General features: G+C 36.9%; 1 protein-coding gene across 2 annotated transcripts; it reads right to left on the minus strand.

Annotated features, from left to right (window-relative positions):
• Positions 1-10,161: 10,161 nt before the first annotated feature.
• On the minus strand, positions 10,162-57,578 carry man2b2 (mannosidase, alpha, class 2B, member 2). Of its 2 annotated transcripts, XM_039751449.1 has the most exons (19): positions 57,360-57,578; positions 51,335-51,481; positions 49,560-49,665; positions 45,434-45,606; positions 44,311-44,426; positions 41,464-41,641; positions 40,513-40,711; positions 38,461-38,651; positions 37,762-37,930; positions 37,474-37,604; positions 36,529-36,806; positions 32,768-32,959; positions 30,516-30,771; positions 28,316-28,426; positions 26,311-26,503; positions 22,571-22,726; positions 15,817-15,929; positions 12,575-12,692; positions 10,162-11,782 (listed from the first exon to the last, which is right to left on the minus strand). In XM_039751449.1, exons 1-19 carry the CDS (start codon positions 57,498-57,500, stop codon positions 11,658-11,660), a joined length of 3,093 nt encoding a protein of 1,030 aa, XP_039607383.1. In that variant the 5' UTR covers positions 57,501-57,578; the 3' UTR covers positions 10,162-11,657. The 2 variants fall into 2 exon arrangements, with proteins under 2 accessions (XP_039607383.1, XP_039607384.1); XM_039751450.1 differs by lacking the exon at positions 57,360-57,578 and having other exon boundaries at positions 51,339-51,419.
• Positions 57,579-72,089: the final 14,511 nt, after the last annotated feature.

Below are 72,089 nucleotides of genomic sequence, written 5' to 3' on the forward strand. Positions count from 1 at the left end.
TTCAAAACCCACCGAACGCAAGGAAACCGCTTCTAGTTCGTTTTCTGCGCGTTTATTTTACGCTTCGGAGGACCGGATATATATAAGTTTACATGTTGTATATGAAAAAATATTAATATTTTTATGTTTTCATATACAACATATATATTTTCATATTGCTTATTTTATTTTATTGTCTCGTGTAATTTGTAAACCATGAACCTATTAATTTATGTTCTAATATAATATTTGATAACGATTATGTAGGGGGGGCATTTCAGTGCATAACACCGGTGTAAGCGCACACTCGACTACTGTTTCCTTACCTCAAAGTGACAAGTAGTCTCTCTTCGGGGCTAACACCAAGTCGCATATTGGTTGATCGGCGTGCAATGTGGCATTGCACCAGCTGCAGCAGACAATCAAAAGTGGAAACCGACATCCGACAGTAATTAAAAAACTTGCGCGGAAATTTTCGCATTTCTTCATAAAGCACAAAAAAACTTCCTTTAACCCAGTGTTTCTCAAATAGTGGGGCGCGCCCCCGTGGCTCCGTCAAGGAGGTGTTACATTTAATAAAGCGTTTGACCTCGGGGAACATGCTTTTTTATTTTTAGGTTTTACATTTTTTTTGAATTTAGAATGCACTTTAAATCTTTTCCGTTACATTTAATAAAGCTGTTCTTTGTTGTAAATTGGTCCATATTCCTTTCTTTTTTTATTCTCTTATACGTTAATAAGGATACAGTGTTAAGCAGAGGTGTACTTATAACAATTTTATAGACAAATTATACTATTTATAGTCGCGCGGGGGGCGCGAGATGTTTTCTTCTTCCTAGGGGGGGCATGACAGAAAATAATTGAGAAGCACTGCTTTAACCCGACGTTGTGCAGTCAGAGGATGAACCCAGTAGCGGCGGCGATTTTTCTCTGCTACGTCGCCGTATTACGAGTATTTTTAAAGCAAGAAGATTAATATCTAACATAGCAAAATGGTCCATATTGAAAGGAGGCACCTCAAATAAAACGACAAGGGCTTTCATATCCAGTTCCCGACACTGCCTCCACAGGTTAACACACAAACTACAATTTGGGCTGCAGGCTGGCGTTAGACAGAGACAAACGAACGCTGGTGTAGAAGTCAATCGATCGCTACCACAAAATGCAACATTAACGTCTAGGACGTTCAGAGCAAGTTCGTTTATCCAAAAACTTAACGCCCGTGTGAACAAGGCCTAAAAGTCAACATAAACTGCTTAGATTTTGTACCGTTTTTCCATAAAAATTGGATGTGACCTGCTCATTAATTTCTCCATTTACAACATGAGTACAGTATGCAGATGGAATGTACCGGAATATATGCAAGACATGATACCCCTGAAATTCATTTTTTACATTTTATTCTAATTTAAAGTCAAATCTATTGTAAAAAAAAAAAAAAAAAGTCTAAATATATGAAATATTTGGATGAACATTTTTTTTGTCAAATTTCCCCAACTTTACAAGGAATCAAATTGCTTATCGCTTTGTGCATTTGTTTCATTTAAGATGTTGAAAATGAGAGGAGATGGAGTTGATAACCATACCTTACACCACACAGCTGGGGTCAGTCTTCTGGCCCAATTGATACTTCTAAAAAAAATTCCTTGCTTTGTACCCCAATAAGTACAAGTTATCGCCAGTATACTAGCAACCCAATTATGCTACACTCACTTAGAATATGAGACCAATGTAGGAAATATTTTAAGATACAGAAGCTTTTATCTGTGGCACCTCTGCACGAGAACCACCTTTTCCCATCCTCTCAAATGTACACAGTTTTTAATGTCTGGAAAACATTTGGGATTAAATCACTGTACATAGACAATGTTTTTGCATCCTACGAACAATTACATTCCAAATTTAACTTTCCAGCAAGACATTTCTTTCACTACCTTCAAATTAGAAACTTTGTTAAACAAAACCTGCCCAATTTTCCTAACCTCCCACCTACCTCTATGCCGCAGACAGCATCTCCGTAATATATAAAAACATTTCACATTCCCTCCCTTTCAAAGATCCAAGAGTGCAGTGGGATCTCTTACTCAACATTTCAGAAAAGGAGTGGAATGCAGCCATACACAGAATTCACTCGAGCTCCATATGTGCAAAGCATACAATTACTCAACTTAAAATTATCTATCGAGCGCATCTGTCTCATTTAAAATTGTCCAAAATGTTTGCAGGGCAAGATCCAACCTGCAAATGCTGCAATCAAGTCCCAACCTCACTGGGTCACATGTTTTGGGCCTGCAGCAAATTAACCTCATTCTGGACCAAAATGTTTAATTACCTTTCAGACAGCCTTGGTGTCACAATCCCTCCTAACCCATTAACTGCTGTGTTTGGTGTACTCCCAGATGGGCTTAAAGTGGAGAAGACAAACAAACTGTGATTACCTTTACTACACTATTGGCAAGCAGACTTATTTTGCTCTACTGGAAAAATCCTAACTCACCTCTTTTAAGTCAACAACAACAACATTTATTTATATAGCACATTTTCATACACATAGTAGCTCAAAGTGCTTTACATAATAAAGAATAGAAAAATAAAAGACACAATAAGAAAACAAAATAAGTCAACATTAATTAACATAGAATAAGTAAAGTCCAATGGCCAGGGGGGACAGAAAAAACAATCAAAAAATAAAATAAATAAATAATAAAAAAAAATAATAATAATAAAAAATAATAAAATCAGTCAGTGGGTAACTCATGTTATATCCATCCTTTCATCCATTTTCCAACCCGCTGAATCCGAACACAGGGTCACAGGGGTCTGCTGGAGCCAATCCCAGCCAACACAGGGCACAAGGCCGGAACCTTGCACCCACACACCAAGCACACACTAGGGCCAATTTAGAATCGCCAATCCACCTAACCTGCATGTCTTTGGACTGTGGGAGGAAGCTGGAGCGCCCGAAGGGAACCCACGCAGACACGAAGAGAACATGCAAACTCCATGCAGGAAGGACCCAGGAAGCGAACCCGGGTCTCCTAACTACGAGGCAGCAGCGCTATCACTGCGCCACCGTGCCACCCTCTCATGTTATATACTATTTGAAATTAGAACAAAATCTAATTCTCACTCAGAGGATCTGTACAAAACGTTTTCAAAACCTGGCAGGATCTAATCAATATTATTTTAAAATAAGTATTTAAACTGAGGAAGTGAATTTTCTCCACTTTTTAAATTTTATTTATTTTATCCATTTATTAATTTTATGTACTTACTAGCCAACCCGCGGCATACCATACGCCGCATAATCAGGCCGGTTTTTAAATAATTTTTAAGCACAGGGAGAAAATTTAACATTTGCAAAATCGGTAATGTAATAAATCAGCAAGAAAAGCAACATTGTAACAATGCACGGAACGAACCAACACACAATCATCCCTGCAGCGTAGCGAGGTGGGAGGGGGGTTGTGTACAAAGTGCAGGAGCATCTAAGAAGACGCATGTTTGTCGCGGATGCGAATTGCTGTATGTAGCGTGTACAACACTTTGCCATGCTGCACGCGGTCATGCGTCGTAACCGAAAACTCGTTTTTTAAAGACTGCTCACTTCATTGTGTTTTAACCTCAGTTGTAAAGGAATGTTTTAATGATCCCATCTTGACTGTTGCAGGGCCTGCATTGGTGAAGCAGGTGAGATGGTAATGAAACAGAGGCGCAGGGCTTATTGGTTTTTAAAGACTGATTCCTTCATTGTGCTTTAACCTCAGTTTTAAAGGATTGTTTTAAGGATCCCGTAGGATACCCCTCGCAAACAGTTTTACACGCTGCATATGGCGATTCACCTCCGCGAGAAACATGCCTCTATTAACAGTCAACGTGTGGGAGGGGGGTGTGTACAAAGGGTAGGGACGAAAACAGTGGGAGCGTATGAGTCGCACTTAGTGGCAATTCCACGGTTTGCAGCCCGAATGGGGTTCAACGGCTTACCCACGCCTAGACACACGCTCAATCTCATGCATAATAATTTATTGAATGGTAAACACTTCTGGAAAGACACGGTTGTCTAAAACAGGTTATTGTGAGAATACAGCAGTAAGTGAATGAAAAGATGGAACTCTGGAGAGAGCAAAATACAACACTATAGTGAACCCGCAGCATAACAAACGCCACATAATTATTTATTGATGGTTAAACACTTCTGGAAAGACACAGGGACACCCCTCGCAAACTGTTTTACACACTGCATACAGCGAATCACATCCACATTTTCCTAGATGGTCCTGTCGCGTCCACCCTCGCACTCGAAGCATACACACTGCCTGCTCATGTGTCCGCTCGCAAGTTGCGTCCAGCCTCATTCTCGAAGCATACACACCGCCTCGTCATGTGTCTGCTCGCAAGAGAAACTCACGGAGAGCCGCCCACCAGCTGCCTGTGTGTGTGCCTTTGTCTGTCTCTGGCGCGGCTTTCTCTTGCGCTGCCTCTGTGTGAACGGTCAGGCACAGAGAAGGTCAGCTGCTGACCGAGCGTCTTGACTGTTGCAGGGCCTGCATTGGTGAAGCAGGTGAGACGGTAATGAAACAGAGGCACATGTCTTATTGGTTTTTAAAGACTGATTCCTTCATTGTGCTTTAACCTCAGTTTTAAAGGATTGTTTTAAGGATCCCATGGGATACCCCTCGCAAACCGTTTCACACGCTGCATATGGCGATTCACCTCTGCGAGAAACATGCCTCTATGAACAGTCAACGTTGCTCAGAGGTACATGACATTAACCTGACCTGCACTGCATGTGGCCTCTACGACAGACGAACATAAATGACGCCATTTTTTCAGTGTCGTCGTGTCCGAGTTTGTGGGTGTGGCCCTGCGAGTTGTCGTCGTATCCAATGGTCTTGGAGTTGGTGGGCGTGGCTCCTTCCTGTGTGCGCCATAGGTGTCTCACTTGTCGGCGGCTTAGTGAATCCACGCCCCTTCCGGCTTGCTTTTAATGGTTGTCTTGCCTTAGTGAATTATATATAGAGATTTTTACTCTGCAGGCCTAGCTCTCTTTCTCATGGGTGGCGGTTGATTTATTTCGAACCTGGTTTTGTTAAATTTAATTTGGTTGTATGGAATGTTATTTGATTTTAATAAAATCAATAAAGTGCAAAAAAATATATGCCATGAACAAATAGACAAATATCCATGTTTCTTTGGAAATAGAATTAGCTGTTGTGTCTGCTGTGTTTGAAAATGTTGAAATTTAAAAGCACAAAAGGTTGAGCTTTCCATTGAACTCGGAATTCACAAAAGTATTTCTGTTAAAGTCCTAAAAGTGTGTGTCACATTTTGTGATTGTCTAATCAGTGATTTGGCCATTGCTGGTATCAACTTTAAAATCTTTGCAAGTTCAAAGCTAAATACTTGGAACTCATCTAAAAATTGATCAACTATTAAGAGTAACAAGTACAAGTTGTCCATAAACCTTCTTACAGTACACCACTTTGAAATTTGAGTTTTGACCTTGGTGATGCTTACACATGTATAAATAGTTCAAGACTCTAATGCTATTTTGTAGTCTAGTCAGTTGCTAGGAAAAGCAAGAATTGATCTGCGGCAGGAATGTTTTTCTTATGGCCAAATGTAAGAGGCATATGCAGGAGGAAGAGGCTGCAGTGAATTAATAACACAAAAAAACAACAAATATTGTATACATTAAGCTTTTAGGTAGTTACATAGAACTTGTGCTTAACTGACAGCAGTCCCATTGTCTTAGGATATTTCTGAGGCAAAGCCAGGTAACACAGCTAGTTGGTTAATAAAAAGAAGTTAGTATTAAATTAAACTGTCAAAAAATAATTTAAAGCAAGAGGTGCAATCCCTTCAGCGTGACCCCAAATCCTGGGACACCTTGTACAATTTCACCTTCTACAGTAGGCTTCAGGGGACATTCTAAGTGCATGTCCAACCAGACCCGACTCTACTTCGACATTCTCCCAATAGTGCTGAGCTCCTCAAACAGTTTTTCTGTGAATTATTTTTAGTGTCATCAAAGAGCAATTGATTGTTTGTGTACGTGTTGCATTTCCTTTAAATGGTTGGAGGCTGGCACTGGCATGTCTCTTAGAAATATCATGTCAGTTTTGACAAAAACATAAATACTTCAGGATTCTTTAGATGATGCACTGTTTGTTAAACTGGCCAGAATAAAAACTTGCAGGCAAGAGAAGTCTACCAGCAATAAACGTGGCAACCACTACTGCACAGTATGGCTACTTTTTATCCATTAAAAAAAGTTAATGTAAATAAACTATCTGGTAACTATCCAAACTGAATATTTTTTTTACAGAATATACATGAATAAGTCAATGCTGCACCGTCACTGGTCATATGCACACATCAATTTAAGCATAATGTATGTACACACTTAATTATATAACAAACTACACAGTGTAGTTTTATCATCTAATGTTCCAATTTCTGTATTTATCAAAGATTCTGAATTAAGGAGAATTTAATCCTCTCGCCTGTATTTTTTTTTAAACCTAAAATTAAATAAAACCTTAAAATTCATTCATAATTTCACAATCCGTAAAACTTGCATGCTATAAAGTGCTGCTCAATACACATTAACAAAGAAAAAGGAAATGACTGCTGAGAAGAGTCACATTAAAATAAAGCGAATCAAACAGGCAAGCAACAGAGCTTTATAAAAAATAAAAAAATAAAGATGTACACCTGAAGACTTCAAGGGCAGAGAACTGGAGAAAGTAATTCAAAAAGGCATTTAAAGTGATTTTACTAGGAAAAGATTAATTACCTTGCTACTTCAAGATTACTGCAGCTCTTTCCATAAGGCTCTTCGGTATACTGCTGCAGCACAACTGGCATCAAATGATGTGTGCTAGCTAGCTTGACCACACACCAAATATCTTATCGCTGGCTATACTACAGTGGTTTCCTGTCCATTTAAGCATGTTTCTTAACAAACCACATCTTGTTTTCACAGTTTTCTTGAAACTTCGCCTAGAATGCTTGATACTGCATTTAAGAATACCACCTGAAGCTGTCCGAGACCACCTAACTGATAGTGGCATTCTGTACTAGATATCTGTCCAGATATAGTGGCAGTAGCCATGGCTTATGTTAAAAGTGGGGTCCTAATGGATCAGTGCAGAGGCCACTGCTTATTTATTTTATATATATATATATATATATATATATATATATATATATACACACACACACATATACACAGTATACGAGGTGTGGCAGAAAAGTAATGAGACTGGCAACACTGCAAGCGATCTGGCAACGCTGCGCTGTTGTCCTTGATAGAGCACGTGTATCAGTACCCTCCCATAGCTCAGTGCGAGTTTCAACTCCTTCCGTTAACTACGTGATTTTAGTGACTGCTATTAGCGAAGTTGTGTTTTTGGTTGTGGTCCACGCAAAATGGAACAGCGGAATTTGGAGCAACGTTGTGCCATTAAATTTTGTGTTAAGCTTGGAGAATCGGCAAGTGTGATGTTTGAAAAGTTAAAACAGGCCTATGGGGAACATTCTTTATCCCGAGCTCAAGTTTTTCAGGGAGGCCTTCAACTTCGAAAACCAATGAAAACATCGAACGTGTGAACACTTGTGAGATCAGACCATCGTTTAACATTAAGAGTGAACAATTAAATTTGAACAGATTTACCGTTCATCAAATTTTGACTGAACATTTGCACATGCGAAAGGTCTGTGCCAAAATGGTGCCGAAAAACTGCCCTCTCCATAACAGAATTTTTGACCTCAAAAGGCATTCCTGTGGTTCCCCAACCCCCTTATTCACCTGACCTCAGTCCGTGTGACTTTTTCCTTTTTCCTAAGCTGAAAAATGTCCTCAAAGGACGTCATTTTGGGACTTTAGAAAACATCCAAAAGAGTGTAACGGACATGCTGAAGACCATACCGGTTGAAGACTTCCAGCGCTGCTACCAACAGTGGGAACAACGTCTCCATCGGTGTGTAGCTGCCCAAGAGAACTACTTTGAAGGGGATAACATTGATGTTTGAAAAAAATAAAAACTTTGGTAAATAAAAAATCAGTCTCATTGCTTTTATATATATATATATATATATATATATAAACTGCTCAAAAATTAAAGGAACACTTTGAAAACACATCAGATCTCAATGGGAAAAAAATCATGCTGGATATCTCTACTGATATGATACTGGGTAATGTGTTAGGAATGAAAGGATGCCATATCGTTTGATGGAAATGGAACTTGTCAACCTACAGAGGGCTGAATTCAAAGACACCCTGAAAATCAAAGTGAAAAAATGATGCGCGGCGAGTCCATTTTGCCGAAATTTCATTGCAACAACTCAAAATCGTACTCAGTAGTTTGTATGGCCCCCACATGCTTGTATGCATGCCTGACAACGTCACTTCTAATGAGACGACAGATGGTGTCCTGGGGGGATCTCCTCCCAGATCTGGACCAGAGCATCACTGAGCTCCTGGACAGTCTGAGGTGCAACCTGGCAGGGTCGACTGGACCAAAAACATAATGTCCCAGTGTCAATTGGATTTAGGTCAGGCGAGCATGGGGGCTAGTCAATGGTATCAATTCCTTCATCCTCCAGGAACTGCCTGCATACTCTCGCCACATGAGGCCAGGCATTGTCATGTACCAGGAGGAACCCAGGACCCACTGCACCAGCATAGGGTCTGACAATGGGTCCCATGATTTCATTCCAATACCTAATGGCAGCCAAGGTGCCATTGTCTAGCCTGTAGAGATCTGTGTCTCCCTCCATGGATATGCCTCCCCAGACCATCACTGACCCACCACAAAACCGGTCATGCTGAACGATGTTACAGGTAGTATAACATTCTCCATGGCTTTTCCAGACCCTTTCATGTCTGTCACATGTGCTCAGGTTGAACCTGCTTTCATCTGTGAAAAACACAGGGTGCCAGTGGTGGACCTGTCAATTCTGATATTCTATGGCAAATGCCAATCAAGCCCCACGGTGACAGACAGTTAGCACAGGGCCCACTAGATGATGTCGGGCCCTCAGGCCACCCTCATGAAGTCTGTTTCTGAATGTTTGGTCAGAAACATTTACACCAGTGGCCACAAAGAAGTGCAGAGAATGTGTAGACCCCACAAAGACTGTGACAGGGTGGAGCATTTAAACACAGGAAACTGTATTCATGAGGCAGAGGTGCTACCAACTGCTCTAACAAGCCATCCGAAAACCTCTTTTTATTAAAAATAACAAGTAGATGTTTTTGGCCATATTAGGAAACTAAGTCCTCACTGGTCACCTACTTATTAGCACCCTGCTCCTCCAAGCATGTGAGTGCAACTCCGTAAATGCAGCATGGGCACATGTTTAAGAAATTTACTTTCAGTCTGACCAAACAATATAGTACATAATGATTATAACCTTAATGACTTTGACTGTTTAATGACTGGCTGTGCCAGACCTGATGATTCCAGAACCTACTATACAGCTGCCCTCCAGGGGTTTTTATGCACTATAGTCTCTAGGCTTTATAGAGAATGGTGTGATAAATGGACAATATTCAATAAATGCCAGTTCTACTGGTGAAAACACCTTGTTAATGAGAAAGGTCAAAGTAAACAGTAAAAAGGCCCACACAATGCTTAAGGCTTTGAAGCAGACAGTCTAAACTAGAAGACTACCACATTGTTCCACTCATATCACATAAGAACAGGAAACTGAGACTATATTGGGGATGTGATCACCAAACCTGGACAGTTGCACACAAATGCTTGGGTCAAAATGTGCAGCACAAACCCATGGACCCATCTTGATTTGTTTCAAAAGTAGAGAATGAGGTGGTAAAAAACAGTAAGGGCAATGTTTTCTTGTCACACATAAGGCCTCTTAAAACCAGCTGGCTGTCATTTGAATACCACAGCATTCCCAAATATTGTTTCTGACCATGTGCATCCCTACTATATGGTAAACATAGCATGTGTTCTGCTTACTGAGCCTGTGGATGATGCAATTAAGTTTACAGTAAGCGAAACACAGTTCAATACCCTGCATAGTCGCCATATCTAAAACATTTACAGTACTGTAAATATAACATACAAAGCATACCGAGAGAAGGAATGAATGACTGAGAAATCTATGGTTACTGTACCCACCTTAAAAGAAAATTTAGGTAACAGATAAGGCAGATTAACACATTTTATTATGCTTGTCACATTTGTCTGTCATTTGTTTTAAGTCCCTCTCAGGACTTATACTCCTGTTGAATTATGATTAACCATTTCTGATGGTGCACACATTCTTTTAATTGGGATCCACTCATGCATTGCTGTGACATGCAATAATATGTATACTATGGAAAGAACACAAGGATTCTGAAATTATGAGTCATCTGTTGTAACCACTGTGTTACCCTAATTCAGATACTATCTGTATATATGAGGGCACAGTTACCTTAAGGCACAATATAACTCAGCAGATTTATAACAATACAATCTTTAACAAAGAAAGGAAAAAAAACAAATCTGAGAAAGGAACCAGGGTGTATTTTGTCAAATATTTGATAAAGTAAGTGGAGTAGTAGGCTAAGTTAAGTCTTCTAAATCATATTGGGGTTTGTTAATAAATATTTTATAAATAGTTTTGATTTGCTTTTATTTTCATTTTCAGGTTCAATGTATTTTTGATTTGTACGATTATTTTAAGATGATTACAGATCTTAAATTTATGTACTTTATATTTTGCATGTTGAGCCAAGTACTTAAAAAGAAGCTGTCTTTAAAATGGCAGCTTCAGCATTGTAAGAAACCTCCTTTTTGTTTTTCAATTTTGTGTTTGTAAATAGATTTCACAGTGTCAGGTTTGTTTTAATGAACTGTTTCTTGTTCATGGATTAGGATTTGTTTGCCTTTTTGAGTCCTTGTATTCTACTTTTGGAGCAATCAAATTATGATGAAATTATGAATTTCCAATATTTCTCTATTTATTTTTAAAAGGAAAAGGGGGAGTTTAAAAATTACTAATAATATTTACTAGTAATCATCTTCTAATTATTAGCTCTATGTCAATATAAAAATGATTTTGCTGAATTTATAGAATTAATCTATTGTCAGTGTGACACACCCCACCTTTTTTAAGTAATCTGATTACACTACACTACATTTTGGGGTGTTTACAGTTTTTTAAAGATGGGTGATATTGTGCCTAGTACTCAGATCAGGACAATGTCCACATCTCTTTCCTTTGAGAAACCTCCTTAAAACCTGGAAAGCAAATACTGTACTAGGCCCTATGTATGATCAATTAATTCATAAAGGAAAGTCAAGATGCCATGAATAAAATATCACAATTGAAACTCCAAAACGGTTTTGGAAATCTACAAATAGGCCACATATTTTAGAAATCTCACTACATGGCACATGATTGTGTGTACATTCCATGGACATGGAACATGCGTACCATACCAGGGTAATTGTTTTTCTCTTTTCAACATAATTTTATTACAAAATTAATTGTATTTACAAAGATTCTTATTTGACTTTTATTATTAATGAATAACACTGTTTCAAAAATATTAGTGAAATGAAAGATATAGAAATCTGAATGTATGCAGTGATCCATGAATTCCCTCAGAAATAGACCTGTAACAAAACAGCCATTTCATTTCTTGGAACTGATTATACAGAGTTTTCTTCAGACCTCTGAGTTTGTTGTTGAAAATAAACAAAAAATGTCCTTATTTCCTTTGGGTATATAATTACAGTGAAATCTTGTAAAAATACGTTTGATCTATTTGTGAAGCCTATAAAACAAAGAAAAAGAAACAGTTATTATTTTAGCTTTTAAACAATACTTTTTACTTACCTCGTATTTCATTTTGCCATATTTTCAAATAATGAGTGATACAATTGTAGATTATATAGACAGACAAAACGGAAAAAGGATTTCGCCATCAACACATTTTTCAATTTTTTGTCTAAAATTTTGAAACACACTAGTTTTGGATTATTTTCCCCACTACTGTTAGTTGTAAAGTGCCATTTAAAATCAAACAGATTTAACATTCAAAAAAAGGGTCTATTATAAATGAAAGCCCACAGATTATTTTGAACAATTTACATAATTTGTATATTGACTCCGATTGGAAGGCAGAGTCATTGATCATGTAGATTAGTGGGCTAAAACATGGTGGTACTTTTCATCAAGGAAGTCTTTCTTAGACTCACTCCTAAACCGGGCCACCTGAAATAGATTACACTCATTTGAGCCTGTTCTCCTACTCATAACCCATCAAGACATTCATTACACTTACAATGTCTGTCACCCACTACTAGTTGGCACTAGCACTCCCACACTGCCAGTTGCAGTACTGCTACTGCTGTCAGGAAGCTCTCTACGGCTTTCTTTTGACCCATGGTGCCCCTGCATTTTGCTGGCTGGGCAGGTCTTTACAACATGCATTAAACAACAAAAAAAAAAAAAAACATACAATAAACAGTTCCATACTGAAAACATATAAATATTTACATACTGCTCACTTATTACAAAATGGTTTAAAAGCAATTAATAAAACTATTAAATAAGTGAAACTCACCTTTGCTTTTATTCTGTGAGGTTTTCCATTTCATTCTCTGAAGTTCATTTACATCCCACGTTCCTGTAAGGGAGCGTTCTTCAACGTAAGACACAACTCCCAGAGGTTTCAACATTTTCTGCTCAAAAATAAAAAATAAAGTATATATTTTATGTTTTATAGTATTTATTTATCTTGAACTGGGGTACAGGGCCTTAGTAAACAAAACTTACACCAGAATAAAAATGATAATTTGAATCAATAAAATCCATCCTTTTATTATCTTATTCAGTTAAGCACACATATCAGAATTCCTTTATCAATGTGATATTCTAAATAAAAACACAAGAATCAAGAAATACTAAAAACTGGCAAGATACAACTTCAGAGAGCCATTTTTGAATATAAAATAATGTTTTATCCACATTTAATTTTATATGCTATATAAAAGATATTAAACACTTAACACTAGAATTACCAGAGCCTACGAAAAAACTCGTAGATCCGTCCCACCTTAAATCGCTTCTTAAAACCGTTCTCACCTCTCCGCCAGCGTTTTTTGTTAATCTAAATGTGCTGATAAAGAAAAGCTGCAAGTAGCGGCTATTCCATCCCCACCGACTTAGAACGTGCACAAACTTCTCCCAGCTCATGCCTTGATTGATTATCTGGGAGTGAAGTGGAGTTTTAGAGTGGAAATAATAGATCATTATTTGGAATACACGCATTTCACGTGTGTTCCGTTTCTACAGTAATCCGTGTAAACACATTTTTAAAACACAAATGTTTTTCATATTGTAGTAGTAAATGACAAAATGTAAGCATAAACTATATAATGTATGAAGCCTGAAGTCCAAATATCAAACACTTTCACAAAAGGTACAGATATAACAAAACAAGTATGCTTTTATTCAAAAATATAACTGCAGAAAAAAGCCACCTTAGCATGCCTCATATGTACTACAGTTGCCACAGTAGCGTAATGGTATCAACCGCTGACTAGTATTCAAAAGGTCATGAGTTCGAACCCGCACGATTCAGTTTTGAGAAGTAAACTTATACTTACTATTTTAGAATAAAAACATACATTTGATTTCAGTGTGTAACAGCCGGTGTAATTTATGATACTTGTAAAGGTTAGTTTTTTTTTTATTCACTTTTCATTCTCTCAGTCGTGTTCAGGATCCTTCCCTAAACCCCCCCCCCCCCATCTGAGAATGCTGTTTTCACATAAAGATGCGTTACAGCTCTGCAGCGTACTTGTGACTGCATTCTCGTACCAATGCTTGCGAACTGAAGTGCCTGCGTGCACTTTTCGTGGCATTACACGTCTATTTTTTTGAGCATGCCCGTGTCGCTCAAACACAGGAACATATGTTGGTGTACAAGTATAACAAAACAAGTACACTTTTATTCTAGACTATAAGTGAAGAAAAAATAAAGCAAGTTACAGTAGGCAGTTGATACGACAGCTTGTGTGGTGCAATGCTAAGAACTGGTGATTTCCGATCCGTGCTATATAAAATCATCACATTCACATATTAACAATTCCCACACACCCTTCCTACATTCACGACATGTGTACTTGTTGCAGTGTACAAAGCTCTCTGTGCTATGGTTCCTATTACACAGAATGACCACCTGACATTGTACTTTCTTCTCTATATAAATAACATTCGAGTATAGCGTGTCTCCAAATAAATCACATTTGAGCTATAGTTGGTCTCCAAATAAATCACATTTGCATTATCGCGCGTCTTTAAGTGAAAACAGCAATATCAGATGGAGGGGTTGGATCGTGAACGCGACTGATAGAATGGAACTGAATTAAAAAAAAAAAAAGCTAATCTTTACAATCATCATGCATTTACACTGGCTCTTACAGACTGACTGAAATCAAATGTATGTTTTTATTCTAAAATAGTTCAGTACATGTAATATTATTTGAAAATGAACAGCGTCAGATCGGGTTTGAATAAACGCTGACGCTGTTACAGAAGAAGTCAGCTTATTCAGTGCAGCAGTTTCAACGCACAGTACATGCAATATTATTTGAAATCGAACAGCGTCAGATCGGGCATATTCAAACCCGATCTGGCGCTGTTCGTTTCAAATAATATTGCATTAGTCGATGATGTTTTACATATATTGTCTCTTTTATTCATCTTGCGGTTTGTAATCAGTGACCGCGTGTTTTTCCCCGGCCTTGCCAGTTCACACATGTTGCTGTATTGTGGTGTTTCTTTTGTACTCCAGGACATGCAGAGGACAGAATAGTACAGAGCAGTAAGTTCAGCGCTATATGCAATCAGACAGACAGACAGGCAGAGAAGGCACTAGATATATAAATAAACAGGGAAGGCACTGTATAATAGATATATAACAACAGCTAAGGGGATAGATATATAGATACGTAGGAAGGAAAGGCACTATATGATAGGCAGACAGGGAAGCTCCTATATAATAATAAAATTACTGTTATTACTATATAGATAGACAGGGAGTTCAGGCAGGCAGAACGGCAAAGGTTAAAAATAAATACATTTTTTCTCCAGCGGGGAATCGAACTCGGATCTCTTGAAGTACAACAAGTCTGCTGCGCTCTAAGTAACGAAATCTTACCAGTATGCCACGGAAGCTGTTGTAAAAGTCTTGGACCTTTTACGAAAGTGTTTATTTTCTCTTTGGCTGTCAGGCTTCACACATTTTATAGTTTAGGTCTACATTTTGTAACATTTATTACTAAAATATGAATAAAATATTTACACAGATTACTGTAGACACGAAACACACATGAAATGCGTGTGTTTCAAATAACAATCTATTATTTCCACTCCACTCCCAGATAATCGAGGCATGAGCTCGGAGAAGTTCATGCACGTTCTGAGTCGGTGGGGGGATGGAATAGCCGGCTGCTTGCAGTTTGTTTTTATCGGCACATTTACAGGACAAAGGAGACTGGCGGAGAGGTTTTAAGAAGCGATTTAAGGAGGGACGGATCTACGAGTTTTTTTGTAGGCTCTGGTAATTCTAGTGTTAAGAAATACTAAAGTGGTTTCATCCCTGCAATGCATGATTTAGTTTATGTGAAGTAAGCAATGTCAGGAAAAGCAAGCTTACATCAAATCAGTTTTAAAATCATCAAAAAAAAAAAGTATGATCAAAACTTTTTTTTGCAACAGTGTATCATATTTGCTGTATGTTACCTTTAATGATTTTAAAGAAGTAGAACTAAAATTAAGATTTTAATGTAGGTTCAGTACCTGAATATTTATAGCTGCAGGCTGAGAGAGTACAGGATCTTCTTCCTGTTCATACAAATGAGTGATTCTGAGCAATACCCGGTTGAAATCTCTTTCAGCTTCATTAATATTCCCTAAAAAATAAATAAATGAAAATCTGAGTGTTTAGAATTATTGTCCTATTCCAAATAAATGCAGTTTGATTTATTTTTTTTACTAACGGCACTAAATAACATAATTAAATATTTTGTAAAAATTAGATTAAAGCTGCATCTTTTAATAAAGCACAGTATTTAATAACTCACTCCATGTAATTAGCATTTATCTGTACTTAGTAAGATGAATCCTGGTGCTTGTTCTGGTATCAAGAAGGGTAAGGCTACAAAACAACTTAAGTGAAACCATAGTCTGTGACAAAACCTACATAAACCATGATTGATGGGTCGCCTTAAACTGGGACTACGAGTCCCAGCACCACACCTGTTCCGATCCCCAGCAGGCCTGTCCCCATTGGCTCTCCAACAGCTTTGATTATCCGGGGAATGAGGCTCCAGAGGGCTTTCCACCCTTCCCTTCATAATGCAAGCTGCCTTCTTATGGGCGGCTGCAGCAGAGCTACTCCTGTGAAGAGCAGAAAGGTGTCCTGTCTGTCATCTCAGAGCAGCGTGGAGAGGAAAAAAAAAAAAATAAAATAAAAATAAAATGGTGGCTGGAGTGTCAATCCTGCCACTAACCACCATGAAGTTTAATGTCACACCCAGGACAGATAGGATCGCGGGATCCCCTCAAAGTTGATGGATATCATTGCTGGCCTGTACACTGGTATTGGGAGTCCTGTGCAGAGTGAAGGCAGAACCACTGCGTTTTTCCCAGGTGATTCTGGGGTTTGTTAGGGATGTGTTCTTGCTCCTGCTCTGTTCAATGCTTGCATGTACTGGGTGTTGGGCAGGGTTGTGGGGTCCAGTGGCTATAGGGAATCTTGCCGACGATGCTGTGATGTTTGCAGAGTCAATGGAGACTCTGATCGGGACTCTTGAGAGACCGAGTGAGGAGTCCGAGTGTCTGGGCTGGTGAGTGTCCTGGATAAAAACCATGATCCAGATCCAGGACCTCTTGGGTACAGCCATCAGCAGTGTATTTGTCTGCGGAGTGAGTATCAACCGTATCGACAGGTTTATTTACCTCAGCGGTGACATTCATGTCTCTGGTGACTCTTTCTATGAAGTCAGTAAACAGACTGTGAAAGCGTTTGGTGTGTGGGGTTATGAGGTCACTGGAAAGGGGTGTGTGCCGCTCCCAGTAGCTTTGCAGAAGGACAAAGGTCCAAGTCTTTAGAGTCCTGGTGTTCCCTCTTTTCCTATATGGTTCTGAGATATGGATGCTATACAGTATCCTGAAAAGAAGACTGTCTCTTTGAAGAATCCTTGGGTACCACTGGTTTGACTTTGTGTCAAAACGAGCAGTTGCTCCTAGAGTCCTGAAAGAGGCACAATACCTGCCTTGTGAGAGATTGTCAGTTACGGCACTACGGCCAGGTGGCACGATTCCCCAAGGGTGATTCAGTTCACAGAATCCTCATTGTTGAGGACCCGAGCAGCTGGACCAGGCCAAGGGGATGCCCACATAAAATCTGGCAGTGGCAGATAGATGATCATTTCTGAAGGGTGGGACTGGACTGCATGTGTACCTGGGGGGCTCCCAAAAAGGATCCCGAGCTGTTTTATCATGTGGTGGGTGTGGCAATGCGCCGTACCAGTGTATGTTCCCCAACCTGACCTAACCCAATCTGAATCTGGAAGCATATCTTTGTAAAACGTTCAAACAAAGCATCTCAAGCAAACCATTCAAACAATTAAACACCAGAACTTCATACAGAATGTCTGTTAAGACATTTTGTACACAAAAAGCAATGAAACTCAAAAATACATTTACAAATAGACATACAGACACATGAAAAAACAGGTGTTGAACAATAACTAATAATGGATATCATAAATCAACACTACTATACAATATTAATATATAATGCTATAAATAAACAATATTATAAAGTATATAAATATGCAGGTATGTAAACAGACAGAGAACAAAAATAAGCCTTATTGCTATCAAGGGGGTTATTGTACATATTAACACATAAATGGGGAGGGTTGTTATTTCATTATTTACATGTCCATCCAGCAAGGCCATTGTGAGAGGAGTGTTATGCAGTTTGCAGGACAGCATATAGGTAAGAAGCTGTTAATCTGGTAGCACTTGCATGTATAATCCTGTAGCATTTGCCAGAGGGCAAGAGATCAAACATGCTGTCTCTCTCTTGGGTAGAACAGATCTCTACCGATATCCAGGACCTTCTTGTAACATTGGCTACAACAGATTTCCTTTAAGTCTGGGAGTTTGGACCCAACAATGTGTTGTGCTGCCTTTACCACCCTTTGCTGATCTTTCTGATCAGCTGCACTACAGCCAGCATACCGTACTGCAGTAATTTAGGATGCTCTGTATTGTACTACAATAAAAATTGATCATAAGCTGCTGTGGTAGATTGGGCTGTATTCAGGGTCTTTGGTAAGAAAAGATGTTGTTGGTTTTTTACACAAGGTGTGTGTTGTTTAAGGACCAGGGACCTCATGTATAAACAGTGTGTACGCACAAAAATGTTGCATATGCCCATTTCCATACTCACTTCGAGATGCATAAACACTAAACTTAGCCTAAGGCAATGCACATTTTCCCGCTAACCTCACATCATGCGTATGCACTTTTCTGCTGGGTTTTGCAAACTGGCGGCACCCAGCATCATAGCAGTGCTACTGTTACAGTGTTCTTTGTTTTTTAGATTCGTATCCATGACACGGGCTCTATCAAATACACCAAAATTAACCACGTATTGTTTACAAATTTAAGGCACTTGATTGTAATCATTCTGTAACATAATAATGGTGCACGAAATGGCCAAACTATTCCAAATACCATAGCTGCTTTTTCAATGTTTTATCATATACATGTAATTATTATGGTTTTTTTTTTATTACTTTATACGAAAATAAGTTTATGGAGGAGTTGCATATTGAATCTAATTGTACCATACAATGACAATAAAAGCAGTTCAGTTCAATTCAATAAAAGAGAGTGTGTATTTTTAGATCATTATCAGTAGATGAGTGGTTTCTAAGCCAATTTAGATTTCCAGGGGCTATCCTCTTGGAGCTGTGTGCTGTTAGAATACTAGGATGTATACTTGATATTACTTTTATGATGAAATGCAATAAAGTTTATATATTACATTTTACAAATAAATTATTAATTTAAATAATGTATACTGTTAATAATTAAACATGTGGGAGTACAGTGGCACAGTGGTAGCAATGAGCTGGCGCTCCTGCCTTGCGTTCTGCGCTTGCTTGGACTGGTGTGACCCTGGATGGATGGAATAATTAAACATGTATAACAAAGATTTTTCAATGTTTCTTAAAAGTTCTGAAGAAACAGCATTTTAGGCTTACAGCTAGTTTTACATTTACTACAGACGCTTATGTGTTGCCATTGGTTACATGAAGAAAGAAAACGGAAGGACAGGAATTGGGGTTTGGTACGTTTGACAGACACAGTACTACTGCAAGGGTAAATCTAGGGTAAATGTGTCACAACAGGCATCTTGCGGGAGGCAGGAACAATCGCTACCGCTATGCCACCATGCCCCCACATATGTTAATACATACTTTAAGCACGTACCGATTAACAACTAGGTTGGGAAACACATAGACTAAAAAGCATTTAACATGCTAGTTTAGTTACAATGAGATTTGAGAAACTCTAGTAAATTAAACATAGATTTTAAGAGTTTACAGCATTCAACTTTAATGACAAAATAAACTATGAGATTAAAGTGGAAATTTTGAGACTAAAATTGACATTTCGCCTTTATTCTCGACATAGACCTTTTTTTTTCTTCACTGTGTTCCTATTTTTTTTCTTCTCTGTGTCGTTAATACTCTTCCATATGCCACTCAGACACTAATTTTTAATGTCAACTTTGACATTTGACCACTTCTTTTTTATACATGGTTTTACCATAGTCTTTTAACAAAACACTGAATGGTAGGGGCTATTCATATTGATTTGCATATTCAAATATGCAAAATTCTGGGAGGAGTAGGCTGGAGCTGTAGTCTCATTTATGTGCGTTAAAATTCACATTGACTAGGATTTATAAAGGGGAAGTGTATGGAACTTTGCTTAAACACAATTCCATGCATCTAAATTTTTTCTGCATACACACATTTCTGTTTTTGTCCATACACCATATTTTAGTGTGAATTCTACGCACAGCTTTAAACATGAGGCCCTAGGGGAGGTCCTCTGTAATGTGGGCCCTGAAAAATGTAGAACTAGGATGCCCTTTTCACTGGCACATTGTTTATTCTGAAGGGTATTTTCCCTCTGTTCTATTAGTTTTCCAGAAATCAATTATTATTATTGACATAAAGATAGATAAAGTTCTATTTGTCCCCAGGGGGAAACTAAAACAAAGAAAACATCTGACTTGGCAGTCACAGTGAGGCATTACGTAGGTGTATTGTCATTGGTATAAAGGAGAAAAAGTATTGTTTCTTGACAAACTGCTGAATAATTTGTTAGCTGAAGACACTCTGTGATAGTATGTCACAGAAAGGGTGTGCAGCATTGTTCAAAATGCCACTTAGTTTTGTTTTTATTCTCTCTTTTGCTACTACCTCCAGTGTTTTGAGAATGCATCCCACAACTTATCGTCTTCTTAATCAGCTTGTTGATTTGGTGGGCTTCTCTTGAATGGATGTTTACAACCCAGCAGCCAACAGCATAGAATAATAAGCATATGTAACTTGTGATTCATTTCATGTATTCCTTTGCAGCACTTATTTGAAAAAGTAGTAAATTATTAATGGCTTAATAAAATATTATAAACTTTGGCAACCAGTACACAATCTTCATGAGCATCAACATATAGAAAGCATCTGACTTCAATGACTTCAGGAATGTTCTCTGGCATGTCATGAGATTGATGGGATTCAGGGATAATTCTATGAATATGATTAAAACATTACAACTCTTTCACACTTCTTGGTCCTTTCCTATTTCCAAATGTGTCAGACCATATTCCCACATTTTCTCACTTTTTTTTAACCCCCTCATTGTTAGATTCGACTATCATGAATCACTCACTCCAATCAATGAATGTGGGTCCCTACAGAAAATAACTCTATATGCAGATAATATTTTTCTCCTTCTTGGAAACATTACCTCAGATCTTCCCCATGTACTTCTTTATAGTCCATTTAGCTACTCTGAAAACTTGCCAGGCTACAGAAACAACTGGTCTAAACAATACTTCTTTCTCCCTCTGACATTTCTTTATAGAAAGCTTCTTATAGAGCTTCTTAATAAATATCCAGTACAGTGATCCCTCGCTATATCGCGCTTCAACTTTCGCGGCTTCACTCCATCGCGGATTTTAAATGTAAGCATATCTAAATATATATCACAGATTTTTAGCTGGTTCGCGGATTTCTTTGGACAATGGATCCTTTAATTTATGGTACATGCTTATCTCAGTTTGTTTGCCCAGTTGATTTCATACAAAGGACGCTATTGGCGGATGGCTTAGAAGCTACCCAATCAGAGCATGTATTGCGTATTAAATAAAACTCCTCAATGATATACGATATGCTTCCAGCGCGGTGCTTGATTGTTTGCTTGTCTCTGTCTCTCTCACTTTATCTGTCATTCTCTGCGCCTGACGGAGGGGGTGTGAGCAGAGGGTTGTTTGCACAGAGGCCGTTTGCCTAGAGGATACGGATGCTCCTCTAAAAAATGCTGCTTCATCGCGGTGCTTCAGCATACTTAAAAGCTCAAAAGCACGTATTGATTTTTTGATTGTTTGCTTTTCTCTCGCGCTCTCTCTCTGATATTCTCTGCTCCTGACACGCGTTCTTTGAAGAGGAAGATATGTTTGCATTCTTTTAATTGTGAGAAAGAACTGTCATCTCTGTCTTGTCATGGAGCACAGTTTAAACTTTTGACTAAAGGGTGTTATTTCATGTCTAGAGAGCTCTAATAATGTTAACAGTGTGGGAGAGTTTATAAGGGCTTAAAATATATAAAAATAACCATACAAACATATGGTTTCTACTTCGCGGATTTTCATCTATTGCGGGGTGTTCTGGAATGCAACCGCCGCGATCGAGGAGGGATTACTGTATTGCAAAATGCCACAGTACAAATTGTTTTGCCTCTGGTGGCCCATGACTGATTGAACAATATAGATCTTAATCATAAGGTCTCTATGGCCTACTCTGGGAAGTATGCTTTTTGCAGTGTTTTGTTCAAGAATCTTAAGCATCATCATGCAGTTATCTTCTTCTACCATACTTGTTTGGGGTTGCTGCCAGGAAGGGTGGTATTTTTTTGTTTGGTAATATTATTATTATTGTTGCTATTATCACTATTCCATTGAACTACAGTTTAAAGGTAATTGTGCACGTGTGTCCTGTTGTTACTTATCAATATAAATTGAAAACAAAAAGTTAAAAACTGTAAGGGGTGGTTTACATGATAATGTCAAAGTGTATTTTTCCTTACACTTCTGCATCCCAATTTTTCAAAATGCAATTTATCATGTAATATTTTCAGCATTAACAAGTCTCACTTTATCTGAGACTTACATGCAATAAATCATACATATAGACAAGGAAATATACTATACATGAAACATAACGACTTCTTATTGTAATACCTTGAACAATATTTCTCAGATGTTCATTGTGATTAGAATTGTACCTCCATCCTGGAATACTCAGACTTTGTACATGAACATTTAGAGGGACGGTGACAGGCTCTGACAAATCAAGAGTACTTTTAACAAATGTCCGAGAATCTTCTGAACTCACTTCTGAAATACAAGATACATTTTTTTAATTCAGTAATAAAATGAGATAAAACATATTCTGAAGACTGCTATGACTACTAGAGTAGACATTAAAAAGGCACTCAAGACTAGGATTTCATATAAAACATTTTTGACTGTTTTAAACATTTGAAAACAGCTTACATTCATTTTAAGAAATATAAACATCAAAATATGTTATCCTAATTTCCATGGCCTAAATTATTCTTTTCTTGCATTACAAATTACCATAATATTTTTACTAGTACATTTCTATTTTCTCTGGATACATGTATAAGATTTGGAATTACTGAAGTCTACTGTACATACAGTGGTGTGAAAAACTATTTGCCCCCTTCCTGATTTCTTATTCTTTTGCATGTTTGTCACACAAAATGTTTCATCAAACACATTTAACTATTAGTCAAATATAACACAAGTAAACACAAAATGCAGTTTTTAAATGATGGTTTTTATTATTTAGGGAGAAAAAATCCAAACCTACATGGCCCTGTGTGAAAAAGTAATTGCCCCCTTGTTAAAAAATAACCTGTGGTGTATCACACCTGAGTTCAATTTCCGTAGCCACCCCCAGGCCTGATTACTGCCACACCTGTTTCAATCAAGAAATCACTTAAATAGGAGCTGCCTGACACAGAGAAGTAGACCAAAAGCACCTCAAAAGCTAGACATCATGCCAAAATCCAAAGAAATTCAGGAACAAATGAGAACAGAAGTAATTGAGAACTATCAGTCTGGTAAAGGTTATAAAGCCATTTCTAAAGCTTTGGGACTCCAGCGAACCACAGTGAGAGCCATTATCCACAAATGGCAAAAACATGGAACAGTGGTGAACCTTCCCAGGAGTGGCCGGCCGACCAAAATTACCCCAAGAGCGCAGAGACGACTCATCCGAGAGGTCACAAAAGACCCCAGGACAATGTCTAAAGAACTGCAGGCCTCACTTGCCTCAATTAAGGTCAGTGTTCACGACTCCACCATAAGAAAGAGACTGGGCAAAACGGCCTGCATGGCAGATTTCCAAGATGCAAACCACTGTTAAGCAAAAAGAACATTAGGGCTCGTCTCAATTTTGCTAAGAAACATCTCAATGATTGCCAAGACTTTTGAGAAAATACCTTGTGGACTGATGAGACAAAAGTTGAACTTTTTAGAAGGCAAATGTCTTGTTACATCTGGCGTAAAAGAAACACAGCATTTCAGAAAAAGAACATCATACCAACAGTAAAATATGGTGGTGGTAGTGTGATGGTCTGGGGTTGTTTTGCTGCTTCAGGACCTGGAAGGCTTGCTGTGATAGATGGAACCATGAATTCTACTGTCTACCAAAAAAACCTGAAGGAGAATGTCCAGCCATCTGTTCATCAACTCAAGCTGAAGCGATCTTGGGTGCTGCAACAGGACAATGACCCAAAACACACCAGCAAATCCACTTCTGAATGGCTGAAGAAAAACAAAATGAAGACTTTGGAGTGGCCTAGTCAAAGTCCTGACCTGAATCCAATTGAGATGCTATAGCATGACCTTAAAAAGGCGGTTCATGCTAGAAAACCCTCAAATAAAGCTGAATTACAACAATTCTGCAAAGATGAGTGGGCCAAAATTCCTCCAGAGCGCTGTAAAAGACTCATTGCAAGTTATCGCAAACGCTTGATTGCAGTTATTGCTGCTAAGGGTGGCCCAACCAGTTATTAGGTTCAGGGGTAATTGCTTTTTCACACAGGGCCATGTAGGTTTGGATTTTTTCTCCTAAATAATAAAAACATCATTTAAAAACTGCATTTTGTGTTTACTTGTGTTATATTTGACTAATGGTTAAATGTGTTTGATGATCAGAAACATTTTGTGTGACAAACATGCAAAAGAATAAGAAATCAGGAAGGGGGCAAATAGTTTTTCACACCACTGTATTACATACATATTTAAACAGTAATATAGCAGAGATAAACTGTCATGGATTAATTAAGGACATCTGACTTCTTATTCAACTATAGAAAAACAGTAGCACAATGAAAAAAACAGATGAAAAAGCATGGTGTTTTCATAAAATAATCCTTTGACATAAACACAGCCTTTTTACCGCTTTAGATTAGACTGTTCTTTACTGCAAAAGAATACTTTTGCTGTTTTTTCCATAAATAATCCATGACCTTTAGTTATTCACTGTTTGATCTCAGTATCTTCCTGTAGCCCTTCCTGTTCCTGTTGCTCTGACCAAGCTGCTACTCCTGCCATGAGATTAGATTCCTGAGTAATGGAGAACCTTTGGCTTCAAGAAGACATTTCTGTGACCTGAGGTTAGAATAAGATCACCATACCCCCCTGCATTTCATAAAAAGTGATTAAAAAAGGTTGGTGACAGGAGGGGCATCCAGCCTTAAAAAATTCTGCTCAAATACCTCCCTGATGTTGAAACACAAACATGAGAGTTACGGAGAGGGATAGTGCCCCCCATCTATCTATGTCAAACAATAACCGAATTTATGATGGTACTAGGACCAATACACTGTGGGGTGGCTGATTTGGAGACAGGGGAAATCAAAGAGTGGTAGTGTGCAAGAAGTGTGAAGGAGAAAGGATGAGGATTGTTACTTAGAATATGTAAAGTATGACAGGGAAAATTTGGAGACAGGATGAAAACGTGATGGGGAAAGTATATTCCAAGGCTGAAGGTATGAAAGCTGAAGGAGGAGACTGTGAGAAGAAAATCTACTGAAACTTGATAGCAAGTACAAATGAGGTGTCAGAATCATCAGGCATCAATGGCTAATGTGAAATGATGAAAAAATGACTTGTTGGGAAAAAAAAGAAGTCTATGTTTGGACAAAAGTACTACTGAGACAAATGTACTACTGAACTTTAGAATATTGAAGGAAAGATAAATTGATTCAGTTTGCAAAGCAGACAGCAAAAGAAAAGGGACAAGGAGCTCTTGTATTTATGGCAAAAACAAAAATTAAGGGATAAATATACTAAAATAGAATATTAGTTTGGATTAAAAAGGCCTCAGCTTAAAAAAAGGAATGACCAAGGGGAAAATTGGAAGGGAAAATGGCAGGAAGTGTGGAATGTAAACAGGAATCCTAAGAAGAAATTCACATAGAACACTGAAGATCTGACACAGATGGTGCCTGGACATGTAATTCGTGTCCCTGACACTATATATGTGAGGCTTCGGTAATAGCCACTGTGCCACCATGCTTCGCCTAATGGAACATAAATATGAGCAGTAAAGCATAAATATAAAAGTGTCTATAACATTACACCTATAAACATTTTTAAAGGACAACATAAATTAGAGAAAAAAACACATTATTCTACATATTTATCAGTTCTGTCTTCAGAACCAGCATCCCTTCCTCATATTTAAGGATATCAGTTAGTGAAAACGTACAGTATGGTAGAGCCATTAGTTTTGACATAAGTCAGCAGCAAAAGAGCTTAAGCCAAGTTAAGAAGCCAACTATTCCTAAACGAACTCGAAAACCTGGGAAATAATTATGACTTAGTCTCAGTCATAAAATGTATAAAAAATAAGTGTATATAATAATAATTAATAAATATATTACCTGAAGATTTAAGCACCATAACAATTGGTCTGTGTTCCAAGGATAATGCATTCCTAGAATATAAGGCTGTCATTGCTGGTTTTGCACCCACCATTAACCAAAGAACAGGGTGAATAATTGATGTGTCATTAAGAGTGAGATTGTAACCATTATTCCATTCTTGATTGTTCCAAAGTCTCCTGTGAAGCATAACCTAAAAAAATGCACATAGTCCAATAACATAACAATATCAGTGAATAAATTTAACATAATATTTTGAACCCCAATCAAATTTAGTGTGACAGGAGGTTGGAGCTTGTACCTGCAGTGCTGGATGTAAGACAGAGAACATCCTTAGACAAAGCATCAGTCCTTTGCACTGGCACACAGTTTCAACACATAGGTAGTACTGAATCACTGACTAATCAAACCTACACATCCATGGGGATGAGAGGAAAACCATAGTATCCTGAGAAAGGCCCACATAGATACAGCATGAATGTGGAAATTACACAGACAACAAGTGGGCACAGAATTCCAAGTAATATTTGTTAGTAAACTAAACATGATTGTGAAATAGATTTCAATTTTGGCATTAATTTCAAACACTGTTTCCTAATAACTACAAAGGTGTGCCATTCTAAGCATTGCTAAAATTATGTAAAATAAATTGGTAAAGCTCAAGTAAGTCAATTTCAAACAGTTTTAATTTGTGCTAGGCTAACTTAAAGCAGTACACTGGGTGCACCATTTTGACCATTTTAAAATCAATCCAAAAAGTAACATATTTAGGCTTCAAGCTTGTCTCAGATTCTATTGGCCATCTATTTTTACTGAGGGTTTTAGAATTTGCTGCTTTTAAAATTCTCAGATAAAATATCCATCCCCAGCATTCAATCCGGTAATGCCTTTAATGCATTGCTAGTTTTTTCAACTAATATACTGTATTTTCATTAGAAGAACCCTGTGCTGCCTTCCAATTCAAATGAGATGGTGCCATATACTGTATGGCAATTAGGGTATGATTATTTTTCTAAATTCCATGGAAATCCATCCATCAGTTTTCATCCAGGTCCAGGTCGTGTGGGCAGCAGTCTAAGAAAAGGTTTACAGTCATTCCTCTTCCCAGCCACCTCCCTCCTCCAGAGGATACCAAGGCGTTCCCAGGCAGGCTGGGAGATATAATCTCTCCAGCGTGTCCTTGGACCGTCCCGTGGTCTTCTCCCAGTTGGTCTTGCCAGGGAGGTGTCAACGAGGCATTGTAATCAGATGCCCAAACTGCAATACCTGGCTGTTTTTGATGCAGTGGAGGAACAGCTACTCTGATCTCCTCCTGAATGTCTGTGTATGTACAGGCACAGAAGCTGGGGGCTATAAATAAGCCCATACCCACCTACTGCCTCTCCCTCTGGACAACTCTAGACTAGAAAAAGACTCCAGCTTTTCTCCAGGAATTTGATTTCACAGCTTGTGCTGTTCATTGAATTGATCCTGATCATATCTACTGTTCATGGTATCTCTCCGCAATGGAAATCATATATGAAAATAAACTAGCAAGCTTTTAATTAAATGTTCAATAATATAGTTGCAGTCCCACACTACCGGTCTACTGATATTACTGACTGGTGCAAATCTGTTTTGTAGAGATACTTTGTTGTTTAGATAAATATCCCAAATTGTTACTTTCTTATACAAAAAATATAAATAGTTAGCAATACCCACAGTGCTTGTCATGTAATGTGGTCTCGTGTGGCAAACTGGATTGATTTTTAGAATACTGTAGTTTCTGAAAACTCTTTCTTAACCAAAATAATTCAGTGAGTAAGTAAATAATATATTAGAAAACGTCAAGCAAGAGGAATGCAACACCATCATGGCTTGGCTACTTATAAGGTGTCCCAGTTATCTCTCAACCCAATGAATAAAAGTAGATACTTCCTAAAGAAGATTTTAAAACTAGTTATTAATAGGTGAAATTAACAGTGGCTTAACAAATAATCACAAACAGTCTTCTCAATAAACTGACCTCTACTTGTCCATTGTCAAGAGAGGAAATTCCATGTGTTCTCTCACTTAGAATGACAAGCCGTGTGGAGTCATCTTCTATGTAAGCGGTTCGTACCATTGGATAATAATTCTGAATTAAGAGACAATAACAGAATGAGTAATTTACATCATGATAACCAAAAAAGTCTGTTAGATGCATATATCAGATGGCATAAGACAGTAAACAGCAATGAATGCTTTATCAGATTAAATAATTGCACATTAAATTATTAGAGGTTCATAAAGTATCTTGCAGTAAAATTATTGTGCGCTCTAATGTGGAAAATCCAACGGAGTTTATTTATCTGGAGAAGCAAACACACTGAATTAGACTATTAAATACTATGACATTAAACATAAACATACTGATTTTCAGATCTGCCTAATTCAGTTCAGAACACGGGAGATGAACCCTTTCCCACTGGGTCATTTTATAGGTCATCAATTACTTAATAAGTGTGCCTACAAGTCACGGAAGGAAACCCATAAAACCTGGAAAAAATTAACTTGGACAATGGGAGAACATAAAATCTTACACAGCTAGCATCCACCTGGGAAACTTAAACACTGGAGCTGGTAAGCAGCATCACTAACTACTGTCCTACGTGACATAAATAACAAAATCCTACTTTATAACAAAACACAATACAGAAAATGCTAAATACATATTAGGAATAAAAAATACAATTAGACAGGGCTAAAATTAGTTTGTGAATAATATTAAACAGTAATAGGTAATGGTTATGCAAAATAAATTAAATCATACCTGAAAAATTTAAAGCTTATGCAAATTAAAAAAAAAAACACACACACCTGAAAACCTAACCACTATAGAAGAACCAAGTAATTAATCCTTTAAGGCTGACACTTGTATAAAAGTTGCCATTTAAATTAAAGAATAAAAGGAAAGCCCACAAACAAAATTGCAGTGGTACATACAAGTGTGCATAATCAATATATACAAACAAGTAAAGTCAAAAGGTCTATGTCTCCTCTGTACAGGACAAAAGATTAGATGCAATCCAGTGAAAAATTTCATGCTCCATCACCTGAGCAAGGCAATGCTGCAACAGCCACATTCAGTAGCATGTGAAGGCTGTATGCTTATATCAAGACACATTCATTCAGTGCTGGGATTTTTAAGGAACAGCTGAAGAGGAGACCTGTCTACTACAGATCCTACTAGGAATATCTAGTTTATGGTGTACAGTGGTAGTATGGGTCAAATCAGATATACGATCATCATCAGGTAAATTCAATGAATGGTTTATGATGTAAACAATTAAGTGCCATGGTATAGACTTGTGTTGGAGCAAGACTGTATCCCATAGCACCTTCAGTTAAGTACTTCTCACTGCAGGTCAGAAATTTCCACAGATTATTTTTTCCCTGGAGAAAATGTTAGTGTGCTGACATTTAGCTACGCTCAATTCCATTTATGTTTGCATAGTGCTCTTTACCAAGTATAGTTTAGGGAAATATCAACCACGTACAGTCACCAATCACCTATAAGTCATGGTCTTAGTGAGGCTCAAGCTTGGCATCCTAGTGCCTCAGTAAAACTCTGAGATTAGAAGAAGAAGATTATTGAAATTTCCTACATGTTATCTATTTTATGATCTGCTGTGGCTTTGTAGAATAATAAGTAGCTGTATCAGTGATGGGCAACATTTGTGATTCATCTTAGTTCACATAATTACAAAACAAATTTGCAGTACTATCTTTTGAATGACTGACCTAGAATTGCGCTATAAGAAATGACTGATTTTAAATATTATCATCATTACTAAGGTTATTGAAATAAAAAATGTTCTAAAAGTAGTGACATTATTCTTAAAAAGACATAAAAGGAGTTAATCAGATTTTAAACTCAGGTCCTGCACTCTGTGTGGTAAGCAAAGAAAAGGCTTTTCAGGCAATACAAAATGTTTTATTATTATAAATGTCAATGTGGGTGACATCATTCAATTAAAAGTTAGAAAATGTGTCTACTGACAGTTACGTGGATTAGTGGACTGGAATTAAATAGCTTTTGTATGGAAGTAGAAAATTTACTCCAAAAAAAAAAAAAAAAGGTTTCTCAAGATCCTAAATATGCTTCAAGTATTTCAAACTTGAGTAGTAAATTCCTATATGTGGAATAAAGGATTGTTCCATAATTCTTTGCAGACAATACTCACCCGTGCTATTGTATTATTCACATATGCTCTATACTGTCTCTTAAGCATTTGATATCCATTATTATCAGTGAAGATTGTTTTCTCATTATTTATTTCAGTGTAAGTCCGAAGAATGGCTTCTCTGTTTAATTCCAGAGGACCAACTCTGTACTCTTGCTCTATTCTATGGCAAACTTCACTCCCCACACCATTATACCCAGCAGGGACATTATAGAGCCGTGTGTAAATGGCATAACTGTATTGCTCAGATTTTTCACTGTTAAGAGAAAAAACACAAATAGTAAAACTATGATAAATAAAGTTTAAAGTTTAAATGAAAACACCACCAATCAAGTGTATAAAAATCAAATATAAACTTATAAGACAATATTATTTAAATTAGCAAGAAAGCATATGTAGATAATAATCAGACTTGAAATTAACAAATATTGTAATATTTATTAATAAAAAAAAATCTGTATACTGTATATTTAGATTGATATGTAGATCGGGGCATTCTCAAGCCATCTCAAGGAGAAGACCGAGAAGAAGCATTCCTTCAGGGTCTGGGCTCTTGTGTCTGAAACGGGAATCTTTCTCCCTAAGAAGTTGCAGTGGAAACTACAAAGAGTCTAACAGAAAGCAACACCACACCACAGACAAAAGATCATTTAGCACTCTGATACAAGTAGTACCTTCCACTTGAATGTGAAGCAATCACACATGACTTCAAGGAGCACTGGACAGCATCCTTAAGGGCTTGGTATAACTGTTTATATTTGCCAAGAGAAATTAGAATTCTAAATAGCTAAAGGCCATTTTTCTCATGTTTAATTGTTATTGTGCAACAAGCTTATGACTGTGTCAGATAAACTTGAAGTTTTTACAAGCTTGTAACTACACTGGAAACAAATACCTTGAATGGTAACATAAGCCGACTATGACATTCTATTCTTTACCTCATACTGACATTCCCACAAATATATCTTGAACTTGTAAGTCACCTTAAGGCCGTGTCACATTTTCCACACTTTTTCAGCAATTTGCATGATCTTAGCAAGTCAGAGGCAGTTGGAGACATGCTCTCCTAAGACTCCATTGTCTAATATGACATACCCAGTGACTCACTTCAACTAGTCCACAGCTTGCACCAGCTAAATCAAGAAGGTTTGATTTTGTCTTTAGTCATAGGGGCAGGACTAATCTAATGTTCATCCAGGAGTACAATGCTACCTTGCAGCAGCAAGGTAGAAGGAATGCAGGTGTTTTGGATCTTCACAAACAGAACAGAAGCTTGTTTGTCTGACTTGTCTGATGTCTCATGTTTTAAGTATCATAAAAGAATGGGAAATAGAAAAATGGCACAGATTGTGACTGAACTTGTTGTACCTGAAAACCCTTTGTATAGCACAGTGCTGGAAAGTTATCACACAATCACTACATATTTGACCTCCCCAGCATTTTCCAGCCACGTAAACCAACATGGTCTGGTGGCAAGATTAGCAACTGCCATCAGCAAATCTGACATACTCCGTGACTAGAAGTCATGCAATGTGAAATCGACTTTAGACAAAAGTATCACCCAAACACATAATAATATATAATAAAAACAGGGTGCTTTTATTATATTGTATTAATACTTGTATTATTATCAATAACACTATAACCTCTAGTCCTCCCACCAGTCGAGCCCTTCCCTTTACTACATTGTTTACTCCAAGCTAAGTTGAACTGAAAGGAAACAGCTTTCACACCAAAGTCTACTATCACTTTTTGGTTTATCCTATAATCACTTTTGGGGTCAGGAACACTCTCTGAAAACTCCTCCTCCTATAACAACTCTACCAATCCATACAGTTCTGTGCATTGCATACATTTATAGGAGCTTGCAACCCCAAGGTATCCTGTCCACCAAAATTGGTAGTAGGGAGCCGCACATCATGCCACAGGCCTTCCACCTGAATGCAGACTTCATTTTTTGGGTTTGGTAGGGTCATGCCCTTTCTCTGTAGCCCTCATTGTTGCCGGACATTGCAGCCCTAAAACTAAACTACACGTGAACACAAGCACAGTATGAGTACATTGTTAAATAGATCCATAAGTTGAACAAATATTCTTGAATGATCTACAAAAAGCAGCATTTTTATCAAAATTTGCACAGAAAATAAATGAAAGCGAATATTCAAGAAAAAATCTGTAAAAAAGTCTGTATCTATCATGGAATCCAGTCATGGAATTATACAACAGAAACGTTTACTTTTAGGGTTAAATACCTGTAGAAGTACTGCCTTATCTCTGTTACTAGTTTTCCAATAACAATTTCCATTTTGACATCTTTTGACACAGATTCTGCTGATCCATTACTGGTGAATATGTAATTATCAGAAATTGGTCCTTGATACACGTCTCCATTAGCATGGTATTCCAGGAAATCCTGGGTGATTTTTAATGTTTTTCCCGTCTCCCTGGGAAAAAAATTATTTTTAACAAACATAATCATTTTAAGATATGCAATGTTATTTATGCAACTTTCAATTATTTTTAACTTTAAAAGAAAATCTTAATTTCAAAGCACATTGAGACAAGAGAGAGATGTGATTATCAAAGTATCCATTATGACTCCTAGGTGCCAAATCCAGCAGGAAACTACTGAGAAAATTTAAATTCAAGGGTCAAACATAAGAATACACAGTCAAGCCTATGGAAAACATGTGAAACAATACAAATAAGAGTAATAAACAACACCTTGTTAAAATCTTAGCATCTAGTGAAGCAAAATAGACTAGGAGAGGCACTCATGCTAGAAAAGTAATCAAGCAGAATCCTTCTTGTTTCTAAGGACTGCTCCAAACTGATGAGGCTGGATGCAGTATCAGCAATAAGATACTTCTAGCTGCTCCAAAATTAATCAGTCAAGGAAACTTTAGCACAAATTACAAAATAGTTACAAAATACTTGGAGACCTCTAAAATCATTTTTATTTGCATTGGGCTAGGCCATAAATGAGATTCTACATGACCAGTGATCAAAAACATACCTGTGAGCCTTGCAATCATAAACGGGTTCTTATTTACTATCAAGCACATTTAAAGAATTGAGCCCCAAAGCAGGCAAAATGGTAACCTGAGAACTGACATTTCCTACAAATTAGTAAAGCCAAATGAACCAAGTTTGGCCTCCATAGAATTTGAAATTCTGAATCCACCCCAACTGGATAGGCACTTCTGGCAGCATCAGAGGCAAGAGAGGAATCATCACCCCTGCCAGTCTAAGTTGGATTTAGCAGATTTAATAATGGATAGATGAGGGGTAGATGTAAAAAGTAGTGTTTAACATGATTTTACAACATCATTTCATGCACGTTTCACATAAATATACTGTATACATACATAATGTAAGTATACATATGTACATGCACAGAATGTTTTGGTATATATACATAATCATATTAATTTAAGAACAGGTGACTATGAAAGAGAGGAAAACAAAACATAATTCTATGGAGAAAATAAACTTCTCCAGTGGACAATCATCAGGTCAACTAATTACACAGCTTGTCCTTGGGTGTTCCAACAATGCATACAGGATAGTGTCTGTGATTCTGTTGGAATACAATGAAGGTCAGATGATAGGCCAGTCACTGGTGACACTAGCACCAATTTATTTTACTGCTATGTTAGGAACTATAATAAAAGTGTACTTTAAAAAGGGTTATATCTATATGTATTTTTGTGTTATGTGCAAGTTTGGGGATTTCAATACTAACCTTAAGTCAATTCTAAACAGAACTTAAAAAAAGGAGGAAGAACACACAAATTATCCTACTACTCTTTTTAAAATATTCTAATCTGGAAGCAAGGGGATTTTGTAAAAAATGCAAAGGCTAAAAATAACATTATCCTGTTGACTTTGCTGGCCAAATTAGCATATGCTCACACTGTCAATTGTTTCAAAGGGCTTGCATGCTAAATTTGGGCTAAACTGTTTTAATTAGTTTTAAGTTCTGCTTATGTGCTTGCACCATATACAGTTGAGTCCATAAATATTTGGACAGAGACAACTTTGTTCTAATTTTGGTTCTGTACATTATTACAATAAATAAAACAACTCAGATGCAGTTGAAGTGCAGACTTTCAGCTTTAATTCAGTGGGATGAACAAAAAGATTGCATTAAAATGTAAGGCAACTAAAGCATTTTTTTAACACAATCCCTTCATTTCAGGGGCTCAAAAGTAATTGGACAATTGACTCAAAGGCTATTTCATGGGCAGGTGTGGGCAAGTCAGTCATTATGTCATTATCAATTAAGCAGATAAAAGGCCTGGAGTTGATTTGAGGTGTGGTGCTTGTATGTGGAAGATTTTTCAGTGAACAGACAACATGCGGTCAAAGGAGCTCTCCATGCAGGTGAAAGAAGCCATCCTTAAGCTGCGAAAACAGAAAAAAAACATCCGAGAAATTACTACAATATTACGAGCGGCAAAATCTACAGTTTCGTACATCCCGAGAAAGAAAGCAAGCACTGGTGAACTCAGCAGTACAAAAAGACCTGGACATCCACGGAAGACAACAGTGGTGGATGATCGCAGAATCATTTCCATGGTGAAGAGAAACCCCTTCACAACAGCCAACCAAGTGAACAACACTCTCCAGGGGGTAAGCGTATCGATATCCAAGCCTACCATAAAGACTGCATGAAAGTAAATACAGAGGGTGTACTGCAAGGTGCAAGCCACTCATAAGCCTCAAGAATAGAAAGGCTAGATTGGACTTTGCTAAAGAACATCTAAAAAAGCCAGCACAGTTATGGAAAAACATTCTTTGGACAGATGAAACCAAGATCAACCTCTACCAGAATGATGGCAAGAAAAAAGTATGGAGAAGGCATGGAACAGCTCATTATCCAAAGCATACCACATCATCTGTAAAACATACTGTCTGCTTAAATCCAGCTAAATGCAGTCAAATTGATTGGGCGGCATTTCATGATACAGATGGACAATGACCCAAAACATACAGCCAAAGCAACCCAGGAGTTTATTAAAGCAAAGAAGTGGAAATTTCTTGAATGGCCAAGTCAGTCACCTGATCTTAACCCACTTGAGCATGCATTTCACTTGTTGAAGACGAAATTTCGGACAGAAAGGCCCACAAACAAACAGAAACTGAAAGCCGCTGCAGTAAAGGCCTGGCAGAGCATTAAAAAGGAGGAAACCCAGCATCTGGTGATCTCCATGAGTTCAAGACTTCAGGCTGTCATTGCAAGCAAAGGGTTTTCAACCAAGTATTAGAAATAAACATTTTATTTCCAGTTATTCAATTTGTCCAATTACTTTTGAGCCCCTGAAATAAAGTGATTGTGTTAAAAAATGCTTTAGTTCCCTCACATTTTTATACAATCTTTTTGTTCAACCCACTGAATTAAAGCTGAAAGTCTGCACTTCAACTGCATCTGAGTTGTTTCATTTAAAATTCATTGTGGTAATGCACAGAACCAAAATTATAAAAAAGTTGTCTCTGTCCAAATATTTATGGACCTAACTGTAGCTTTAAGGGCATTATTTTCAGCTAACTATATTTTCTTGCACCATTAACACAAATAACACCTATTATTCAAACCAAGCCTTTGTAGCAAGAAAATAAGCTCATACATTAATTTTTGGTTAAAATGAAGGCAATATAAATCATTTTTCCATATTTCAAACTCAGATATTTCATTATGGAATGGCTGGCAGCCAGAAATTATCTAATTGCATCAGACTGAGGAAAGGAATCATCATCTAAGATATTACAGCACAATTCTGATTTTCTAATTTGAAAGCATGGATAACTTTTAAAGATAAAATAGCACTTAGTAATTATAATAACTGAAAAGTAACTCAGTACTCCTAGTATATTAAACACCAACAACCAGTCACAAATTGTATTTCTCAGAAATGCTCTTTTGCTGAATTATTAACAGTAGCTGCACTGTCCTCTAACACTTAAGGAGTTGATTAAATCTATAATGCAATGCAAAATTGGTATAACTTACCTATTTGTTATACTGTACAGAAGATTGGAAGCTTGGTCAAACATCAAAGTGTAACACTCATTCATAACAGGAAGCAGTCTAAGACCTCTTTTCTTTGATTTCTTAAGACTTTGCCTGTCAAACTGTACACTTTCTGCTAAATACGTTGGCAGGCAGTTAAACTGTCTGACACATGGTGATGACTGAAATTTAACTGAGTACTTTTTATAGCCAAGTCCAACTAATTTCACAAATATGTAGAGATCATACATGTCAATTGACTCTTTGGACTTTTGTATCTATAATTAATACAAAAAAGAACAAAGAAAAAAATTAAATGTTTAATACGTTTATCCAGAACTTTCCAATGTCTTAAAGAGTTGCATTATTCATATTAAAAATATATATCCTAGTTATTGGGATATTGTAAATGTATCATAATGAAATAAGACTTGTAAATACAAAAAAGTAATATATAATTATGCAAAGTCAAATGGAAATCACTTAAACATGTTCGGGCAATACTTCAATGACATTCAAAGATGAAAGTGAACAGCTACCAGCCAAACAAGATTTTGTTCACAAAAGAAACTGCACAGTGCATTTGGCTGCAATAATAATACATTAAATTGGTCACTAATGTCTCCACAGATAATTCAGTTGGGAATATTGTGCCGCCTCCCTTTTAATTCTTTGTAAGAAACATCAAAATGATTGTTACAATTTTAAAACTCCCAGTTCCTCTTCCACCATCATGTCTGATATAATAAAAAAATGCTCCTGATCTCTCATGTCATAATTGTAATAACTACATTCTGGCAAGATAATATTCTGAACCTCACTTGATCCAGTTCAAGAACTCAGAGTGCCAGGGCTTAGTTATGTTATGATCTCTCCTGCTAATTATTAAACATATATGTTATATTTATATATATATATATATTATTTATATAAATATTCTGCTACCTGCGCTGGAACAGGATTTCCATCCTCATCATAAACCAGTGCCACTGGGTATGCCACCATAATACTGATAAATGTTGTGATATTCCATGCCAAAGGATTATAGACTAACACATAATGATAAAGATCTTGATCTAAAGCAGATTAAAAGACATGAATCAAACATCATTATCGCAGTTAGGAAGTATAAATTATTTATTAAATTATTTTTCAAATTAATGATAAATATTTTCTGAAAAGATTAGAAATCAAATATGCTTTTAGGCATTTCTTTAAAGTTGATCTGCTTACCACCATTGCTGCTAGAACTTTGATAGACAGCTTTCAAAGGTTTCCTTGGGATAATCAGCAAAGCAGCCATTAATTCTTTAACGGCCATCATCCCTTGTGTTAAGTGGTCTATGTACATATCACAAACTTTGGGTGACTCTGTACCTGTTATACCATCATGATGTTGTACCTTAAAGTAAAGCACATCAAAAAGTTACATTTTAAAATAATGCACATTAAAATGCTATATTTGAATGTATTTGTAATACCTACATTTTCCACAAGCTAAGTGATTTTTACCCAACAACTATTGGGCACAAAATTATCAACCATCAATCCGTAAGTGGTTCATGCTAATTACATTATGTTTAACTATTGGCTGGAGTCACCCAAACATATTTATCATAATTATACACAGTTCTGTCAGGTCTGCTGGGATAGTCTCTGCCTTGCATTGACAATGAATTGATCAGCCAGGTTTGAGAATCCTATTTTACATTTGGTCTCTACATAACTGACAACTGATTAAGTGGTCCTTCTTTAACACTGCTATTTCTTCCATGTAACACATATAACTAAACTGCACAGAAATGGTAATCACAGCTTAGTCATTTGACTTGTACTTCACAAAGCAATCTATATAATCATGCACTATAAAATATTTTTTTTAATAAATGAATGTGTGTCATGTTTTTTACATTTTTTTAGAGATCCACTTACCTCAGAAACTGCCCATCTGAGATTCTCCAGCTGTTTTAAAGCCCAGTCTTTGTCAATAGACCCTTTTGGATACATTATCAAGTACTGAGTAAAAAGAGACTCCGCTGCATATAGCAGAGAACTTGCCCTTCTAGCCATGCCTTTCAGGACATTTCGAGACGCATAAAATCCAGTCCATGCTTGAAAAGGTTCTACAAATTGGAATCAATTAAAAACTGGTAAATTTATTTGTGTGATCCATTTTTGTACCATACACTGCATGTGTGAAAAGGTTCCAAAAATTAAAACTCCAGTGACGCCACTTTACGTAAAGACCATATTACTTAAAGCAGGGAGGCAGGAACCGGCAGCTCGCACACCATGTACCTATGACATTTACAGAAAGAACATGCAAAATATAAGATTTATAGCTTTCAATTTGTCATGGTAGTTGGCACCAGGCAAGTTTCAAAAATGTGTCATGGAAAAGCAACTTTGCTACTGGGATTTCATATACAACAGCGTCTGGAGTATTAGGAAACTGCCTTTACACACCAAAATAAATAAGTATTTAAATAAAATAAAATAAAAAATACATGGTCAACAGTGCTTCAGTAGTTGAAACATATGCATATCAGAACATATTACTTACTGTGTTTTGACTAAAACAAATTCCACTCCTGATAGCAAAAAGAAAGTGCAGGTGCAATTACAGCCGGTTAAGATGCAAAAACAGGAGGACTGAAAAAAATGTCTCAGCCTTTTTAATACTAATTTACACTGCTAAATTTACTAAAATATGATGAAGACCGATGGATTCATAGATCCATCCTGCTGTATGCAAATAATGCAAAATGCTAGAGGAGGTGGAATAGTGTGAGGTGTGCTTTTATGCTTACTCTAGGTTAATTGATTTGGGTGGAATGGTGTTTGAATGCCACAGAGTACGCAAGAATAATTTTAGAATAACTGCAATGCTTCAGTGAAGGCGTGTATACATCTTTTGATTGGGATTTTGGAAAATGCAAGGGTATTGCAGTTCTGGAATAATTCCAGTACTATCACAGTGAATTTGAATTAATACAGTGGCATCTCCAGATACCAAAACTTGATCCAACTATTTAGTGTAGAAATCCTTCCATACATTTTGAAACCCATGATACAGTACATATATAATTATAGGGTTGAGATTCCAACATTATTCACAAAAAAATGAACTAATCTTAAACAAACTACCAGTTCATTACATTGTATTTTCATACACACCATTACATTTATCACTCACACTAGTCCAATATATAATCCCTTAGTTCATTTTCAATAACTGTGAGAAACATTGAAGCTGACCTGAGACAGTACTGCAATGGCACAATGTAACCTCTTAGGCTAAATCAGTTAAGTTAAATAAGGAACCAACAGTTGGTTGTATTGCTTTATTAAAATGTACAGTCAGTATGAAAAGGCTTTGTAGATACGTATAGATGTTAGTATGCTTTTATAATATCTATCAATATTTTCATGTTTGATTTAATTAAATGCCAAAACATTATTTTCAGTACATTAAATGGATACACAACAAACATTAAAAAGACATGTTGTAAGATTCAAACATGAACTCAGGATTACTTTTATTTTGCAGATTTTTTCAACCTGAGACAAAACTACAGAATTTAAGGTACTTCTAAAGTCAATGTCATTCAGTAATATGTTACACTGTTGTAAGTTTTACTTAACTACAATCTAAATTCAAGGTCACAATGAACCCAAGTTTACTCTGGCAGCATTATGCACAAGGCAGGAATCAGTTCCAGATGTGGTGTCATGTCCATGACAAAGTACACTCATTTACACACCGGCACTTGCTAATTCCATTAGGCTAGCAACGCTGTTTTTGTGATGTGGGAAGAAATACAGGCTGAACTGCCCTGTGTCATTACCAATTAAGCTGAGTGAAACAGAATCTCCCTCAAAATAAATGTTGACCTGTTTGGATCAGATATGTCATCTTTTTTTCCTTAGATGAGCTGTTCTAACAACTTATAATATATTTCTTTTCAAAAGCAAATTACCCACCTGTGGAATATGGCAGAAAATCTTCATTAAGTCGTACATCCCAAGAGAGACTGGAATTGTGGATAGCATTGAAATAATCACTCAGGGTAGCATATTGAACAGACACACCAAAAAACTCAGAGTTTTTGTTAATGTATTCTATAAGTGGGTCCATATTTTGAAACTGAACTGAAGAATTGAAAAACTGTTTATCACAGCCCTATCAGAAAAATGAAATACAATTTTTTTAATAGATAACAAAATATAATATTAATTTAATCCACCATTCTTTGAAGCATTACAGTGATCATTAAACCTGAGAAACCACAAAGAGGATTTTACTTTCTCTGAATATTAATCTGTGGCATATTAATTCCGCAATATAAAAAAAAAACATTTTTTCAGCTGCACCTTTATTACAAGTATCTCAACTGTTAATGTATTAAAACATAAACCTAAAACATGCAGCTTACTACCACCAATATGCAGTACCACATAGAGAGCAGAAAGTGTGACATAGAGACCATGCTCTTAGCTCATAACCCAGAAGATTACTAATTCAATTCCCACCAGTTGATGCAATGCTTGTGGCTGAGCAAGGAACGTAATGTGCTGTTGTCCCAAATTAAAAAATATATATATTTATGTATTCAATGTAAGGAACACAAGGCCAATTCACAACAACCATACCAGGGCCAATTTCAAATCACCAATTAACCTAACCTGTACATCTTGTAGATGTGGAAGAAAAAACAGAGTATCAGTGTAGTCATACGATGAGCATGCATTTTCTCAACGACAACAACCTAGTATAGAGGTTGAACCCAGGATGATCTGTGAGACAGCATCACAATTAGTCCTGTCACAGTGCTATGCAAATTTATAAAACAGTAATAAATTAATTAAATAAATAAATACAAAATGATTACTCAGCCATTTCACAAAAGATACATTTGTTTTGTAATAACTTACCCAAGGCCAAAGAACATGGCTAGTTCTAAACCATGCAGATCTTTGTTTAATATTGTTAACCATAGTCTTGGCATATAAATAAATGTTTTTTTCAGTGACAGGCAGACTCATATTGGGATAAATACCATCCTTTGGTGGATCAGGAAACATGGCCACTCCATTAAAATAAAAACCTGATCTGAAATTGTAGGAAATAAATTATTGGTTGCATTAGAACTTCAGTACAGAAAGCTTTGATACATTATTTTAAAAATGGTTTACTGTGGGCACAAAACAAAAAAAAAAAAAAGACTTAACAGGTTTAAATTAATGCTTTTAATCCAATATGCAAAAATTCCTAAAATATTATTTACAAAATTGTAAAAAAAAAAAATTGTGCAATAAAGTAAAATGCCATTAAGTATTGATTTGTGCAGGAAGATGGGCAAAATGGTGCCTTCTGTTATCAAAACATACATCAAGTCTACACATCCATATAGAAATACTGCCAATGCAGATATGTCTGAAATCAAAAGATATCATATTTTAATCTTTTTCATCTTTCACATCCTATTAACAAAAAGATTTAAGTGAAAAACAAATCAATGATTTTTATTTTTATTTATATTTCAAAATGTTCAATATATTGGCTGCATACAGTATATTTGTAGTACCTTTAAATACTAGTTTGCGGTAAGTTATTTTTTTATTTTGATTACAGAAGCTAGCTCTTTATTAATGTCTGGATTTCAGCACACTATTCTTCAAACTGAGTCAAATCACAAGGGGATCTCCTGTGAACAGAGCTCTTAAACCAGGTTTACAGATTTCCTATAGGACTGATGTTTGTGCTGGCTGGGCCATTCTTGGACCCTGTTTTTCCTTTCTTCAATTCATTTCTTTGCTTGCACTAGTTGTGTGATTCCGATCTTTGAAAGTAGGGTTGCAACTAACAACTGTTGTGTCAAATGAATTAATTAAATAGTTAGTTGATTATTATTTTGATTAACTAATCAATCAGGTCTTTTAAAAACAAAACATTTGAGCAAAGGTCGAAGCATTGTGTTCAAAATTCAAAGAGTTTTAGTCCTTGTACAATGCTCTCCTTTAACTGTAGTATAAATACATATCTTCTAAAATTACATTTACCAAAAGGTATATAACATTAAGTCTTGTTAATTTTTAGGTCTATTTTAACACTTTCAAGGCTTTTGTTGACATTAAGAGAGAAGAAGGCTGAAAACAGTATCAAATAATTTCCTTCTGCAATCAGCTCTGCCTCTAATGATCCAGCCATTACTAAAATTGTTTTTTTAAACTACACATAAAATCTTATTACTGAATATATTTCACAGATTTTTTCTCTTCTCCAACGTTATATTTTTTGTGTTTTTCCTGCATATAATGTCATTCTGTATTATATTCTGATGGTGCTGTATTTGTAATTAGTCTTTAGCATGCCGAGTGTACAAGTTAAAAAGAGCTTTATAAGAACAGGCTTAATTGTAATATAGTTTTAAAAAAATGGCGAACAAACCACAACCACCAAGAAACACTATTGTTAAAAACTGATTATTTATTATTTTAACTGGCAATTATTTTGTACACACACCATTATATCACCATAAGTATACATTTGGTTGTCCTTCTTCTTTTCACATTGGCGCCAGATAGTGATAAGTCCGATTTAAATGATACAGTGTTGGCAAGCACTGAATTTAGCCATACGTTGGCATATGATTGGAAAAATACTGCAGTTTCTTGTTCCATATTAACAGATTTAGTGCATATGTTTGGTCAGCTTTTCAAAATTACAATTAATAGATAATAAGTGATTATGAAGTGAATATGAATGTTTACTAATAATCCAATCTGATCTAGCACATAACATTTAAGGCAATGGCAGCATCATAGATTTGATATGTTGTGCAGAATGAATGTCAGTTATTCTTTGTTCCACCTAAATCAAAATGAACTTTATACTACCTGATATGATTATCTTTTCTAGTAGCATTACTATGAGTTGGACTATTTTATATTTTTATGGATTAATCAAAGTGAACCATTTAATTTTCTAATGAAATAACACATATAAAAATGTAAACATCATACAACATTGTTTACCACACCACTGAAATTAGCGGAAGGACCAGTAGAGGTTAAAAGTACTGCAGCATCCAATCTTAAAGCTAATTAAAATTAGCTAGGGCCCAACTGTGAGTGCGGTGTCTCTGGTATTTATTTTTGTGCGGTATTCCATTTCATATTTTGGTCTTTTTTTACATTGAATGGCTGACAAAGTCAACATCACCTTGCACTCCACAAAAGACAATATGACTCTTGGAATCATTGTGAAAACTTGGAAAAATCTTGTAAATAGTGAAGCAGTGAAACTCATAAGGGATTGACAGCGCGAACAACTAAGTGGCAAGATTTTACCAACTGCAGTTTTTTAAATGTCACAAGATTTGCATTTAAAACTTGATGCAAGTTTCAAGACATAAATTTAACACTGGACAATAACATGATTCCTTCCACCAAAGCAAAGAAAATGCATTATAAGGATTCTCGCCCCCTTGCAATAATTTAACTGACAATGCAAAGCAAACAAGAGTGTTCTGGCCTCCTGCTTATCATAACAAGTTATAAAAATGTGATTTAACTGTAAATTTCTATGTCTTTTATTGTGGGCATGTCTTTTGTGAATATGAATTAAATAAAAACTTATAGATGCTCATTTTTTGTTGTAAAAACATATTTTTTACATTATTTATTTATTTAGCAGCACCAGCAAGCAATCAAACACACTAATAAAAACTGTAAGTGAAACACTGCATAGTGACAACTAAAACAGTTTTGCGAACTCACCTGTTCGAGAAGGGCAAGTAAGATGGCGTGCAGTAGCTAAACTGGTCCATTGTATGTGTAAACATTTCTTGATGTTTACCTAAAGATGATGAACCTCTCCATACAAACTGTAGTGTCTATAATGATAACAGAAATAACATAAACTAGCAACAACAAAAAAAATCATGCTGCTATGTCAGAAAGAAAAGAGCTGTACATCACATGTCTGGCATCTTTAGGACTACTTAAATAATAAATAATAATAAATAAAAGCATTATCAATGATACACATTGTTAGTGTGACAGACAGGTTACAGTTTGTTATGGAGATGTGCATGCATGCACAGGAACAGAAGCAAGTTTTTTTTTTCTCCCAAAAAATTACAGATTTAAACTTTCAGAGTTATGTAATTCAAACAGAAATAATATTATTATTAAATATTTTACACCAAGAATTCACTAAAGCTTAGTGAAGTGCTTGTTAGTTTAATTTTATAAGCACTTCCAAAATAACACAAAGAAAATGTGAAGCAATCAGACAGGCTTCCAATAAGCTTATTTATATACTGAATTGCTATTAAATAAACAGATAAAGAAAGGAACTCACAGCTGAATACTGTGAATACACAATCACCAGCAGTAAAAACTGAGGCACTGTCTACGTTCAAGGCAAACTTTCAAGTAGGTGGGACAAAATACAGTGATTTAGCATTACTGTGATACATATCCAGCATACTGGGTTAAAATTCTGCATGTTCTCTACATGTCTGCATGATTTTTCTCCCATGTCTCCAAAAACATGCGTGTTAGGTTAACTGGCAATTTTAACTGACCTTGTCTGGGTTTGTGTGCAAGTATGCCCTGCCATAGCATGGCACCCAACCCAGTGATGATTTCTGTGTTGTCGTTGGTAGTGGCCTCGCAGAAATGGATTAAGCAGGTCTGAGAATATAGCTCTCTAAAGTGTTACTGTAACATGCAGTAGATTATCAATTATCCAATTTGACATGAAAATACAGGAAAACATCATTGAGAAAGGTACAAGGCTATCAATTTAAAGAAGGTTAAATAATCAGCCGACATTAATAACTACCTGGAAACCATAAAACAAATCATGAATTATTAAGGCATATTTCAAGGATACCTTATTTTTTTGCATTTCTTCTTTGAGATCGTAGTCTATCCGAGAAATAACATGAGCGTTAAAACCAGCAAGTGAAAAAATGACAGGAGTAGCAGCAGATGCTCCAAACGGATCCACATGCCAGGAATACTGAGGCCTTATCCCAAATGTCTCATACAGAAAGCCATGACCCTCTGCATTAATTATTAAAGATATTGTATTAAAAAAGATATTTAAGCTCAGTTAATCAAGTATTACATTAGAACCACAAGTCTAAAACCGTGGTTTGTAATATTCAACAATACTTTTTCCAATAAAGAGAAAATACAACTTTTTGATCCAGTGTTGTATAAAATATGCAAGAAAACATTAAAAAAATTTGGGGTAACTGATCTTTAGATTACTTTTTTTTTCAGAATAACTACAAACAGGTTACGTAACTCTTGTATATACATTTTAATCAGTGCACTAGCATCAAAATCTGTAATCTGTCACAGGATAGTGTACATTCATCCACACACTAACCTTTTTAAAAGGACAATCTGAGCCATTTGCCAATCTGACCATTTGTCTTTAAATTCAACAGAAAGGCAAAACAATCTGTAACTGATTTTACCACAAAATGGTAAAGAAACATGTGAAACCATTTTTAGATTAATAATATTTTTGAGCTTATGCTCATCAATGTAGTTTTGACAGATTTTGAGTAACTATATTAATGTATTTTTATGTATTCTTTATGACACCAAATGGAATTGATAAAATTGTTAATGATGTAAAAATTCAACTTAGTGCGATTATAAACAAATATAGTGTTATTCCTAAAGTTCTCCTGATACCTCCAGAATAGTCTGATTAATAATATCCTCAAACTGCCTTTAGTAGTCATTCAGCAAAATGTTTTATTCTGCTATCATGTATATGCAGATGTAGCCCCCTTTAACATAGAAAGGGCATTGAACAAGTTTTCATAGCATTTGCTTCGTAAACCCAAAATCTGCAAAATAAACCTTTCTGTACAAACATGGTTGATTTATGTTTGTTTTGAAACATAAAGCTTCAAAAAAATCATAAGTAGAAAAGACAAACTACACAAAGAAGGCATCACAGATATACATTAAACAAAGGTCTAACAGCCATGAGGCACCACAGCCACAGATATTACCATAATATAGTGTAGCTTTTAAAGTCATTCAGAAGTTATAGAGCAAATAGAGCCTTACATCACAACTGGACAAAGTTGGCAGCGCTGTCTAGATTACGCTTTTTGATTTCTAGTGTGCCTTCAGTACCATCCAGCCATCCCAGTTAAGAGTTAAGCTCAGAGATACACAGGTGGATGAGCCTGTGGTGTCCTGGATAATCTACCTGTTGGGCAAACTACAGATTGTAAGACTTAAAGACTATGTTTGATACAGATGCAAGCAACACAGGACCACAACAAGAAATAGTCCTGTCTCCTTTTCTCTTCACTATATATATCTCCAACTATAAATATAGTACCAGGTCATGTTACTTGTAGACATTCTAAGATGATTCTGCACGTATGGGTTGTATTGATAAGTAGAGTAAGGCCGGAGTTATACTTCACGCGACGCGACGCATGCTGCAGCGGACGCTCCTGCTACGCAAGCGTTGTAGTGTTTATACTTGCGCGCGTACTTTACGTAAATCTGGAGGAATCCACCAGGTGGCAGTGCGAGATATTATCGCAGTGAGAACATGTTCGGCTTCTCTGTGTTGTGAATTGCCTAAAACACCTATTAAATTCCAATAACACCTTACCACAATATCTCTGAAAAGGATGTTTATTGATTAAATCCATAAATCCAGGGATGTATGTGTCCATTCCAGGAAGCATTGGGCACGAGTTAGAAACAGTCCCTTGACGAGGCCTCAACTCATCGCAAGGTGAATACAAGCACACACATACACTAGCGTCATTTTAGCGGCACCAAATCCCCAAATCTGCATATCTTTGGAAGGAAACCGGAGCACAGTGTGGAATACAAGCAGGAAATACCAGCAACATAACTCTCTGCGAGACAGCAGTGCTATCGCTCCGCCACCGTGACACCCCCATGTGTGTAATTATTCCCCCATGTGTGTATTTATTAACAGTACTCATTATTTAAACGAAATTATATGTAAAATGTAACATACACATTTTAATGCATTTCATCATGAAAGTGATATCAAGTATAAATCTAAAGATTCTAAATGTGCAGAGAGTTGGAATATCATACATTTAATTTGTTCTGTTTGGCGATCTATTGCTGCTTTCCGCTGCTGAAGCAAAATGCCAACATACAGATGCATTCGTGGTGCTTTTATATTCAAGTGTCACATATTCCCGATCGTAATGACACAATACATTTTAAAAGTCTCACATACCATCTTTTGTGCCATCTATTTTTTATTGTTTTACTTTACCTGCTGTCAGGTCCAAGAAGCTCGTAGCGATTAAAAACTGGGATGACGTTTACGACCGTCTGTTTTAATGATAAAGTAAACTACGAGGTGAAAGTGGACATTTCGAGATTAAAGCCGAAATTTCCACTTTAATCACAAAATACACGTTTTCACCGTGTCCTTTATTTTTTTCTCAGTGGCTCAAATATAACGCTATACATTATGTTGCTGTTGTTAAGTTGCAAAAATGAAAACATAAAAAAGACATATATAAATGACACGATACATTTTAAAAGTCTCACATACCATCTTTTGTGCCGTCTATTTTTTTTTTTTTTGCAACTTCACATCGGCAACATGATGTATAGCGCTGTATTTGAGCCATTCATCAAACAGCAAAGCGGACACATCGATCCCCGAAGGATCTCCATAGAGGCTTGCTGTCACATGTAGATAGTAAACAGAGACTCTGACGTCACGTTCCGACTTTTAGCACACTGCTCCCCCCGACTTTTTGCTGGTACTGCAACTCGCGCACGCGTCGCGTTAATTTCTGAGGACCTTCTCAGAGGACGCTGAGGACTGTTCTTTTAATATGGGAAGTGACATTCTTCACATCTTCTACAGCTCTGTGATGGCCAGTGCTATTTTGTATGCAGTTGTGTGTTGGATTGGCAACATCAGTTCAAGAGAGGCCCACCGAATCAAAAAGCTAATTAAAAGGGCAGGCTCGGTTATGGGATGCATTCTGGACGTAGTAGCAAACGAGAGAATTAAAACAAAACTAAGTGACATCTTTTCTCTAATACACTTAACACTAACACTAAATGAATAGTTCTTTCAGCCAATGAACTATTCAGAAGAAGTGTTTCAAGAAACACCACTGGGGCTTCATTATGCCAAGAGCAATATCTTCTTATATAATACTCTACTGTGGCTGTTTGTTTGTCTGTTCAGGATTTTAAATCACCTGTAGCTCGCAAACTGTTTGACTTATTGTCCTGAAATTTGGTACACATATACTACGTGACGTCTACTATCAGCTTTCATGGTGATTATTGACCTCCAAGGTTATTCCTTTTTTTATTTTATTTTATTGTAGAAACAACTCTCGGCAGCGGCCAGCAGGACAGCCGTGTATGCGCTGTTCTTATCCCTACCACCTTTGCCGTCACATCCCCCACCTCTTCACATCTTAAATCATTCTTGAGGCAGATTAAAGAAAAGTGAAAAATTAAAGAAAACGTACTAAGTAAGTAATTGCAACACAAACACTGACTTAATCAGTTTTAACAAAAAAAGATGCAGACGAAAGAAAAGAAGAAGCGGGCCGCTGGGGTGGAGAAAAGAAGAGCTGCTCAGGAAGCAGCAAGCGCATCAACCTCTGAGCAAGTGAATGCTAAACATACAGAGAAAGAGTATGAAAACTATGAATGCTCAAGTCAAGTGTATTTACTGCACGTTGTCGTGCAGTGCACCATTACTGGTGCCTGCATAATGCTTCACTGTAACTGCCAAGTCAGAAATTTTCTGTGTTTTTAAATCTTCTTCTTCTTTTTTTTTTTTGTCATTTTGGTATGTGTTCAGACTACAATAAGTGTGTGTGTACTGTATATGTGTGTATTTACTTAAAGATCTTCTGTAAAAATGCCTGGGACAAATAAAGTTCTGTCTATCTATCCATCTACACAGTACAATCATTTACATATTTCAATAATGCAAAAGAATTATAGACCTGTAAGTTGCAAAATCTGATCTTCCACTGTGGTTACTGCTTCATCGTGCATCACTTGACCGCCAATTATAAATTCCAGTCTCTCCTCTTCAAGTAACTGACGTACCTAAAAATACAGCAAAATAAAGTTTTACTTGTTATATTATATGGATCCATTTTGCATTTTTTGCTTTAAAACTCAGCTGGTCACTTGCCTTTCCAAATATTTATAAATTTCTGATTTGAATTGAAAACAGTCTTTTCAAGATACAGCAGGGGTAACGATGCCAAACTACTATGTCTGCATGGAATCCTGGTTTTCAGATTAGTCCCTGAGCTTGTCCAATTAAATTGTTTGCATGTTATTTAATAAATGGCCTTTAAATACAGTATCTCTTAAAAGAGACAACGCGACTGGCATTGCTTCTGGTTAATTATAAGCAGAATCTGGAATACTGAACAGTACAATAAAGTTTTGAATAATCTTTAAATAAACTGAGGTACAATACAGTGGCTGCTTTAAACTGTGACTTTTGCAGCTGGCCATAATGCTGCAGTGGTAGCTGCATATAGTATTTTGCCAAATTATAAATAATTAGTTCAGCTTGCATTTAAAACATAACAAATTGGTGAAATTTAAAAAACAAATCAATTGGAAATAGTCCTTTATATTCTTCCAATAGATACCATATGGTAGCATTTTATGACTCAAGGTCAAATACCTTTAAATGAGAGACACTTTTGCTAGATAGACTGATAGAATATAAATGATAAATGCACACCCGAGTGGAATACTGCTTTCACCTTACTTCATAAAACAGAGTAACCAGTCAGGAATTCGCCAATACCATACTTAGATTTTCACGGGTCCCTTCTTGCCAAGTTCTACATTTAAAATTAAGCATATTTGTACTGTATTTCAAGAAAGTGACTTGATAGACTGCTACAAAAACACTAGAACACTAATACTGGAGTCCTGTGATCTTTCCTTGCCCATTTGTGATGATTCATTTGCTATTTTGGCTTATCTGTATCTATAGCACATAGTTGCTGTAGTAGTAGCAATAGTGTTGTCACTTGTACTGAGCTTGGAGAATTTTCTTCTTGGATGCTAATCCAACATGCAACACACTGAAACTGTCCTCTGCCACTTTTACCTGATAAACTAATTACTCCCTACTCCTTTAACCTGATAAACTCCTTACAATTACCTGGTAGCTAGTATGTATGTAGTTGCTATTTCCATAAGCCAGGGTTATCATAAAGTTATAAAAAAAAAAACAAAATAAGAATATCTACAAAGAAATGAGGAAATAACTAATATGTACAAATATTAATATATAGGAAATTAATATTTAGACTTTAAAAAACATAAAAAGAATATTATACTTGAGCAAATGTTCCTGTTATTAAATAAAAAGAATATTTCTAGGATACTATTAAAGAAATTACCACATACACCAAAGTTTTTATTTTCTGAGGAAGAGACCAAGAATACAGAATATAAACAGTATGACAATACCTGCTGTCTGTTTGTTAAGTTCACAGACCCAACACTACTAAAAGTAGAGACTTTGTGAATGCGTTCAGATGATGTGTGCAAAATCAACCCCAGTCTGATACATGATTGGTATGACATAATTAACTTTAAAGAGTAGGCTGCCAAAAGGACTGAAAACAGAGTAATGCATTGCAAGATTAGTATGAGAAGCAAAGAAAAAAATACAACACATTTCTGTGAAATATGTACTTAATAGAATTAGTTAAAATAGGTTTTAAAAACAGGTGCTTAGTACTTGCAGTTTCTGCACGTCAGTGGCAACCGTGTCCCACCATAATCTGAAGAACTCCTGCTCCACAGCAATGAATTTCCGATGAGGTCCATTAGTTAATTCTTCTGTTACAGTTGTGTAAACATTAGCAGCATAGGCATGCATGCTCTCCTGTCAAATAAAATAAATAAGCTTCAGGGTACTGACAGATTCCACTCTTTCTTCAACCATGCACTCCTCACTTAATATAATTTAGGGTCTCAATGGCTGGAAAAACATCCTGGCAGCACAAGGCGCAAGTGTGCACACACACCTACATCAAACCAATTTAAAGTCAGTGATCAGCCAAAAGTGCATATCTTTGGGATGAGGAAAAAAGGAGACCATAAACAAGAAACACTTAACTTCAATTTAGAGCCAAGTTAAAAACTGCTGTGATATTTTCTTTAAATACTACTTTAAATTATATTCTAGCCACAGCGTTGATAACTGAGCCTTTAGTAATATAAAGGAGGTTAAACCCCTTAGGCCCTGTCTACATGGACATCTGAACTGAGTGTTTTTCTGCCATCCGTAGCATCAGGTGAGTGCGGATTGAACACCACGCATTTTTCTGCTCATAGTAGTGAATCAGACCGTCCAACCGGCTTTCAGCACATCACTCGAATTTGCGTTCGGATAGTAAGAAGAAAATGTTGCATGCAGCTTTTTCTTGGAGTCAATTTCATCCAAAATCTTGATGAGCGGTAAGAAAACATTTACATGTCATTTATTTAACGTTCTGAAGGACCGGGTATCCAGGGCTCTAAGACAATTAGGGAACTGTAATCTCAGGCAGAATCCTTCAGCAATGTCAGACCATAACTGTTATGTTGACACTGGCATGACAAGAGACTGAAGACATTCCCATAGCACACAACATGTTTCATGCACAATTTTCTGAATGGCAGACGGTCTCAGTAGGCAATGACCGGTGTGTAATGTGGTGTTGTACCAGCTGCAGCAGACAATCAAAACTTGAAACTGACATCTGACAGCATTTGAAGAATTTATGTGGAAATCATTGCATTTCTTCATACATTACACAAAAGCTTCCTTTCTTCACACGCTGTGCAGTCAGAGAGTGAACCCAGTAGTGGTGGCGACGGCAATGTTTTTTCTGCCTACATCGCTATGTCAGGAGGATTTTTAACACAAGGATGCTAAGGTTCAGGTCTAATAAAGCCAATTGATCCACATTTCATGACTCCAATGAAGGATGACCATCACACCCCACAGGTTAAAAACACTCTAGACTTCCTAATAAATGCTATCCCATAGGTACACACACAGGGCTGCAGGCTGACGTTTAACTGAGGCAAACGAACATGAATGTAACGTCATATTGAAGTCAATTAAGCGTCACTACTAAATGCAAATGCAACTTAAACACCTAGGTCGCTCAGAGCACATTCATCTAACCAAGGTTTGAATGCCTGTGTGGACAGGGCCTGAAGGTGACACTGTACAGTACTTTATGGATGATCAGTAGATCACATGTGAGAGACTAATCAACTGAAAGTTCTATAAATGTAATTTACTTCACTTTCCATAATAAAGCTTACACTTGCATTTGACTAGCCTTTAAACTAAGAGGAACTGAATCACAGTTTGGTGCCTGTTTAGTCCAAATATTTGCAGTGTTCATTTTTTCCACAAATTTCTTAACTGCTTTAAATCTTAGATTCTTTAATGGCCAATTATCTATGATACAGCCTGCAATGATCTTACAGGATTTTACCAGAAGAAACCCATATTTATACATTTACAGCCATACTGTAAAATTAAAATGGTTAACCTTAATTAAAAACATTTCTGTAATTTGGCATGTTAATGAAAAGGTTACTCTTTTGCTAGCACGATTTGCTCACAGTTTAGAAAAGCCACAATGTTAAAAAAAAAAAAAAAACTCATATCAACATGCAAATTAAACACTTAAGCCTTATTAGCATTTCAAGGAAGAGGGATTGCACCATGCTCTCCTCTGCTGTCTATCAGCTCCAGTAGACTGGCTTTGAACTCTGGCAGTTCTCCTTGTGTCTGTGTGAGTTTTCCACCAGTTAGGTAACTGCCCTGGCAAGCTTTAACATGCAATGTAATGGACTGGTACCCAGTCTAGGGTTGGTTCCTTAAACTGTATTCAACCAGAATACACTCACACATTATTAGAACTCAAATTGGTTTTATTGGGTTCAGTCAATGGACAGAATTTGTGTTAAATTAAGCATACTGAAGATCTTTCGTGTCACATCTACAGTATTATCTACAAAAGCAGAATTTTAAATGTACAAACAAATACAGTACATAGCATTTCACCAGTCAAACTGCAAACCCCGTTCTTATAGTTTTCAGTGCATAAATCCATTACCTACAGTGGTGTGAAAAACTATTTGCCCCCTTCCTGATTTCTTATTCTTTTGCATGTTTGTCACACAAAATGTTTCTGATCATCAAACACATTTAACCATTAGTCAAATATAACACAAGTAAACACAAAATGCAGTTTTTAAATGATGGTTTTTATTATTTAGGGAGAAAAAATCCAAACCTACATGGCCCTGTGTGAAAAAGTAATTGCCCCCTTGTTAAAAAATCACCTAACTGTGGTGTATGACACCTGAGTTCAATTTCCGTAGCCACCCCCAGGCCTGATTACTGCCACACCTGTTTCAATCAAGAAATCACTTCAATAGGAGCTGCCTGACACAGAGAAGTAGACCAAAAACACCTCAAAAGCTAGACATCATGTCAAGATCCAAAGAAATTCAGGAACAAATGAGAACAGAAGTAATTGAGATCTATCAGTCTGGTAAAGGTTATAAAGCCATTTCTAAAGCTTTGGGACTCCAGCGAACCACAGTGAGAGCCATTATCCACAAATGGCAAAAACATGGAACAGTGGTGAACCTTCCCAGGAGTGGCCAGCCGACCAAAATTACCCCAAGAGCGCAGAGACGACTCATCTGAGAGGTCACAAAAGACCCCAGGACAACATCTAAAGAACTGCAGGCCTCACTTGCCTCAATTAAGGTCAGTGTTCACGACTCCACCATAAGAAAGAGACTGGGCAAAACCGGCCTGCATGGCAGATTTCCAAGACGCAAACCACTGTTAAGCAAAAGAACATTAGGGCTCGTCTCAATTTTGCTAAGAAACATCTCAATGATTGCCAAGACTTTTGGGAAAATACCTTGTGGACTGATTAGACAAAAGTTGAACTTATTGGAAGGCAAATGTCCCGTTACATCTGGCGTAAAAGGAACACAGCATTTCAGAAAAAGAACATCATACCAACAGTAAAATATGGTGGTGGTAGTGTGATGGTCTGAGGTTGTTTTGCTGCTTCAGGAACTGGAAGGCTTGCTGTGATAGACGGAACCATGAATTCTACTGTCTACCAAAAAATCCTGAAGGAGAATGTCCGGCCATCTGTTCGTCAACTCAAGCTGAAGCGATCTTGGGTGCTGCAACAGGACAATGACCCAAAACACACCAGCAAATCCACCTCTGAATGGCTGAAGAAAAACAAAATGAAGACTTTGGAGTGGCCTAGTCAAAGTCCTGACCTGAATCCAATTGAAATGCTATGGCATGACCTTAAAAAGGCGGTTCATGCTAGAAAACCCTCAAATAAAGCTGAATTACAACAATTCTGCAAAGATGAGTGGGCCAAAATTCCTCCAGAGCGCTGTAAAAGACTCATTGCAAGTTATCGCAAACGCTTGATTGCAGTTATTGCTGCTAAGGGTGGCCCAACCAGTTATTAGGTTCAGGGGGCAATTACTTTTTCACACAGGGCCATGTAGGTTTGGATTTTTTTTTCTCCCTAAATAATAAAAACCGTCATTTAAAAATTGCATTTTGTGTTTACTTGTGTTATATTTGACTAATGGTTAAATGTGTTTGATGATCAGAAACATTTTGTGTGACAAACATGCAAAATAATAAGAAATCAGGAAGGGGGCAAATAGTTTTTCACACCACTGTATGTCCCCTGTAATCAGCAAATTGGAAACAAAAAAATTTAAATATTTTGTGTATAACTCCAAAAGGCCATGAAACAACCTGCTTCCTATTAAAAATAGAACACTCTTTGAAGAAACAGGTACTAAAATTAAGACTAGTGGCCAGGATTAAAAATACAGCTAATTATATCACGGAACTCTACATAGCTTTGTGTTTTCTTTCTCCAAAGCCGGAAGTTCTTGAAAAATGAAAGACAAAAAAATTTAAAGACAGAAAGAACTTTTCTACTAGGCTCTATAGTGGAATGGTATTCCATGAATGGTTGTGTCCTGTCTTGGAACCAATGCTACCATGACTGACTGTGGTCCCCACAATTGGGAACCAGATTCAGTGCATTTGACAGTGTTGTATTAAAAATTTAACAAAAAAAAAAAATATTTTCACTAAATATGTCAAGGCTGTAATTAATGAGCAACATTTGTGGCACCATTCTTCTACAAAATCTGGGTCTCATATAGATTCACCATTTGGATCTTGATCAAGTAAGACAGGAGGTCTTGCACATCACACCATTTGTGAACTGGAAGAATTCTTCCATGTGCACGGATAACATTTACTTGCTGTATTACATGTTTCATTTGAGGACAGTAAGGTAAAGGATGAGTCATCCGACTGTCACGTTCGCACAGGTACTTAGTTGTATATTATCTAGAAGAAGACATGGGATGCCATTGTACTGCAAGGTGCACTTGTATTCATCCAGATTTGGGAAATGTAAAGTCACAGATTAACACATATCTGTAGGTTGTGTAAGGAGAATGGAAATATGCAGAAATACATCCCCAGACAACCCCAAGCCATGACCCAAAGAGAACAAACTCCACACTGACCGAGTTTCCAAGAGCTATGAGGCTGCAGCACTTACCACTGTGAAATGTTTGTAATGGAACACGTTATGCTTCCAGCATATAATAAAATATATAAATAGTATTGCAGAATTGTGTCAATTTTGGTTTGGAAGAGACCCAATATATTAAAATAACCCAATACATAACATATTCCTGGCAGAATATCATATACCAAAACAATCCATTCATCCATTTTCTGGCTCAACTTTTGCCATTTCAAGAAATCTGAGCATATCTTGGTAAAATAAGTTGAATGCAGGAATCATTCTAAGATCGGAGAGCACTTCGCTGCTGGTAATATGCAAGCAAAACATTCAGTTTTATTTGCCAGTTAACATAACATTCACGTCTATGGGATGATTGAGGAAATTGAAGCGCCCAAGGACAATTCACAAAAACATTAAGAAGTAGCAAACAATGCAGCCAATCTGATTGTGAAAAAACTGAATCCAGATCAATTGTCCAAGTACCGTAAATAGTAATACTGTAGCAGCGACAGCTAATGACAATCAACGTTATTTTGTAAGTTACTAGAAAACGAGACAGAGAAATGGAGTGCGGCCAGGAGAAAAATTTAGGTTTAACTAAACTTTCTTCCGGGTATTTGACAGTCTGTTACGCGTGATAATCATATGATCTGTAACGTGCGGTTCATAAACGCAGCTTTGCAGCCACAACAGGGTAAAAGCCATTAAATAGGGATGGTGACTGATAATAATAATTCTTTGCATTTATATAGCGCTGTTCTCATTTCTCAAAGCGCTCAGCAATTGCAGGTTAAAGGCCTTGCTAAAGGGCCCAACAGATCAGAGTCCCTTTTTGGCATTTACGGGATTCGAACCGGCAACCTTCCGATTGCCAGTGCAGATTCCTAGCCTCAGAGCCACCATTGGCAGATATTTTTTTGGCAGAGAAAGTGAGAAAGATTAAATCGGCTGCATTTTCTAGTTACGATCAAAACACTTAATTAATCCCGCACAGATGTTTTAAACGTTCACTCTTCTGTCATAAAAAAAACAGCTTTGCCATACTATAGTCAACAACAACTACACAGAAAGCAAAGGATTTGGACGCACATATACATAATTCAAGCAGTGGAGCTGTGTCAGTTCCCCGCCCGCCTGGGATAATCTCACCTTCACTGTGTACACCCAGCCCACATCCATATGACTATGAGGTACGACGAAGGCCTGGATTTTAGTCGCTTGTCCGGCATAAGTAATCTGAGGTGCCGACAAGGTCGCAAACACAAGCACCAAGAGCATTACTGCATACATCCTAGCTACAGTCAATTTTAACAGACCATGGTGAAATCTTCTGCCTGGACCACTTCCTAGTTATGCTCATTTCATGCAGACAACCCTGCGAACCAATCACAAGCTAAGTGAACCCCAATCTAGTCCCGCCTCCCTCGTGTCTTGTCGTCACTTTCATTTTAGTGTTCAGCACTGAGTCAGCGTCATTAGCTTCAAAAACTCAAGACTGGGCAGTGCAGTGGTGTAACTTTTACTTTTATATTGTTTAACGACTACCGCGTTATAGTGACAGCAATATTTTCCCCTCCATATTATTATGTATATATTATAACACGCGTTTTCAAATGAGAGAAAAACATTGGTTATAAGAATAGTTGTGGTTTGATTTGAGTTGTGATCAGCAGGTGAGAAATGGTTACAGAAGGCTAAGTCTTATGTGAAAAGCAGTTAATTAGAGAAAACTGACGTTAAAAGTCTGTAGAGGAAGGCATTGTGGTGGTAGATGTGCTTTATGCATCAGGCATTAAGTTCTAACTTCATTTGGGCTCTAACAAGAATGCACATTATGTTAATACTGTAGTGAGTTGAAATAATATTCATATTTGAAAGGACTTAAGAACACACAAATTAACACACCAGATGAACAGTGACAACATAACAAGTACTATTTGAATTACAGTCCACAAACAAAATGTTGCTAATTCTGTTTGTGGTGTCACTTTGCTACCCTTACAGGAGCTCCAGTTTTGGAATGCATTTTTTTTCCAACTACAGGTTCACGATGAAACAAAGTCTATCTCAGGTTCATAGAATGAATCAGCCCTGGACAGGAAACCAGCCCTTTGTAGAGCACTCTTATGCACACACTTAATAGTCCGGGTAGTTCAGAGTTGACAGTGAACCTAATATTAACAACTGTGCTCTATACAAAGAAACTGCCTCCTTGCAGACTGTGACTAAGACAGATACCTGGACCCCTGCCCCTGAAACACTGTACAAATACCATAACCAGAATTGCTGTCTGCATGTTATCATATGAAATTTAGTTTAAATAGCGATGTTATATTGTGTGTGACTGCTCTACCATGGATCAGTGCTGGCAGGAGAGGTCCCAGGTCCCAGTGATCCAGAGCTGAATAATCAGGTTTGGTAATACAGTAGATGACTGGACATTTTGTAATATGTCTATTTGTTTCTACAGCACCTATGAAATTAGTTTCCAACGTTTGGTAATTTTTTGTGAAATAAAAGACAAAAATCAAAATTGAAAAATCTTACTGTTATTTCTAACTTTTAATTTCATATTTAAGTAATTTTAGTGCTGTCTATACACTCCATATTTATACAACTTTATTTTATAATACTGTGTAACAATGCTCTGTCCTTTTTAATTGTTCATATTGTATTTCTTATGTTTTGCTTTGTAAATTTTTTTGTATGCAATGAGAAGTCAAGCAAAATGGCACCTTTTATTGGCTAACTGAACAGATTACAATATGCAAGCTTTCAAGGAAGTTCAGGCTCCTTTTTCAGGCAGGTTGTAATGTTTTGTAATCTGTTGGTATACAGGTAATTGGTAAAATAATACAATAAACATAGTGACACATTCAAAACCTTATATATCTATAGGATTTTCATGGCATGAATAGCTTAGAATAAAAAAAAAAACAACAGTTGAATGTCATTAGTGTTAATGGAGCCACTTACTTGCCCTCTTTTCATTATAAAACTGGTTACTTTGTTTCAGGGTTTTCTGTTCTAAGGTAGAAAACCATTATCCATTTCTACTGTACATCAGGCCTTCCTGTGTGCAGTGGGAGTGGTGACTGTTTGAAGTCTGTACTAAGCCTAGACGTCTTGTGGCCTCATATAGATACGATAAATTTTGCTTATATACATTTACATTTGTCAGCTTTACTATAACTTTACAATAATTAATTACTTATTTTTATTTTGCCAGAAGAAGATATAATAAAATACATACTTACACCATTGTATTACATGAGAGGAAGCTTAGAGGCACTCCCTTATCTCCCCTGTCTCTATTTATTCCTAGGATTCTGGTTTTATTTATTTACTTATTTATATTCATTTATTTATTGTGTGTGTGTTTTTTTGTCTATGTTCACTGTCTGCTGGGGCACATTAAATAAGCATTTCATTTTACATGGGATTTGTACTTGTACACATGACAATAAAAAATTGAAATTGAAATAGTTTATTGGTCATGGATTTGATTCACCTCTCACTGTCTGGTCAATTTCATATTGTCGTAATATGTGTCTGTGTTTATCGACTCATCCAAAACTACTGGCATTTATTTAGTCAGTTAGAAATCAGATATATAGCACTGAAGAAGTCATATGATAAATTGCATTTATTCTGATTTTTAGTTAATTATTAGTTATGGTTATATTAGTTATATTTTTCTCACATGGTAGTAGAGCTGTGAATGAAGAAAATTAACATTCTGCTTGAACAAAATGTTTCTTTAAAAGTACAGACTGGCTGCATTTAAATTATTATTGATAAATAATCATTTTGAGAAATTACATTTGATTATGTTATTGTCTTAAGACAGAACATTGTATATTTTAGTTACTCACTTAGGAGTTCTAGGGCTGCTGTGCAACAGTGTATCAAGAGAGGGCAGTATAAGATTGCACTTGTTTCAAGAACAAACTGGCAGTACCTTTTGCGTTCAAAGGAAAAATCTACTACAAAGACTCTATGGTTTTTAATCCTTTATACTGTATATGAAAAAGTAATAAGTTGTTCATTACAACTAATTTTATTTAGAAGGAACACTCTATATTTATGATTTATAAGATTTAGTTACAAATTCAACTTATATTAGTGTTAGCCGCATATTTATCTATGTGTTTTCAGAACCTTTTTTTACCTTTACAAGGTACCCCGAACCACTCCTTCCAGGAATAGTAGCAACACAGGAATCAGCATAGACACTAATCCATACTGGAACTATATTGAGTTGAAGGGTAATCTAATGTTCACGCCTTTTGGGTGCAGGAAGGAACCAGAATACTAGATGAAATCGACACAGGGAGAGAATACTCAGCCTCCATTGAGACTGTGACCATAGTATCTATGGATTCCATGTTCCTGGATCTTAATGCTGCTGCTGGAAATATATATCCAGCATATACAAACACATGTGAGACCATTATTTTTATTGAGATTCTGAAGAAATGTCAAGACAAGATGGTACAGGAGTTCTTGATAAGCCTGTTTATTTACATGTTATCCTGAGTTGCAAACATAAACAATAAATAATAGAAGGTAGGGTCATTAAACCCTTTTTGGCTACTGCATTTCTTGCTGCCATTAGGAGCTCTAAGGCTAAGTATTAATTCATGCTGTAGCAGCCACCGATAGTACAGATGGATTTTTATTGGCAGCCTGCAGCCCTAAAGCATAAACAGAAAACAACTGCACTTATTATTTCCCAACATGGCCAGAACTGAGAAACTAGAGAGCTTTTGGGATAGGTGCTTAACATTTACAGGCAACATTTGTTAGCAGCTCGTAGATACAGTATATTAAGGTATTAGAAAATTAGAAAAAAATATGTAAAAAATTAAACACTATTTAACAATATCCAGTTCAACACACATTTTGTTGCAAAGATTTATTATACACTACATAAATGTAAAACTATATTTGTGGAACTTCATCTACTTTAAATGGCTTGTTAACATAGCCATACAGTATATTTGCATACTTCATAAAGAATAACTGTCAAAACTATAGTATCTGCCTGCCAGTATGACAGTAGTGTCCATGAGTAAAATTTAAAAATACAAAGTTTATCAGTGATCATTTCTAAAATAGCAAAAACATAACATCCTAAAAATAGTTTACAACATTTATGACATTTCAGTGTCATAGGGTTATTTCTAGTTCATGAACATTAATTTAAGTCATTTTTGCTCAAGAGTACGATTTATTTTCTATGGTTTGCTTTTGATCTCAGTCCTGATTAGTGCTATATGTGCAGCAGCAGAATGTTGATGAAACTGGGGCAATTATATTCATCATAAGCGCAGAGAAATGACTTTCAGAAATTATCTGAGTTGTTCTAATTTTAATTGGAATTACGATGTAAATGGAGTATCCCTTTCACCTGATCCACTTTGCACTTACTAATAAACTAGCTGTACTACCCCATTTAAGATTGATTGAATTCTAAGTTATCAATGTAGACCTCAGCATTAATGTTGGCAGTGCACCCTCTATTAGAATATATTTTGCAATGAATTTAGTAATAAAATGCATTGCATTTGTCATTCCAACAGATGATGCATCACAAACATTTGTCATAATAAAATGTATTACAACAAATGTTTGTGATGTGTCCTCTGTTAGAATGAGAAATGCAATGCATGTGTCTCTGTTATATGCCATTTAGTATAGGAGCTTCAAAAGCAGTGTTAATGTTTGTTATATGCCATCTGTTGGACTGATGGAGACATAGTAGCCCTATAGACACACAAATACACAGACACTTATCCTTTTATTAAGGTGGATGTATTGTTTATTACAGTGAACATGCATATTGAAGAGGTAACCCAAAAACATGCAATTTAAATCTGTGGTATACGCTGCATAGTGTAGCACACAATTTACAAATGCATATGTGATGTAAACATACTGACCTTTTTATTAAATACACATTTGTGTCAAACTTCAATGTACTTTAATGATGATCTCTTCTGTTTATATTAAGCACTCTTGCTTCAGAGGCCAAATTGAAAGAGTCAAAATGGATTGTTACGTTTATATTAGAGGAGAGAAATGCTGCCTTTATTTTAATCATATGGTTTGTATTTAATGGCACAGAATTCATTATTCAGAGGGGTTAGATATCAAGAGGCATAGCTAGTTTCATAAGATACACTTCATCTTAAGAGATGTTTGTGCTTCTAGGATGTCTATTGATAAATCTCTTGTAAATCAATAAATTACAGTTGAATAAATGGAAATTTTAGTTCACAGCCAAGCATGTCTGTGTAACTCTGTTTCCTATCCTTCCTTCAGCATAATTTTTACTTGGCCACTATAATTTAGCTTCACAATGTTTCTAATTTAGTCCCATCAACCTCCTTTTCACAGTGTATAGTTTGTTGTTAACCCAGGTGTTCTTCCAGATTGGTGTGTGATGGAGAGCATGGGGTGTTCACATGTGTATTTTAAGTGCCAACATTTTCTGATTGCTGGCACTTTGTACATATAGCCAGACTGTCCAACATAAAATACTTATTAATGTCCAGATGGAGATAGTTAAGCATACCATCTGATATCTGTACATTAAGCCAGCCAAAAATATTAACATATTTAAGATAAATAATAGGCCATTAAAAATGTAATTACATTTTTACACCCTACAGAATTACACTGTCCAGAGCTTTTATTATTTCACTTTTCAAAAAATGTTAAGTATTCACTGCTGAACTGTTATAGTTGTGTAAAAATAACTATTTTACATACACTTTCAGATTAAAAAAATTTGATAAAGACAGAAAAATATTTTTTTATTTTATTGTAGTTAAACATTTGTCACTCCTGGTAAGTATACTGAAATAACAAGAAAAAGGTGTTTCATGCTGACTGAAACTCAGATGTTCAAAACAAATATAATATGTAAAAAAGGTCATTTTATTTATAAATTATTTACTTGCAACGTGTAATTTTATTTTAGTGTAATTTGTTTTTGGTTTGCTTGTTTGATTATATCTGTATTGGCTATATTTAATTACATTCTTGGGGCCTTGTGTATAAAATCTTGCTTAGGTATCACACTAAATTTTGCTTATGCTCAGAAGGCAAAAACAGGGTAAGCACAAAACAAAAATCAGATTTCTAAAACCATACAAGCACTACATTCCAAGTTTCTTTGTAAATTTAAGATCATCTTAACCTGCCTGGAACCATATATGGTTTAAAATTGCTTTCCTGAATATTCATGATCTAGTTAACCATTAAGCCATGTTCTTGAGTGATGCAGCTGAACGGTGAGAGTAATGTGCCATCATGAAGTGCAAAAACCACTGGCAGTATACAGAATTAATTGACAAAGATTGTATACACTGAACTGTGAGATGTTAACATTCTTATTGAACTCATTTTGCAAATGTCACAAAGATGAGATATACTGTACTCAGATGAAGGTTTAGGGCAGCCACACGTATATTCTGATATCCTGGCTGCAAAAGTCGTTATTTCTCTCAATAAACAGCACTGATGTGCATACAATTGAGTCCAAAACAAGACTGAGGGAAAAGGGAAAAAGGGCAGGCTTTTAAAGGAGAAGACAGGAAGTGAGGTCATAAGGATCGGGCACGTGTTCTTTAATCATTGGATCAAGCCCGGACGTGACATCAGAGGGGCTGGAGCTGGTAAAATCTACTTCCATTGGCTCGGTCCCAGAAGTGATGTCAAGAGGGCCAGGTGGAATCTCCCGGGAATGGTCTACAGGAAAGGGAGAAAAAGAGTCAGTGCACTCTGCCACATCCCGGCATGCCTCAGAACTGCCTTCACTCAAGCCCTTTAGCTGCCTCCCATGCGGACGTGTGTGACACAAAGTAAATGTCAGTGTTGCAATATATACAAGTCAATACAACATCCAGACAACTTGGAATTGCAATTGTGTTGATGTGCTAAAGGACAAGGTCTGTGTCATCCATGTTCTCATCTTGGTCTAAATCAGGTGGCAGACACAGTCCATGTTTCTGCACTGTGTTGTGCAGTACTGCATAAGCCATCACAATGTGACAAACCTCAGTCTGTACAAACACCACCATGTAACTTTTAGTGAATCAACAGTCTTTCTATCTCCTCTGTTGTGGTGTACCCATTATCATCTGAAAGAAATATTATACTAGTACAATCCAATTCAAGGAGTCATTGTGTTGTAGTATACCCCTATCATCAGTCAATCTGTAATCCATCCACATGAAAGTTTGGGCTTCAAAATAAAAGAAGTTGGAGTTCAGGTTGAAGTTTTTATATGGGTGCAGAATTGGCTCACACACAGGAAGCAGAAGGTGATGGTGTGAGGAACCTTATCAGAACTGGCTGATGTTAAGAGTATTGGTCTACAGGGGTCAGTGCTAGAGTCGCTGCTGTTTTTATTATATTTACGTGATTTCCACAGGAATATAAGTAACAAGCTGGTTAAGTTTGTAGATGATACCAAGATTGGCAGATAATCTGGAATCTGTTAAATAATTACAGAGGGACTTGGACAGCATACAAACTTGGGCAGATTTGTGGCAGATGAAGTTTAATATCAGTAAATGTAAAGTTTTTCACATAGAAAGTAAAAATATTAGGTTTGAATACACAGCGGGAGTGCAACGGTACGGGTCGGCTTTATGCTTCCTCTTCTATTTTGAAAGTCTCTTGTGCTGTCGATAGTCATGACTGGGAAGAACTGTGCAGAAGACAAACACAACAAAGAAGGGGATGGTGAAAAGTGGTAGAGGGCTTTTATTAAAACCAAACAGTATTCAAAAAGTGCAGTACTCCTTTTATAGTAAATAAATAATCCCTAAGAACAAAGTGCAAGTGGAGGTTAAAATCTAAATAAATAAATCCATTAAAATTAGGTTAAAACTCGGGCATGAAACTGTCTTTTTATTCAGTGAGCCTTGGTGCCCCTTTAAAAATCTGACTCCTTTTTGGCTGGCCCACTCTGGACTTTGCAGCCCAAGGAGAAGTCCCCAAGCAAGCGCAAACAACCTTCTTCTTTTGGCCTATGTCTCTGTTGCCAATCCTACGGATGAATTATGAATAAAGATTAAAATAGCTGAGCCTTTTTAGTTTAAGAAAAAAAAGATTAAGAGGTGACATGATTGAAGTGTTTAAAATTCTGAAGGGAATTAGTACAGTGGATCAAGACTGTAATTTTAAAATGAGTTCATCAAGAACAAAGGGACTCACTGGAAACGTCTTAAGGATAAATTCCTCACAAACATTAGGAAGTTTTTCATTTTACACAGAGAACCATATAAACTTGGAATAAGGTACCAAGTAGTGTGGCAGACAGTAAAATTTCAGAGACTTTCAAAACCAGACAATGTTTTTTAGAAGAATTACGTGAATGGGACTGGCAAGTTTTGTCAGGCTGATGGCCTGTTCTCGTCTAGATTTTTGTAATGTTCTAATGTTCACCCATTGTCACACCAGCACAATCCAATTCAATGAGTCTGGTGCTGCAGCAGTGTTAACCATTGTGCCACTTAGTCAAATCAGATACAAACTTTCATATTTTTTTCATAGCAGCTCATAACAGAGCATAATATATACGAGGTGTGGCAGAAAAGTAATGAGACTGATTTTTTATTTACCAAAGTTTTTATTTTTTTCAAACATCAATGTCATCCCCTTCCAAGTAGTTCCCTTGGGCAGCTACACACCGATGGAGACATTGTTCCCACTGTTGGTAGCAGCACTGGAAGTCTTCAACCGGTATGGTCTTTAGCATGTCCGTTACACTCTTTTGGATGTTTTCTAAAGTCCCGAAATGACTCTTTTGAGGACATTTTTCAGTTTAGGAAAAAGGAAAAAGTCACACGGACTGAGGTCAGGTGAATAAGGGGGCTGGGGAACCACAGGAATATGTTTTTTCGATTGTCCTTCTGCTCAATTGTGAGGTTTTTCGGCACCATTTTGGCACAGACCTTTCGCATGTGCAAATGTTCAGTCAAAATTTGATGAACGGTAAATCTGTTCAAATTTAATTGTTCACTCAACATTCTTAATGTTAAACGACGGTCTGATCTCACAAGAGTGTTCGCACGTTCGATGTTTTCATTGGTTTTCGAAGTTGAAGGCCTCCCTGAAAAACTTGAGCTCGGGATAAAGAATGTTCCCCATAGGCCTGTTTTAACTTTTCAAACGTCACACTTGCCGTTTAATGGCACAACGTTGCTTCAAATTCCGCTGTTCCATTTTGCGTGACGCACAACCAAAAACACAACTTTGCTAATAGCAGTCACAAAAATCACGTAGTTAATGGAAGGAGTTGAAACTCGGACTGAGCTATGGGAGGGTACTGATACACGTGCTCTATCAAGGACAACAGCGCAGCGTTGCCAGATCGCTTGCAGTGTTGCCAGTCTCATTACTTTTCTGCCACACCTTGTACACAATGTGGGTACACAGTCATACAGGACCTGTTTGGAGTAGTGGGTTGTGAGAGGAAAGTAATTTTCCAAATAAAACCAATGGCATTAACATGCAAACCCCACACAGACAGTAGGTGATGTGATAATTAAATTCTGCTCCCTGGAGCTGTGGTGCAGATGCACTAACCACTGTTCCAGGCATAATTGAAGTTAGTGTATGGGCCTACATATTCACAAAATAAGGTTGCCACAAAATCAAGAATACAAGATACAGTTTAGGCATCATATATTAAATGCCCTTGAGTGAGATTTAAAATGCAGTCCTAATGATTCTTTTGATTGTTGAGACCACATCACCTTTACAGATAGGAATATTTCCAATGAATTGAAGGGATTGGCTACCAAAATGGAAATGAGCATTTGTTAAATGAGCAAGAAGTGTGTATTTCTGCTACTGTTTATCTCATAGTCTTACGTAGAGTAATTAGACTAGATTTGCAATCTATTGTGCAGAAGTTCAGAGTTAGGTAGGATGAAGAATCACACCTGGCTAATTGTGAATCACTTGTTACCCTAATCAGCAAATACTGATGATGTGGGGGGAAACTTGGACATGGTGAACCACTTGACATTGTAGCTTGCGGCAGGGACATTTGCCCGGCTGGGACACCTCCACGCTGGGAGGCCCGGGAGATCAAGCATGGCTAGAGCGTTACCTCCTCCGGGACGCTTGATGGCAACCCCCCTGGGTTGCAGTGGTGCCTTGGACTCCCGCAGGGCTTCATTGGAGTTGGAGTGTGATGCAGCCCTGTTGGGATCCGCAGGCACTGCCAGGGGGTGCTGCCACAGGAGCTGCTGAGCACTTTTGGGCAGTTCTTCTGCCACACCTGAAAGTGCTGCCGGAAGAGAGTAATCAAGCACCTGGAGCACTTCCGGGTGCATTATAAAAGGAGCCAACAGCCACTACTCGGGGAGCCAGAGTCGGGAGTAGGAGCAACGAAGCTTGACACAAGGAGTGAAGAAGGAGAAGGAAAGAGTGAAGAAAGAGACTTGTGGTATTGTACTGTGCTTGTGCTTCGACTGTGTCATGCTTGTGGGGAATGGGGAAGGCGTTTCCCACAAGGGAAAAAGAAAATAAAATTAAGAGCATTGAACTTGTGTCCCACGCGTGTCTGTGTCGGGTTCAGCTGGCAGTGCCAGCCTGGTGGGCCACAACATGAAATGACTCCAGTTATTGTAGACAGATAATCTAAAGGGAATTCAGTGGATAAAGAAAGAAAGACAGAAAGAAAATATGTTCTGGTGATCCAGACCCCATACTATTGACAGTCTTTATCTGACTACAGTGTGTTTCTTATGTCCTAACGCACATTTAGACTAAAAGGTGAAGGGATTCCCTCAAGCAGTTTTATACTCATGCGATTGGTGATGTGCAGAATTATAATGGCACAGAAGTATTCGCGTTGTGTGGGTAACCCAAATCAGCAAGATGTCATCTGTTCACCAGAAAGCGGAGCATGCATTCTATTGTTGTTCTGTTAATACCTTTGTAAATTCGTCAGGTAGAAAAGTAGATGGATAGCCCTGATCTAAAACCATTGTATTTCCGTCATGTTGTGAAGTATGAGAAACACTGTTTTCATTTATAAGTCTGCAATCATCTACAACCTCAGGACAAACTTCACTGTTTCAGAATGGAAAAGGGACTTCTTTGTTTTAGCCAAAAAGTCACATCCTTTTCTCATGACAGGTAACTAAATCAATATATACAAATAGCCATTTTAAATTTCTTTTCCATTTTGTATTTGTAAATTGTATTTTAGAGGCTTTATGTTAAATAAGTATGTGTTACATAAAATAATGGATCATTGTTTTTGTTGTTGGTCATCATCTTTAATTCACAAACACCAAAACCTAAATTTTTGTCAGCCCTTTAGCTTCACATTACAGTATCTTTTTCTAGTGCACCACATTTCATGTGAAGGCTTATCAAGGTACAATTCCCATTAAATCAAATACCTTTTGAACAGTCAATAAGCTGACTGTGACTGGGTCAACGAAATGTATTTTAAATTTTGATTGCATATGATCTTAGTGTTAACAAAAAGCAAGACACTAAAGGTGCAGAACAGTACAAGTACAAGCACAGGTGTTTTTAGATGCATGAAATGATTAGACTGTGCTTGTGAATCACATTGTGATCATATTCATTACACCTCCCTGATAAAAAAATGTATGATTTCAAGGCAGTTTTTACAGATCACAGAACACAATCTTCTTTCTTCCACCTGATTTTCTGCATTGACCTGGTTTTCATCTTTGTTTCTTCTTTCACATAAGTTGGTCCGAACCTATGATCTATCTTGCATTCAAAGACTTCAAGATAATTTTTCAGTTTATTTTTACTTTCCTTCCCTTACAGTTAATTTTTGAATTTTTAATTATAACTAAATGTACACATATTTTAGCAAATCAGAATTTTTTTAATTAATGTGCCCGTTGATGCAAATATTTTAAAAGCTTTGGATATTTATTCAAAAAGTAGTCTTTATAAAAAGAAATCTGTATGGTTGTCATTCTTGCACTTCATTTGTCTTCAGAATAGCCATTCTTTGAAAGTGGATTTGGCCGAGTTGCTTGGAAAATCACTTAAAGAGAATTAATGAAAAAGTAGATTTTGAGATCAAATGAATATTTTTTTTATTAATCTTTTATCTAATACATGTAGCACTACCAAATACAGGGTTTATTTTTGTAAATTTTGTTCCTTTGGTGATTGTCAAATGTTATTAACAACACTGGTAGCTCAGATACATGGTTTGTAAATAAGGGGTCTGTGTCTTTAAACAGATTTGTACAGATGTGCAGAGCTTGTGTGATTCGTAATTTGTAGTTTTAGGCGCTGCACAGATAAAACTGGAGCTAACATCATCACTGGCAGCACCTAAAAGCCCTTTTTGAACTGGAAGTTCATGGAAGAGGAGGATTTTGCACAGCCATTGTTTACAGGGACAGTGGTGTGTACTTTTTTTCTCCAGTCTTGTCTACAGTTGCTCTTTGTGAAGAGATACGCCTCTAAAGATCATTCACCTTCTGAACTTCAGTGGTGGGAATGTGTTCATTTTCCATTTTGCTAAAGGGAATTATTCCATGACATATTTTTTTCTGTTATTAGTTGTTTGCACTTCAGGATCCACACTCATCCCTTAACGTAAAGACTTTCCCATGACTGTAAATATCGTTTTGTTCATGGCACTTTTTTTGTGGCATTAGTTTGTATTTTTGTGAATATCTTTCCTTGCTGTGTTTGAAAATAGTTATTACAGTAAATGGTTAATACAAATGGTTGCTGCTTAACATATTTAATTGGTCTGGACATTTTTCAGGTCCATGTTGTTAATATTCAGGTGTTAGGGTGGAAAATACTGTAAGGTGAAGGTGTTAGCCTGATGCCATCCATTCTTCGTTTTAAAAATGTAGCAGCTTCATCATTACACAAGTCTGTTGCCAACCTCAGGACCCTCCCAGAAGTCGGGATTTGCTACATGCAGATCTATTTTACTGTTTTCAATTGCATCTTTAATATAGCTGCTGATTTGTATATATTTAGTTCTTACCTTTCTAATAGTATTTTCAGTTTCTTATTTTGATTTGTTTTAGTGTTGACTGAAATGAGATACTCAAGTTAGATTTTGCAGTTTGAGGTGAACATTAACATGAATGCAGTAGTCAGGGTATGCTTCAGATTTTGGCACCCGAACAGGGACTTGAAGGCACTATATTTATACCTTTTACCTTTATTTCCATTTCATACAGATCTCCCTTTTATTAGAATGTTGACCGAGAGGTCTTCCACAGGGGCCTACAGCACGAATGCTTGACATGGGAGTGGCAGCATTGTGGATTTCCTTCAAGAGGTGAAGGAAATGTCAAGCCTGGTCGAATCGTTTTACATATCCACCCCAAAGAAACATTTAAAAAAGATTTCTGTGTGCCCCCTCTGTGGACTGACCTAAATGATTGGCGATAACTGAAAGCACAGTTGTGCACAAGGAAGCACTCCAATGGAATGTCAATGTGTCTATAGGGCAGATTAAAGAATATGTAGATTCACAGATTGCCAAGATAGACCGCAATATCGTGGAGTGTTTGCAGCTTCAGGATCAGCAGTGGGGTACGGAACTGTATTCTTCAGTGAATCACTACCTGCATGCGTTCAGGTGGCCATCCTAGCATTTCTCATCTGTATGGCGTGCTGGGGATCGTTCTGTTTGCTCAGCTTCCTCTGCAGCTACAATATATTTGAAATTCACAACATTGGAATCTGCCTGTACTTCTGCTGATATAATTAACTTAATTGACCAAGGGGGCGCTTTTAATGGTATCAAACCTTTTTATTCTGGTGGAGCTGTTGGAACATCTGAATGCCTCTCTGAAGAGTCCAACACACAACTGGTGGCAGGCAGAAAAGAAGAGCATTCACGACTGGGCTTCATTTCGCTCTAGTTTTTTGGAGACTTAACAGCCAGCATATTATAAAAACAGAAATGGAGGAACAGTTGATAGCCAGCAGACAGGGTCAGATGCAGCCGATTTATGACTTTGCTCATGAGTACTGTGCTCTTTGCTTACAGTGGCATACTGATATGGCTGAAGAACAGATAATAAGAAGTATTGCATGCAACCCAAGGCTCTCTGGTGTGCGGCATGGCATAGTGAGCTCTGTGGATGGCATTGTAAGGGTAGGGTCTTTGATAGAAAAGGAACAGGCCTCAATAAGAAACCTCCAGGGTCAAAATAAAGACCCTGGGAGCAAGGCAGCAGGTGGTCCTACATTCAAGGACAACATATTCATTGTAGTGCTCACCAGCAGATCCCCCATTATTGTTTTTTCTAGTGAGTGTTAGGGATATTATCGGGAATGCTGTTGTGGATGCAGGCAGCACCTTTACCTTGATAAGACATATTTTGTGGGATCAAATTAAACATCCCTGCAAGCTACTGCAGGAGGGTGCGGCAGTAAAATTCTTCTTGGCTTATGAGAGAGTGTATGGTGATGTGGACAGGGACTCGCTTTGGTTTAATCTGCACTCAGTGTCATGGAGGGTGAATGTATACGTCCTGGAGGTTGCATACTTGATCATGCCACTGCTTCTGGGTCTAGATTTCATAGCCGCAAGAATGATTATTAATCCTAGACAGAAGGAGTACACTTTGCCGGGGGTGGGGTGTATATGTTTGAAGACGGACAGAGAAAATCTGAGTTTACCAGCATCCTGTTTTTATTATGCCAACATAATCTAGAATATCAGACCAGTTGAGTCCAGCGTTTGTTTGGAGCCTGCCAAAGTCCATAATTTTATTAAGGAGGTGGTCTATGGTCTGAACAGACAACCTTGGTTGTATGAATGTGGTGTTCCATCATATCCACATCATCAACGAGGTCCCTGTTCATCACAGA

Source organism: Polypterus senegalus, chromosome 4, assembly GCF_016835505.1.
Source record: "Polypterus senegalus isolate Bchr_013 chromosome 4, ASM1683550v1, whole genome shotgun sequence".
NCBI lineage: Eukaryota > Metazoa > Chordata > Cladistia > Polypteriformes > Polypteridae > Polypterus > Polypterus senegalus.

Coding starts and splice junctions, on each gene's coding strand:
- man2b2 (XM_039751449.1), bottom strand. CDS start 57,500: ATGTATGCAGTAATGCTCTTGGTGCTTGTGTTTGCGACCTTGTCGGCA. Junction 44,427..45,433: donor AAGAAATGCAAAAAAATAAG/GTATCCTTGAAA, acceptor TTATCATTATAG/ACACTACAGTTTGTATGGAG. Junction 26,504..28,315: donor TTGACAATGGACAAGTAGAG/GTCAGTTTATTG, acceptor GCATTTTTTTAG/GTTATGCTTCACAGGAGACT.